The sequence below is a fragment of the Leptonychotes weddellii genome, chromosome 1 (genome assembly GCF_054177405.1).
Source record: "Leptonychotes weddellii isolate Sample4059 chromosome 1, ASM5417740v2, whole genome shotgun sequence".
In the NCBI taxonomy this organism is placed as follows: Eukaryota; Metazoa; Chordata; class Mammalia; order Carnivora; family Phocidae; genus Leptonychotes; species Leptonychotes weddellii.
The window spans coordinates 13,076,168-13,140,591 of NC_138369.1; the positions used below are offsets into that span (position 1 = coordinate 13,076,168).

The window sequence follows — 64,424 nt, forward strand, 5'->3', positions numbered from 1 at the left end:
AGCCTGGTGATGGGTATTAAAGAGGGCACGTTCTGCATGGAGCACTGGGTGTTATGCACAAACAATGAATCATGGAACACTACTTCTAAAACTAATGATGTAATGTATGGTAATTAACATAACAATAAAAAATTTCAAAAAATAAAAACACACATGTAATTTTTTAACGGGCTCTTTTCTGCTTCCTGGTCTTCACCTGCCTGGTGAGGATATGGCTGGTGAGGTATATGGCTCACCTGGTGAGGTATGGCTCCCTCTGTCTGGATTCTTCATGCAGTGGTTAAGAGCAGGATGTTGAGGGTGTTAAGGAGGGCACATATTGAATGGAGCACTGGGTGTTATACGCAAACAATGAATCATGGAACACTATATCAAAAACTAATAATGTAATGTATATGATGACTAACATAACATAATAAAATAAAAATAAGTAAATTTTAAAAAGGAGCAGGATGTTGAGGCACGCTGCCTGGGCTGGAGTCCCAGTGCTAGGTTGACTTAGGAAGATAGTCTCAATCTCATTGCTTCAATTTTTCTTCTGAAAATTGAGTATAATAAATAGCATTGAGCTCATAGGGTTGTTACAAGGATTAAATGTGACCCCTATATGGAGAGCACTAGAACAGTGCCTATAAGCACTTTAATAAAGATCTACCATCACCACCATCATCATCAATATCACCATTATCATTAAATCTCTGTCGGTAAACTCCTATTTACCCTCCATATCTTAAAGATCAGTTAAAATATTACTTTTCAAAGAAGTTTACCCTGGCTCTCCATTATAAATTAGATTTCATAGGAACCTGTTTGTTTTTGTCCACACACTTATTAAAATTTGTATTTTATTTTTATGTTTTTATTTACTTAACATCTGCTTCCCACATATGGACACAAAATTTCTCGAGATATGTTTGATTCATCTTTTTATGTACATGGTCCAGTCTAGGGTGGACAAGGAATATAAAATGATATAGATTCTGAGTACTTATTTATTGAATGAATGGGTGAACTATTTTATCATTTGAACAGTATGCAGCCATTAAAATTATGTTTGTAAAGAATTTACAATATGGAAAAAGTTTTGGCTTGCTTAGTGCAAAAATGAAAAGGTACAAAAGTATATATATGATGTGACTATAATGCCATATAAATAACACCAAAAACAAACCTATACATTGGGGGACAACAAGGGAGGTGCACATTCACAATGTTGTGCAACCACCTCGATCTACTTCCAAAACATTTCATCATCCCAAAATAAAACCCTGTACTCACTGGGTTGCTACTCTCCATTCTCCCCTCCCCAGCCCCAGAAACCACCAATTTGCTTTCTGCTTCTATGGATTTACCTATTTACCTATATCTATTCTGGATATTCCTTATAAATAGAGTCACACATATGTGGCTTTTTCTGTCTGGTTTCCTTCCCTTAGCATGATGTCCTTAAGGCTCATTCATATTGTACCATGTATTAATCCTTTGTTCCTTTTTATGGATAACTGTATGTATAGATCCATTTGTTTATCCGTTCATCTGTTGATGAACATTTGGGTTGTTTCTATCTTTTGGTTATTCAGAACAAGTATTGCTATGAACATTTGTGTAGCAGTATTTGATTATCGGTTTTCAGTTTTGGGGGGATATATATCTAGGACTGGAATTGCAGGATCATGTGATAATTCTATGTTTAATACTTTTTAGGAACTGTCACACTGTTTTCCAAATCTGATGCGCCATTATACAGTCCCACCAAGCAACTTAAGAGAGTTCCAACTTCTCCACAGCCTCACCAACACTTGTTACTTCCTTTTAAACAAAAAACAAAAAACAAAAAACTATACCCATCTTAGTATGTAGGAACCGTTCTATACCTAACGGGTGTCTCATTGTGGTTTTGATTTTCAATTCTCTGCTGACTAATGATGTTGAGCACCTTTTCATGTGCTTACCGGCCATTTGTACATCTTCTCTGGAAAAACATGTCTTTGAGTGCTTTGCCCATTTTTAAATTGGGTCGTTTGCCTTTTTGTTCTTGAGCTATAGGCATTCGTTATACTTTCCAGAAACTAGACGCTTAGCAGATACATGATTTGCAAATATTTCCTCTCATCTCACAGGTTGTCTTTTCACTCTACTGGTAATATCTTTAATGCACAAAAATTTTTAATTTTGATGAAGTTCAATTTACCTATTTTTTGTTGTTGTCACTCATGCTTTGGGTGTCTAAGGATCCATTCAAAATCAGAGGTCATAAAGATTTACCTCTGTATTGTCTTCTAAGAATTTTATTGTTTTAAGCTCTCATATTTACATCGTTGATCCACTTTGAGTTCATTTTTTTATATGATGTGAGGAAGGGATCTAACTTCATTCTTTTGCATGTGGATATCTAGTTGTTCCAACATCATTGGTTGAAGAGAATGTTCTTTCTCCACTTAGTGGTCTTGGCACACTTATTGAAAATTAATTTGCAGTAGATGTAGGAGTTTATTTCTGAACTCTCAGTTGTATTCCACTGATCTATGGGTCTATCCTTATGCTGGTGCCACACTGATTTAGTTAATGTAGCTTTGTAGTATGTTTTGAAATCGGGAAGCTGGAGTCCTCCAAAGTTGTTTTTTGTTGTTGTTACTATTTTTTAAGGATTGTTTTGCTATTCGGGGCTCCTTGCAATTCTATATGAATTTGAGGACTGGCTTTTCTATTTTTGCAAAGGCCACTGGAATTTTGCATTATATCTTTTGGATAGCTTTGGGCACTACTGCCATCTCAACAATGTTGAGTGTTACAATCCATGAACATGCACTGTCCTTCTATTTATTTAAACCTTCTTTAATTTCTTTCTGCAATGTTTTATGGTTTCAGTATACAAGTATTTCACTTCCTTGGTTAAATTTATTTCCAGGTATTTTATTCTTTTTGATGTTATTGTAAATGGAATAGTTTTCTTAATTTCCTTTCCAGATTGTTCGTTGGTGGTATATAAAAACATAACAGATTTTTGTGCATTGATTTTATTTTCTGCAGGTTTGCTGAATTTGTTTGTTGTTTCTAGGAGGTTTTTTGTGGATCCCTTGGGATTTTCTATATATAGGATCATGTCATCTGTGAATAGAGAGTTTTACTTCTTCCATTCCAATTTGAGTGCCTTTTATTTCCTTTTCTTTCCTGATTGCTTTGACTAGAACTTACAGTATAGTGCTGAATAGCAGTGGTGAAAGTGGGCACCCTTGTCTTGTTCCTGATCTTAGAGGGGAGGTTTTTAGTCTCTTACCGTTGAGTCTGATGCTAGCTGAGGGGTTTCACAAATCTTTTATCATGTTGAGGCAGTTTTCTCATATTCCTACTTTTTTGAGCATTTTTATTATGGAAGGGTGTTGAATTTTGTCAAATGCTTTTTCTGTGTCAATTGAGATGATTGTATTTTTTTCTTCATTCTGTTATTGTTGTGTATGACATTGGCTGATTTTTCCTGTATTGAACTGCCCTTGCATTCTTTGGATAAATCCTACATGGCCATGGAGTATAAAACTTTAATGTGCTGTTGGATTCAGTTTACTAGTATTTTGTTGAGAGTTTTGCCTCTATATTCATAGAGGATATTGCAAAGGTCTTAGTCTAGTCACAGAGTAGGTCAAAACGTCTGGGCTGTAGAAGAACACAAGATTATCTCCCCACTACAGCATTCAAACAACATCCTCTTAAGTCACTTGAGAGGGCTTTTTAGCAAGTGGATGTATTAAAGATTTGACTTCACCTTTATCTTCCAAAGTTGACTTGGTCTCAAGGAATGGAAACATCTCATCTACTACCTTTACACTCTCAATTAATAGAGACTTAAATTACCTGTTTTTTATGACACCTTTATTTATTTATTTTTTTCATCACATATCCTTGTCTGCTCTTGGTTCACTGGAGATGGTGGTGAACTTGGAGGAGGAGAGAGAATTTCATGCTTATCTTCTGTTAGTTGATACTTTCCCTTCCCAAAAAGTATTCACAGTTTCTGGGCTTTCTTGCTGTTGTGTTACTTTGTCACTTGGGACAATAGTGGAAATAATTTGTATTCTTTTTATTATGGAAACATGACCAGAGCATGTAAGAATGTATAACTGGGTTCTTTCTGTGGGTATCATATTAGTCCAGATCAATGTTTTTAACCAAAACTGAAGATGTAAGATCCTAGAACTCACTAATCTATTTTAGGTCACAGGAAGCATGTAAACCATAGAAACCACAATCAACCAAAGCATCTGTGTTGAAAAAAGGGCAAGAATTTATCTTCTAAAGGTGTCAACTGAACAAATCCATCACAGATAAGTAAGGGAGTTAGTTACAAGGAGAGTCATCAGTGTAACCTGAGGCTGTTGATAAACATTTCCTGTCTTCTTGCCCTGGCAGAAATTCTTTGCAGCCACACGTTTCCCCATGTTTTCATTTAGCTGAATATTGGCATCTGTGCAAGGGGAGAGAGGTTCTTAGAACAAACCTAACTTTCAGCGTCAATGATCTAACCCTCAACTCACTGCTGACCTTCAGAGTACAGATAAACAAGAATCTTAACCTTCTCATGGCCGGTGTTGGTCTCGTTCTTCCCTCTTCAGGGAGTGTGACCTGTTTTTATTTTATTTGCTTATAGAACTAAGTGTCCCCTCATCCCTGCCCCAGGTCACCTTGAGGTGACCACAGCCATGCCCACTATTGAGATAGGAGGCTGGTGACACACTTTCCCCCAAGTCTGCTCAAGAGGCCGTACCTCTCTTCCATACTGAGAATTTCAGAACCCATGAACCCAGTGCCAACAGGTAAACATGAGGCTCTCAAATTGCTGGAAAAGCATCATTCCTAACTCTCTCCATGTGCATAAAGAATCTTAAGGTGTACTTACCCTGGTTCCCAATTTTCTGACTATCTGCATGGACCAGGTGAGAACATAGTGACCAAAAAAAAGTTTGACTTGATAGCTGAGTGGTTATTAGTCATGCTCCCCGAGATCCACTCTGGTTTCCAGGATCCCAGAGGATACATTCTTCTACTGGCTACATCACCTGTACCCCCGCTGCTCCCTCTTCCTGTTGGGTTCAGGCACTGGCAGAAGGTCAGAGGACTTCTGCTCCTGCTCTCCTCCTGCCCTGCGGAAGTTCTAGCAGCAGCTGTATCCTTCTGCCTTCAGCTCTCAACAGGGCTCAGGTGATATTTATTGGTTTGATCCTTCAAGCATCCCACTAGTCTTTGGACACCTCACCCACCTGTTGGTTCTTTTTTTTTTTTTTCAAGATTTTATTTATTTATTCATGAGAGACAGAGAGAGAGAGAGAGAGAGGCAGAGGGAGAAGCAGGCTCCCAAGGAGCAGGGAGCCCAATGTGGGACTCGATCCCAGGACCCTGGGATCATGACCCGAGCCGAAGGCAGACGCTTAACCATCTGAGCCACCCAGGCGCCCCGACCTGTTGGTTCTTTTAACCCTGCCTACCCTTCTATATGTACACTCAGCCTTACACTGTGTCTTCAAAACAGATGGCCGAGTGTGCCATCTGTTCCCTGTGCCAGAGATCAGCCAAACATTCAAATCCTGGCTCTGCCACCCCTTATCTCTGCGCCTCTCTGTTTACAAAATCAGAGAGCTGGAGTCAGTGATGTCTAGTGTGAAGGCAGAAATCAACAAGGGCAAAATTCCAGGGTCTTGACCTTTGCCATCCCAGATTGACTTAAAGGAACCAGCAGCATGATGCCAGAGTCAAGACATTCCATAAGTGGGCACGGACCCAGCATCATTGGGTGGGTAAGACCAGTTTTACTATTGAAATCTCAGAAAGACCCTTTTGATCCTCACTCAGAGACCACGTTAGGAAACAACTGGGGAACTTTTCATGTTCCTGATCAAGAAAGAAGCTATCTTCTAAGGAAAAATCTGAGGCCCTTCTTGCTTCACACAAAAGCCAGGTCTTATGCAGGATACATGGCTACAACAAATAGAAATCCAGACAGGACCCCTGGATTGCACTGAGTGTGTTATTGTTGTTGTTGTTAGCTACTATTAGCTATCTGTTGAGTGCCTAGTTCTACCAGATGCTGTACTAGCTGCTTTGTATCCATTTAAACCCCACAGACCCCAGAGGCCTTATTATTCCTATGTTATAGTTGGGGAAATCAAAGCTTAGACATTTGCCAAGGCCATAGCATAAGGATCCTGACCCAAGATCTGCTGAATTCTAGAAAGTGCCTGGAGCCAACTCAGGTGACTCAATTTTCCCTGTGGAACCTGAGGAATATTCCTAAGTGTAGTTGCCTCAATTGCAGGATTTGTGCTGTTAACAATGATTTATGGGGGTTTTTTTTGTGTGTGTGTGTGGTAAAATAAACATAATGTGTATTATGTTTATATAACATAAAATCTTACCATTTTAACCATTTTTAAGTGTACCAGTTCGATGGCATTAAACACATTTGTAATGTTGCCAACCATTACCACCATCCATCTCCAGAACTCATTTCATCTTGTAAAACTGAAACTCTGTACCCATTAGCACCCGTTAATCCCTCACCCCAGCACCTGGCAACCACCGTTCTATTTTCCGTCTCTATGATCTTCTGTCTCTTCCACATGTAAGTGGAATCATCCAGTCTTTTGTGACTGGCTTATTTCACTCAGCATAATGTCCTCAAGGTTCTTCCGTGTTGTTAGCAGGTGTCAGACTCTCCTTCATAAGACTGAATAATATTCCATTGTATGCATATATCACAGTTTGCTCATCCATTCATCCATGGGTGGACAGTTGGATTTCTTCCATGTTTAAGCTATTGTGAATAATATTATGGCTGTGAACGTGGGTGTATAAATATCTCTTTAAGACTCTGCTTTCATTTCTTTTGAGTATACAACCAGAGTAGAATTGTTGGATCACATAGTAATTCTATTTTTACGTTTTTGGGGAACCACCATACTGTTTTGCACAGTAGCTGTACCATTTTACATTTCCACAAGAGCACACAAGAGTTTCAGTGTCTCCACCTCCTCACCAACACTTGTTATTCTCTGTTTTTTGGATAGTAGCCATTTTAATGGCTGTGCGGTGGTATCTCATTTTAGTGTTGATTTTCATTTCTCTAATGATCACTGGTGTTGAGCATAGCATGTGCTTATTAGCCATGCATATATCTTCTTTGAAGAAATGTCTATTCAAGGCAAGTCTTTTGCCTAGTTTTGAATTGAGTTTTGTTTAGTTGTTGAGTTTCAGAATTTATCTGTCTAGTTTCAATACAGCATCTTCTGAAAAATGTCCCAGATATATTTGAGAAGAATGTGTGTGCTATTGTTCTTGGGTAGAGTATCCCATATCTCTCTGTCAGATCCAGGTGGCTTATTGTGCTGTTCAAGCCCTCTGCTTCCCTACTTATCTTTCATCTGGTTGTCCAAAATGCACCGTTTTGCATTCCCTTATCAAGAATGGGGTGTTGAAATATCCGACTATTATTGTGCAACTGTCTTTTTCCCCCTTCACTCCTGTCAGTTTTTGCTTCATATATTTTGATGATCTGTCATTAGGTGTAAATGTTTGTAATCATTGTATCTTCTGGCTGTATTGAACCCTTTATTAATATATAACATCTGTCTTTGTCTCTTGTAATCTTTTTCAATTTAGAGTCTATTCTGTCTGATATTAGTATAGTCATCCCTGCTCTCTTTTGTTTCACATCTTTTAGTTAATATTTTCTCCATCCTTCCACTTTCAATATATTTGTGTGTTTGGATCAAAAATGAGTCTCTTGTTGATAATATATATTAGAACATGTTTGTTTTGTTTTGTTTTGTTATTCATTCTACCATTCTCTATCTTTTTTTTTATTTTTTTTAATTTTATTATGTTATGTTAGTCACCATACAATACCTCATTAGTTTTTGATGTGGTGATCCAGGATCCATTGTTTTCATATAACACCTAGTGCTCCGTATTTAATGCATTTACATTTAAAGTAATTACTGATAAGGAGGGATTTAATTCTGTCATTTTGTCATTTTTTTTTTATGTGCATGCTTATGGCTTTTTTGTCCCTCATTTCCTGCACTACTGTCTTCTTTCGTGTTTTATTTTTTTTTTGGTAATGAAATGCTTAAATTCCCTTTTATTTCCTTTTGTGTGTGTTCTAAAACTATTTTCTTTGTGATTACCATGGTGATATAGCATAGTTAGAACATTCCAATTTAAATTTATACCAGCTTAATGTCACACAGCTTAAAAACACACAAAACTCTGCTCTTTTATGGCTCTGTTCTCACCCCTTTTGGTTGCTGGTGTCACAGAAATGCCTTTATACATCACATGCCAAGAGGAGGCTGTGGGGGATGGGTAGATGCTACCGTGCCAAAAGCTAAAATCGACCAAAGTTAACTGCAATTGATCATCCAAGCCTCCTCGTGACAGTTGCAGGTCTTCAGTAGATTCCAGAGTTCCAGAATAGTTAGATAAGATGGATTCTGTCAGTGCAATTGTTGTCTGGGTGGGGAGAGAGATTTCTGGTGCTTCCTATGTGACCGTCCTCCCAGAATCTCTGTGGTGTTTTCTTTTAGGAAAAGTTCTTTCTGAGGAGTTGGACCTGAAATAACTGAGGCCCTTATTGCTAAGGACATCTCTGATACAAGAGACAATTTTACATTCCCTTTTCAATAAAAATCTCCACCTAAAAAAAAATTTCCAATCAGATCCCAAATCCATAATGTCACCAGTGTGCATGGCCACATAAAACTCATTCTGTTTTCTCCACCCTCAACAACAGCCCCACTGTTAGCATTTATCCTCTGGAAAATTAAGTTCTGTTGTGCTCATTTCATGCAAATTACCACTGGCAGAAGAGAGAGGAAGATTTCCAGATATAGAGACCCACAAGATAAAGAAGCCCAGAGTCGTTAGACAGAGGAGCTGATGAACAGGGTACGCCTGACTCACACTAACGGTTGCATAAGTAAGATTTCAAAATTAATATTACTCTGGAGACCTCAACCTAGTGTACAATGTTCCTGGCTGGAAAAGAAGAACTATATCATTCTTTTTTTTTTTTTTTTTTTTTAAAATCTGTACCATTACTTGCCGTTGTATCTCCGCCTTCTTCTGCAGGAAACATTATTTCCTACTTCTGCACACCAAGTTTCTACCTTCAGATCTCTTTGGTTCAGTTGCTGAGAAGCCGGACCCTCTAGTGCCACTTGGGAGAAGCCATCCACCGGTGAGTTGTGGGTGCTTTTTCCATTACTTTATGAATCACAGGCTCAAAGCATCCCAACACTGGAGATGCAGGGACTGGGAACACCCTGAAGGTTGCATAGCTCAGGACCTTGGGGGATGGTGTTGGGGGAGAAAAGGCTGGAGGGTGGTGTCTGCACCAGAAATGTTGGAGAGGCCCAGATAACAGCGAACAAGTGCAGAGCAGGGTGAGACCACCCCACGGGGCTCAGGTGAGAGGAGAGTGCGCTAAAGAGGACAGTCACGAAAGTAAGGATATTCAGGCTACTCAGCTGCTGCTTCTCTCACTCTGCCCCTCCCAGGCCCTGGGGCTTTAAAGAGCTGGAACTTTCTATCCCAAATATTCCCCCTCCCCGCTTCATAGTCCATCTATGTGATGGTCCAAGCCCTGAACCGAAATTGGCCTCTTTCCTCAATTCAGAAGGCCCACGGGGGCTGAAGTGAGGAATCTATTTTTCTGAGAGTCAGCTTTTAATCGATTCAGGATGTGTCCTGACACTTGAAAGTGACACCTTGCAAGTCTGCTGTGTCAGGAGCTAGGTGTGCCGGAGTGACTGGGGAGAAGTCGTGGAGGAGGAGGTGGCTGGTAGATGAGAAGCCAGCGCAGGTAAACAACAACGTGGAGAGAACACACGGTGGAAGTGGTCAGGGCGATTGGCCCCCCGTACCCTGATCTGAATCACCAGAGGGTCTGGGCTGTGCATTTCTGACTGACAGACTTCCTGTGTGATACCGAAGCCCAGCATTTGAGAACCACTGGTCCAGTCCACACTTTCCCATCCAGATGAGGAAGCCAGCCCTGTGGTTGGTTATAGAACAGCCCAAAGGGTGTGCTGCACTTAATGGGCTGAGTGCAAGGATCCCCAATATCTTAGTTTTTAAAAGGTCTCCCACTGGATTGCCTGGGAGGCTAGTCCACAGTGGGGCATTGTGTTTCTCAGCAGCTTGCAGCCTGCTGGTTCTCTGTCATTCACTTACAGAAATGATATTTATTTAACAGACTCTAAGTGCCAGATCGGGCTCTGGGGCACCAAGATACTTTATTGCAAGACAAAGTTCTTGGCCCTGGTGGAGCTTGTTTTCGTGTGTATGTGTGTGTGTGCACGTGCGCACATGAGCACACTTCTGCATGCATAGGTGGGGCATTTTCATATTGGTGAATGTGTGGCTTTTAAGTCTAAATGCCAAAGAAGTTCAAGGCATGGAAGCATACCTAGAAAATTGTTACCTATTCTATATCCATCTCTGCTCTCCCAGCCTGGAGATAGGAGCTCCTGAGGTCTTTTGTAACGGAATAGCCCCAGGTTCAAAATCCAGCTCAGCTATTACTTGTTTTGTAAATTTGGGAAAGTCATTTAACTTGTCCAGGCTTAAATTTTGAATTCTTCACTTGTATAATGTATAAACACTTGCTCACAATATTTTTGCAAGTATTAAACTAATGCATGCAAAGTATTTAGCACAGCACCTGGAACTTAAGGAGCACTCAATTAATGATCATAGACGTAATTCTTTAGGTGGATACATTTTTTCCCCCAGAGCTTGATTAGAAGTCTTACTTAGTTGCAGCAGATTTCCAAGAATCTGGCTTAGTGAAATGAAAGATGTATGAGATGTATCAATTAGAAGAGAAATTGAAGAATAAGGTGTGTACAAAGATAAAAACCAATTCACAGTCACTACCAGGAAAGGGAAAAAAAAAAGAATATTCTTGAGAATCAAGCCTAATGATATTAGATGTTATACTCAGGATAAAGACTTTCATGCATTCCCTTAATGAACATTTATTGGTGCCTCCTTTAGCCGGATGCTATATCATAAGAGCTGGAAACAGAAACATGGTTGGACTTCAAGGGGCACACAGTGTATTGGAGATCGTGTGATAAGGACTTGTTTAGAGGTATGCATAGTGTTATGAGATGACTGGAGTGATTGATTAGAGGAGGCAGGTTTGGCTTCACAGAGAAGGGGAATTTGAACAAGAGGTACTGGCGGATGACTAGGAGCTCACCAGGCATTTTAGGCAGAGGGGCAAGCTTCTGCAAAACTGCTGAAGCAGGTAAGTTTGCAGGAAAATGGACGGGAGGTGGCTGGGGTGGGAGCACAGGACCTGGGGTTTGAGGAGTGACTGGAGACGAAGCTGGGAAGACATGAGCGTAGACAAGACTGACGAGTGGTCTGGGCATTGCCTTTGAGGTCCTGCCACATGCAATGTGTGGGACCACTGTGGTTTTCAGCTGAGAAGCGCACGATCCCATTGCAGTGTTGGGGAGGACAGGTTGAGAAGGAACATGGTCAGGAATAAGCTGCGAGCAAGACCACAGCAAAGATGGAAGTGGGGAGGGTCTGAGGCCAGACAGTGGCAGCCTGACAGAGGTGCAGAGGGGCTGAGCCCGGAGGTGTTTATGAGGTAGAATTCACATGACAATGATCATGACAGCAGTAGTAGATCTGAGTATGGCTCACGGTAGGTGCTCAGTGAATGCTGGTTAAATGGGTCAACCCACGGGGTGCTACGCAGGAGGCGATGGGAAATTCAACTCTGAGATGTAGGGGTTGAAAGGTGAGACTGGAAGGCAGAGCTTTGGGATGCATTGACATTCAGGGTGCCTAGAACCCCGTGATTAGACAGCACGACTCAGCAAGGACTTGGGGGCGAGAATAAAGAGGTAGCAGGTAAAGAGGTGGCAGCCAAGGATGGTGCCTGGGGGCTCTCGCAGGGTGGGCAGGGGAAGGAGACACCAACGAAGAAAATGAATAAGGAGGCCCAAGGCAGGCACTAACCTCCCAGAAGGCACAAGAGTTTTAAATGGAAGAACTTAGCAGAAGGTTCCAGTGCTCATCGAGGATGAAGCTGAAGCAGACCCAGGGCATTTAGTAGTTGGGTTGCCATGGCAACCTTGCCCAGGAAGCTTTGGCGGGGAGGTGGAGGCAGAGAGTTGAGAGTTAGTTAGAAGGCGTTTGGCTGCAAGTAACAGAACATGGAACTCACAGTAGCTTAAAAACGAGGGCTTATGTTTTTCAAATCACAAGACGTCAGAGGATGAGCAGTTCAAGGCTGGGCTTACAACCTGGCGGTGCTGGGACTCGGCCTCGTTTTGCTCCGTTCTCTGAGTCTTTTGTTCAGGGTCCCAAACACCAAGCCCTCACAAGACAAGCTCGAGCAGCAGAAGGGGCAGGCCCGGGTTTCTGCTGCATCTCTCCCGTCGGAGAAGAGCGTTCCCAGAGGCCCCCTCACACAGTGCCCTTCCTTGTTGTCCTCCAGGCACGGGTCACCGGCCCGTGTACCCCCTGGAGAGGATGTGGAGCAGTAAGTATGCCGTGCAGGGCATTATACGATGCGAGCTGGGTCCTCCGGGAAGGCCTGGGGTGTTGAGAAACGGCTGGTGGGGAGACAGCTAGCGTCTGCTCCCAGGAATAAAGGGAAGTGATCAGCCAACACGAGAGCTTTCCAGGACACGGCCGTGAAGCAGAGACAAAGACCAGGCGGTCGCTGACACGGAGCGAGGGTATTTTTAAGCTCGGGGACGGCAGCGGTTACGTGGCGTGTTAGCAGTTTGTTCTCTGATTACAGGACGGAGAAAGATGGGTGACAACAGCACGTTTCTCCAGGCCAGCCACAACATGCCGTCCACATCGCATTCTCTGTTTACAACCAACATCCAGGGCAGCGATGAAGAACCCACCACCATTTATGACTATGATTACAGCGCGCCCTGTCAGAAGGCCAATGTGAAGCAAATCGCAGCCGGGCTCCTGCCTCCGCTCTACTCGCTGGTGTTCATCTTTGGCTTCGTGGGCAACATGCTGGTCGCCCTCATCCTCATCAACTGCAAGAGGCTGAAGAGCATGACGGACATCTACCTGCTCAATTTGGCCATCTCCGACCTGCTCTTCCTTCTCACCATCCCGTTCTGGGCCCACTATGCCGTACACGGGTGGCTCTTGGGGGAGGTGATGTGTAAGTCATTCACCGGGCTGTATCACGTTGGGTATTTTGGCGGAAACTTCTTCATTATCCTCCTGACCATCGACAGGTACCTGGCGATCGTCCACGCCGTGTTTGCATTAAAGGCCAGGACAGTCACCTTTGGGGTGTTGACAAGCGGGGTCACCTGGGTGGTGTCCATGTTCGCCTCTCTCCCCGGGATCGTCTTCGCGAGAGTGGAAAAGGAAGAAGATTTTATGTCCTGCAGTTCTCACTTTTCAAAAACATGGAAGAGTTTCCATACAATAATGAGGAGCATCTTGGGCCTGGTCCTGCCCCTGCTTGTCATGGTCATCTGCTATTCGGCCATCCTCAAGACCCTGCTCCGGTGCCGAAACGAGAAGAAGAGGCACAAGGCCGTGAGGCTCATTTTCGTGATCATGATTGTTTACTTTCTTTTCTGGGCTCCCAACAACATCGTGCTTCTCCTGAGCACCTTCCAGGAGTCCTTTAATGTGAGCAACTGTCAGAGCACCAGTCAGCTGGACCAGATCATGCAGGTGACAGAGACCCTTGGGATGACACACTGTTGCGTCAACCCCATCATCTACGCCTTCGTCGGGGAGAAGTTCAGAAGGTATCTCTCCACATTCTTCCGAAAGCACATCGCCAAACACCTCTGCAAACAGTGCCCAATCTTCTATGGGGAGACCGCGGATCGAGTGAGTTCCACATACACACCTTCCACAGGGGAGCAGGAGGTCTCAGTTGGTTTGTAAATGAGTAGCAGTTTGCTTCTTACTTTTAAGAGGGGACAGCAATCTGTATGTGATAATAAAGCCTCAAGGGTCTGTTGCAGAAGGGAGGCCTGTGAGCTTCTGAGGCAATAGCACGCTCAGGAACCTCAGGGTCGTGCGCACCAAGACAGATTTTGTTCCTCCCTACGTGACCAAGGCGCACTCAGGGGATAGTCCAGAACAACTGTGGGTAGAGACTGTGACTTCTCCAACGAGCTCCTCCCAGTTCCTGGAAAACGCCATACCTGGAAAATGCTTATGTGCTTCTCCCGGCCTTCACCTTCTCTTCACTGGCTCTGCAATGCTGTCTATCCCTTTGGTCAGGGGTCCAGCTGGAGGTGGGGAGGGGGGCAAGTGGGCATGGGTGGATGGCGTGAGGGCGCATGGGGTCAGTGTCGAGTGCCAGGAGGTGTGGGCATGGCTGAGCCTGGGTGAGGAGGATGGGAAGGGCTTCGTTGGTCCAGCCAGACAGCAGTGCCGCCCCCAGGCCCTGTTTCCCACCCATATTAACCTGGAAGGCCCCACCTGCTCAGGGAGAGCATGGGAACGCCAAGAACCCTCTGAGAGCTTCATTTGGGTCCAATCATCCTCTTCTGTGTAAGTACATGACACATTTTTGCTTTGTTGCCATTTATCTGTGACAACCACGCAGTCTACTTTTGCAATCTATTAAATATCATGCCCCATTTTTCACATGCGTCGTAAGCCACGTGCCCCTATGTAAAAATGTATGAACGTGTTTGTTTATAAAATCTATGTAGTCTATAATGAGATGAAAAATAAAAGCCCTCGTTTGGGCTGTGCAGGGAAAGGGGAGGTTTGCAGGTAGTGATGGGGAGAAGGCGTGAAGGTGGATGACTTCCTGCATCTGGAACTGTAGCAAGAGCTCTGGAGGCTGTGTGAGCACACACACCGCCCCGCAACCCCCTGCAGCAATGTTTCCAGAATCAGCTAGGAAAGGCCAGGAAGGATGCATCCGAACCCGTAGAGGCCTCAGGTCTTTGGATCTGACTGTGTTTATCTTCTTGTTACCTGTCCCTGCTGCCCTGGCCCCATCTGCGCTCCCCACCCCCTGAGACTTCATCACATCACTCTTGCCCGAAGGATTGCCCTGCTCCAGAGCCAGCTCGAGGAGGTCCAGGAGAGTGGCCTTGGGGAGTAGAAAACGGTGCAGCCAGAACCCCTCCATGGGCCCGGGAGAGGGGGAAAAACCGGTGGGGGCCCTGGGGTGTGTCACCGGGGCAGAGAAGGAGCCGGCAAAGATGACAGAGGCCCCCGCCTTGGAAGTCATACCCTAGCCTGTGAATCTCGGGGTCTAATCAGCCAGATGGGGCGGACCTACACGAGGAAGACTCTAGATGGGGTTGGGGTAAAATGTTTTCCAAACTACCTTCCAGCACCTCATTTTTGGATCTAGGCATAGAGTTCGCATATGTAATAATAATAATAATAAAGTAAAAATAAAAGTAAAGCTGAAACTGTAACTTGCAAATGGGGCAGAGTATCATTTTAAGAGTTGCTATTATGTCAAGCCTGAAAATACCGTATTAATCCCAGAGAGAATTCTGGTTTTGAGCTTAGAAAGTTGGAGCCTGTGGTATGTTTGGGAGACTACCAATTCAACATGAATAGTTGTTGATCAGGGAGTCCAGGGTCTGGTCTACGGGCTTACTAGCTCATGGCGATGCGGCGTCTAACTCGTACCATTTGGATCATAGCCCACGCTGCACAGATGGGATCTCGACAGGGTCTTTATTCTCCCAGCCTTACGGCCACAAATCCTTCGTATCATTATGAAGTCTAGGAGGTCATGGGTTTGATCGTGTTCAAATGCTTCTGTGCTCTGCCAATGTCATTCATGTTCAAACTGTCCAATTTGGAGTGGGAACTCCTAAATCACACTGACCCCTAATCGAATTTTTAAACCCGATTTGTAAAGGGGAGGAGTTGGCTCACTTAAGTCAGCAAAGACTCTTATCTTGGGTGAGCCAAGTTAAGAAGGTACACCTGGGTGACCCAGTGCATTTCTGATCTGACACAAGCAGGAAAGACAGGGCTTCTGGAACCTGGCAGCTCGAGAGCTGTAAGCGACGATGGTTTTCCTTTCCTGCTTCACGGCTGGAGAAGGTTTCAGAAAGAAGTGTGTGTGTTTGGGGTGGGGAGAGCAGGCTTTGCCTTCCGGTATTTGTAGTATCCTCATGAATGCATGAAATTTTGTTTGGATGATGAAGTGTAAATACTGGGGGTTTTTTTAAGCTATGATTCGGAAAATGAGTTAATGCTCTAACTACACTGTTGTTTACAAAACTACCTGATTAGCGACTCCCCATTTTCTCCTACCCACCCCCCAACCCAGCCTCTGGCAACCACCATTCTACTCTTTACATCCATGATTCGGACTATTTTAGGTACCTCGTGTAAGGGGAATCATGTAGCATTTGTCCTTCTATGACTGGTTTATTTCACCCAGCCTAATGTCGCAAGGCTCACCCATGTTGCTGCATATGGCAGGACGTCCTTCCGTGTAAGGGCGAATAAAATACTCCATTGCATGTATATGCCGCATTTTCTTTATACCTTTATCAATGTGCATAAAATTTCAGTTATACAAGATGAGAAGTTCCAAACATCTGCTTACAACATTGTACCTGTTGATACAATACCGTATGGTACATTTAAAAATCTGGGGCGCCTGGGTGGCTCAGACGGTTAAGCGTCTGCCTTCGGCTCAGGTCATGATCCCAGCGTCCTGGGATCGAGTCCCGCATCGGGCTCCCTGCTCGGCAGGGAGACTGCTTCTCCCTCTGCTTCTCTCTCTCTCTCTCTCTGTCTCTCATGAATAAATAAATAAAATCTTTAAAAAATAATAAAATAAAATAAAATAAAAATCTGCTGAGAGGGTAGATGGCCTGTTAAGTGTTCTAACCATAATAATAATAATAATAAAAAGCCTGCCTATTTTGTTCTTCTGTGGTGTGGTAGGTTGTCTTACTGTTCTCCACTTTTCACTCCTTCCCCTGTGTGAGGACACATGCCTGTCCCTGCGGTGTGACTTGACTTAGGGTGTGCCCTGCAGGTATCCTCCTCCATCCACGGGAGGCTCGGCCACTAAAGAGTGAGTGGAAGTGCCATCTGCCTCATCCACACAGAGTGATAGAGGTGGTTGGGCTGAGACTCTGGCTCTCCCTGCTCAGCCATGGGAAGGTGCGTCCCAGGCCACAGTGGGTGCCGTGGCAAGCGAGCAAAGAGACCCAGAGAACAGAGCCAGAGCCCCGGCCACACACGGCAGCCACACGTCACGGGAGCAAGAAGTCCACGCTTGCTGCTTTAAGCCACTGAACTGTGGGGGCTGTTCGCCAAAAAGCACAAAGGCTGATTAGTACATATGGTACATAGTGGCTTCATAAATAAAATTTGGAAAAGTATCCATTTGTTACTCCATCAGGGAGTTCAATGCAGCCAACACCCCTGACGACCTACCATGTGCCAGTCTGGGCCAGGCACATAAGGATGGGTGTGTTAATTCCCACGTTCTTAGGCCCCTCTAAGTGCAGGGACTGGGGGGGGGAGGAGGGGTAGAGAATGGGGTATTTGTAAATCACCAGGCACCGTGCAAAGCACAGAAGTAGAGGCATATGTGAAATGTTCTGAGAGCCCAGAGGAGAGAGTCACTAACTCACTGACAGTCCCACGTCACGGTAGTAATAGCTGTGGTAGGAATTTATTGCCACCAAAGAAACCGCTACTTAAAAGCTGCTGACTAGGGGCACCTGGGTGGCTCAGTCGTTAAGCGTCTGCCTTCGGCTCAGGTCATGATCTCCAGGTCCTGGGATCGAGTCCCACATGGGCTCTCTGCTCAGTAGGGAGCCTGCTTCTCCCTCTCCCCACTGCTCCTGCTCTCTCTCTCTCTCTCTCTCTCTCTCTCTGTCTCAAATAAATAAATTAAAAAAAAAAATTCTTAAAAAAAAAGAAAAAACCTGCTGACTATTTCCATTTCTAGAAGGGGAAACCCCGCCTTCTTCATCCCGAGGAAAATGTTTGAGTGGGCTGTTGGAGTCAAGCAGATGTCAGGGAAGATCCTCATTTCCAGGGACGGGTGTCTTCAAGATTTCTGGTGGAGTTGGGGCCTTGGCAGAGCCCGCCCAGTGCCATCCTCCACGATGCGTGACGCTCAAAGGCCCTGCTGTCTCCTGGGAGTGAGCCACCCAGACCCCATCCTTCTCTACTTTGCCTTCTTCTAATTATTAGTATTTCCCTAACAAACTGAAATAGCTTCAGGGTTGGTTAGCCAGCGGCAGCAAGGGCCACCAAGGAGCACCGAGAGGAGGCTCGTCAGAGAGAAGAGGCCTCTGGGCTGGTGAGCTGACCTCTGTGAATTTAGGGGAGGGTTGGCCCCGGGTTTGGTGAGTGACTGAGGTTGGAAATGTCTTGAGACATTGTCACTTTGACACTACGTCTGTGTTCTCACATCCTCGGGACCTCCTTGCTGCCTCCACCGCTGTGCCCTGTCTCCACCATCTCCTCTCTCCAATCCCCTCTTCTTCTGCTCAGCTGGCCTGCTGCCCAGAGGATGCCCCACCCAGCAAGGAGGTGCCGGCCTCCCCTTCTGGCAAGCTCCCATTCCTCACGTAATTCTCTCAGACCCACTTGGCTTTGAGGAGAGGACCCCCTTTCACCTCCTCATCAAGCCCGCCGATTTCTAGGACCCTTTCCTGCCCAAATCTGTCTCCTTACAGGACAGGGGTGCAAGGAGTCGACATGACAACCAGGGGCACAGAGCTGATTCTGTCACTCTAGTAAGCCCCCAAGGAAGATGTGTGACCCCAGGTGTCAGTGGTTTTCCTTAGAACTGTAGGGTACTTAACACCTCTCTGCCCTCAGCCTTGGGCCATAACTGCCAATTTTGGGGCAACAGAAAAAGTCCTGTATGGTATCCTGTTTTGCATAGAGCTGAAGACAGAGGTGCAGGTGTGATCCGATCTGAAGTCACAGTGGGCCTATTTACATGCCTTCCTCGGTGCACTGCATTGCATTAGCTCTATGTCTGGGCACTGATTTGAAAGAAATGCTCCAAATGCATAGAGCAGACTTCCCAGCTGAGTTAAAGGGTTTCCACCACATCCGGACATATATAATAAGCGAGGAGGTAGACAGCCTGCAAGTGTCCACTTGGTTTCATGATTTGCACAGGGCATGGGGGATGTGGTGCAGGGGCTGGGAAGGGGGTCATTCCGGGAAGGACCTGGAGGACAGAGACATCAGGGGTTGAGAGGACAGTGCAATGACCCCCAGCCCCATTCACCATGAAGTGGATCTGAGGCCAAAGGTGAAGCAGTGTGGGAGTCATGGGACCCTAGCATCATTGCTAAGACACACAGGAGGCAGGGAGGGATTCTTCCTCTTTCTTTGAGGACCATGGGGATTCTCTGACTTTCTTGGTGAAGGTAGCTTTGGGGACACTGGGAGCGCCCTCCTTGGTGGGGATATCAGAACACTGGCAGCCACGCTGAGAACCGGCAGCAGTCCATAATAGTGGATCAATGGAAAGAGCCTGATGTCTAATAACAGAACTCTGGCAAATATGGTTATGGCAATATACTGAACAAAAGAAGCCAGACACAGAAGAGGATAGCATCTATGATTCCATCTATATGAATTCAAAGGAGAGGCACCTGATGATCCATGGTGACAGAAGTCAGGTGGCCCTTACCCCTGGGTGTGGCATGAGGGCCCCTTCTGGGGTGATAGAATGATGCTCTATCATCTCGATCGGGGGGGGATGGTTATGTGGGTATATGCATATCAAAACTTGACCAAATTGTGCACCTAGGATTAGTGCACTTTGCTGCATCTAAATTATACTGCCATAAAAGAAAGAAAGAAAGAAGAAAGAAAGAAAGAAAGAAAGAAAGAAAGAAAGAAAGAAAGAAAGAAAGAAAGAAATCACCATAAAAATGACAATGTAAGAATTATATAGAGACAGAACTTTTTAATAACATGGAGGAATGACTATACTGTAATCTTTTTTTTAAGATTTTGTTTATTTGAGAGAGAGGGAGATTGAGAGGAGGGGGAAGGGCAGAGAGAGGGGGACAAGCAGACTCCCGCTGAATGCAGAGCCCGATTCGGAGCTCGATCCCAGGACCCCAAGATCACAACCCGAGCCAAAGGTAGGCACCCAACTGACTGAGCCACCCAAGCACCCCTATACTATAATCTTTAGCAAAAAAACAAACAAAGAGAGAAGCATATAGGACTGGTATACGTGCAGAAACAATTAATCAAAAAGTATACATGGGAAAAAGTCCGGACTGAAGCACATCCCATGTTCAAAAGTATTGTTTTGAGATCATGAGAGTATGACTGATTTTTTTTCCTACTTTCCATTTTTCTATTTTTCCTGATGCCATACAATGAGTGTGTGTTGGTTTTATTAGACATTGGTTTTAAAAACTAAAAGATGTTCACAGCCCATCCCACTGTTGCCTGGCATTGACCTAGAGTCAGGCTGGAACTGTGTGTGTGTGTGTGTGAGCTGCCGTGTGGCAGGTGGCAGGAGCTGTGCTCATGCGGCTGACCCTCCGAACCCAAGGAGAGGAACCAACGTCTTCCCCAGCCCGTGGCAGATGCTCTGCATCCACAGTGCAGAGATGAGCGGGCAACAGGAGTCGAGCCACCCATCCAGCATGGATTCAATGTCTGGATGCCAAGCAGCTACTTCAAAGTCTGGCCAGCTCCCCGAAAGGAGGGCGGGCGCAAGATGCCTCCAATATGGGCATCGAGTCTAGAGTGACAAGCAGGTCAAAAGATCATTTCTCATGGGTAGTCTGAACGTCATCCCCAGGAGAACAAGAGCTCTGCAAACGGGGGCCAAAGAGAATCATGAAAGAGACCATGAAACTCAGTCATGGCATGACAGACTGAAATGTTTCCTTGATTCCAGGCTGAAGAAGTTCCCGTGGGTCCTCACTTCCTTGTAACTCCTTCGGCTGAGGCTCCATCCCAAGAGGTGACCTGAATCCCCCTCTGGACCCAGAAACCCCAAAAGAGGTGACACACCCGCTAAGTTGGGCTTCCATGTTCTAGGAATCCTCACCCTGTTTCCCCTCCAAATGTGTATTGTCTACACCAGCTTGGCCATAGAGTCATCCAGTACTGAATGGGGGAGCTGCCTTCCGGACGCCCGGGTCTAGCATGTCACCCAACAGATGATGATAGGGAAGTTCAGAGAGGGGAAGTATCTTGCCAAGGACACACATTAGGGGGTGGGGGGTCAGCAGCACCATCTGGGACTGCAAACCTGCACCACTACTCCATACTGCCCTCTGGGGGCGAGGACCCATCACATCCTCAGCCACCCGGACGATGGACAGCAGAACCTCACAGGGCGAAGCCCCAACTCCGGTGGTGAAAGTAAAAAGCCAGCCGTGGTCACATACAGAAATGTAACATTTATCCAGCAGCGTCTGAGAGTTCTACACACACACACACACACACACACATGCACACACACACACATTACCACCAGTGAACACAAGGCTGCTCTTCGGACGACCAAAACTATTGACGCCACCTATTTTCTGCAAAATTCTATATTGATTTATTTGCTACCCATTTTGTGAACCCATATTTTTGTGAAATATAAGGCCTTCTTTACATAGCCCACAGAGGGCCGATATCTGTGAAGCACCGTATTCTTGTTATATCATTTGATCTTGACCACAGACCTATCAAATAGGTTTGTGATTTGGGTGGTTTTTTTTGGTTCTTTTTTTTTTTTTGCCCCCATTTCACAAATAAGAAAAACTAAGGCTTGGTGAGTTTCAAAAGCTCGTTTCAGAGCCAAGTGGCAAACGATGAAGCTTGGAACTTACCCCTGGAGCACGTCTGCAGAGGCGTGTTCTTAACTGTCGCCTCCTGACTTGCACACACAAGATGAACTTGAAGATTTTTTTTTTTTCATGATTCACTGTCCTGGTTGTGGTTACCAGTTGTTGGGTTCTGTTGTGACCCAAGAGCATGGCCCTGGCTGGGTGGTTATTGATTGCTGGGCTCTTTCTATGTGCTTTTCTGGCTGTCCCAGCCATCATCTCCTTCTAGTCTATCCTCCAAGCACTGGTCCCTAGCTTCAGCCCTGCAGCTTCTAGGCCGCTGAGACTACTCTGCTCTAGACGAGGACCCCGGGAACCAATTTCGTTAAAATGTTATCAAATAAACTGTCCCTAGGAAAGGATCTCGGAATGAGCGACTAGAAGTTTGATGTTTCCCAAGTGGATATAATGTGCTAAATTCTGGGTGTGGCTGCCTCTTGTGCCCCTCCCCACAAACCCATTATTCAGCCCATTGCACGGATGGGAAAGCTGAGGGTAGGGTGGGGCTTCAAGCTCCGGCTGTCTGGCTGCGGAGGCCACGCGCTTAGCCCTGTGTGATGCTGCCTCCACAGGTTTGGGGTCTCCGCCCTTTCTTAGACCACAAGCCGGTGCTTCTGATTCTATAGTGGAGGAAGTGGAAGACCCCAGAGGGCGCTCTTGAGGCTCAGGGTGCTGTCCCCTGTGTTCTCCGCTCAGTAGTCAACAGTTGAGGTTTTTAGATAAGTAACCAACCACCAAGAAAGCTCTCTGTGGCTGCATATGGTGCTGTCATATACTCCCGAACCTGACCCTATGTCATCAATTGTTGTTCATTTTATGTGGACAACTTCTCAGAGCTGCAGGATCACTGCTGCTTATATGTCGGCACAGTGCAGACGCTCATGAATGCCTCCTGGTTTGGAGGGCTGCAACATAGTAACCAGGTGGAGGAAATCCATAATGACAAGCCCCACAACATAGCCGACCCCACAACATACCCGACCCCAAGGCAACGTGTTTAGCTCACAGGTGAACCTGCAAGTAAAGCCCTTTAGACAATCAGTTGTTTTCGTTTGCAGAGAAAAAGAGTACTGGGGGGTGAGCTATGGGTGTGAGCTGGGGTGGGCGCAGGGATGGGGGGAACGTGGGAAAAGGGGACCATGGGGTTCATGGGAAGTATTCCTCTCCCAATTTCAAGTTGGCTTCAGTGGCTTTGATTGAGGACAAAGAGTAAGAGAATCAGAATCTCTCCTGTTTAGCCTCACCATTGATAAGCCCTGTGGTCTTGTACAAATAAATCCTTGGCCTCTGAAGCAGCCATTTCTTTCGGCAAAATGAGGGATTTCGACTTGATCAACGTGAATGGTCTTCTAGTTCTAATATCCTTCAGTCCTATTTTCTAACAGATTCTAACAGATTTTGTTTTCTGCTCAGAAAACAAAAGACCTAAGTGTAATCAGGGAAATCCATGAATAAGCTCTCAGGCCAGACATCTAGTCTCCGGCGTATTTTAAGTTCAATTGAAAAAGAAGAAGAAGAAGAACTGTTCTCTGATTTTTTTTTTTTTTTTTTTGGGGCCAGGCAATATACTTATTCACTAAAACTCCGCCTCCCCCTTTCAGTAGAAACTGTGCATTTCCTACTTTTATGCTGCCTATATGTTTGATTTGCACAGCTCAGCTGGTCAGAGGAGCTGAGACATCCGTTCCCCCTACGAGAACCCTCCCGGTAAGTCACCTTTCAGACACTTTGCCTGTTAGTTAGCTCTGCTTCTGTGATGAGTAAAAGGCTTACAGGAAACCCATTAGACAAACACCAGCTGCTCCTAGAACTATCTTGAAATATAATCTTTGAGAGAAGAAAAGAGTTAGAATTTAGAATGAGTTTCAGATTGTGGTAACATCAAGGATACAAAACACGATTGTGAATGAAAGATTGTAAAGGGATCAATATTGAAAGGAAGGAAGGAAGGAAGGAAGAAAGAAAAAAGAAGGAAAGAAGCTTCACCTTTCAAAAGAAAGTTTTTCAAGAGAGATGATTCTTGGCCAAAATCTTGGCAGAGATTATCTTCTGGTAAGAAGAACTGAAACCCACCCCCACCCCGCCGGGACGGGATGCCCTCTGAATGTGTCTCCAAGCAGAAGTTGTATCTAAGTGTGGCTCTTGTGTTTCTTTGTTTTTTCCCCCCATCAAAGAGGGAAGCTAAATGTTGTCCAAATTAATATTATATTACAAATATCAAATTAAATTTCCCTTTAATATATCAGTTCCACAGCACATTTAGTGTAATGATTCTTGTTCTGGCTCAGAATTTAAGATGAAAGTTTCTGTATGCTCCTCCCAGCTGCCTAATCTGAGGTCCAGGGGGCTTGAGACCCACAGGGATTAATTAAAGAAACTTCTCAATCAAGCAATGAACCTGAAATAGACCAGGCAAGCCAATGTGAGAGCAAATGTGATAATGGGAGTCTGGATTTTACAGCTGGCTGCTGGCTCCTGTGACCTTCTCGGGGGACTCAGGTTTCAGCCCATTTCATTCTCACTATATCGAGGCGCCTGGCTGGCGATGCCACGTTCCAATTCTCGCCCCAAGAAGCGAGAGACCGGGGTAGCTGGTGGATAAGAGCACAGACTGCCTGCCTTCGAAATCAGTTGCTTCCTAGCTATGTGTCTTTGGGCAAGTTACTCATCTTCTCTGTGCTTTGAGGTTCTCATCTGCAACATGGGGACAATAACATGACCTGACTCCTACGGTGACCTTGAGGATTAATTGAATGAATGAACGGATTTGAAGCTCAGAATAGTAGTTGGCCCACAGAGTGCCCTGGGGGATGGTTAATGGGTTACTAGCCCTCGGTGGGGGGGGGGGGGGGTGCGGCTCTGTGTAAGCTCAGCCCAGGGAAGGGCAGCTACAGCCTAGCTTGTAAAACAGCATTAGACGGCACCCAAGTCAGTTTCTTGAAATTGTGACCAAAGCTGCCTTCGCTCCACGTGGCTACAGAGCACCAGATTTTATTGGGTCAGACGACGCTTTTGTGAATTTCCCCGAGAGTCACGCTCTCGGTCTAGCGAGCAGAGACACTGGCGGTGATCCTGCCCTTTCCTGCCCAAGTCCTTCGTTTGGCCACACAGGGGAACTCAGTTAAATGTAGAAATCAAGGCACCAATGTTGAAAGCCTATGGAGGTATGAGACTGTTTGTGCTCGTGGTGGACTGCTCAGTACATTCTAGGGCTTTATAAAAGATCACTTTTTCTTATATCACTTTTTCTTTATTCACAAGGTCGAGCAAAATGAATTATCAAACGTCGACTCCATACTATGACATTGATTATGGGACATCAGAGCCCTGTCAGAAGACCAACGTGAGACAGATCGCAGCTGGGCTCCTGCCTCCGCTCTACTCGCTGGTGTTCATCTTCGGCTTCGTGGGCAACATGCTGGTCGTCCTCATCCTCATCAACTGCAAGAGGCTGAAGAGCATGACGGACATCTACCTGCTCAATTTGGCCATCTCCGACCTGCTCTTCCTTCTCACCATCCCGTTCTGGGCCCACTACGCTGCAGACCAGTGGGTCTTTGGAAATAGGATGTGTCAGCTTTTGACAGGGCTCTATTATATAGGCTTCTTCACTGGCATCTTCTTCATCATCCTCCTGACCATCGACAGGTACCTGGCAATTGTCCACGCGGTGTTTGCCGTAAAGGTCCGGACGGTCACCTTTGGGGTGGTGACAAGCGGGGTCACCTGGGTGGTGGCCATGTTCGCCTCTCTCCCTAGGATCATCTTCACCAGATCCCAAAAAGAGGGGTCTCGCTTTACTTGCAGCCCCTACTTCCCACCCAGTCAGTACCGTTTCTGGAAGAACTTCCTGACGTTGAAGATGAGCATCTTGGGCCTGGTCCTGCCCCTGCTTGTCATGGTCATCTGCTATTCGGCCATCCTCAAGACCCTGCTCCGGTGCCGAAACGAAAAGAAGAGGCACAAGGCCGTGAGGCTCATTTTCGTGATCATGATTGTTTACTTTCTTTTCTGGGCTCCCTACAACATCGTGCTTCTCCTGAGCACCTTCCAGGAGTCCTTCGGCCTGAACAATTGCAACAGCTCCAACAGGCTAGACCAAGCCATGCAGGTGACGGAGACGCTTGGGATGACACACTGTTGCATCAACCCCATCATCTACGCCTTCGTCGGGGAGAAGTTCAGAAACTACCTCTTGGAGTTTTTCCGAAAGCACATTGCCAGACGCTTCTGCAAACGCTGCCCCGTCTTCCTGGGAGATGTCTCCGACAGAGCAAGCTCGGTTTACACTCGATCCACTGGGGAGCAGGAGATCTCTGTCGGCTTATGAGCTGGACTGGATCTTTGTACGCAGCCTAGGGGTGGGAGTGGTTCTTTTGAAAAGGAAGTCACTGTCATAGAGGGTCTACGATTCACCCATCCATCTGGCACCTCTTTTAAGTATATTAGATCATTTGAGGCCGTCACTTCCGGAGAGCCAAATCAATATATGCGGATGATATAACAACCTTCTCATCTCTGCTCCACGCACATCAACTTATTGACACACTCTCCCTTCAATGCAGAAGTTCATTATTAAAAAAAAAAAGAATCCTCGGAGAACTGCTGACTCTTGAGTTTGGTTAACCTGAACGGGAATACCAAAATTAATCAATAAACATATTGTATAGTTTCTTACCTGCTGGAGGCAACAAGGGTAGGTTGCAAATGTGCTTGAAGCAGGTCCTTGTTGTGATTGGTTCAGAAACTACATCTTCCAAGTGTGATCTGCCCTCCAAGGTGTGGTTGGTAAGTTCCACAGATGTTCAGGACCAGGTGAGAACTGGGAGAGCTTCTTCAGTGAGAAGGGGATCCTCTGCTGGGAGAGGGGAGGGAGGCTGAGCTCCAAGCTGCAGACCCCACACTCGTGGAGTGGCTCGGCAGCTGTGGGAGGACGGGTGCTGGCTGGGGAAGGCAAGGTGAGCCTGGACCATGGAGAGCGTGCACAGCACCACCTGTCAAAGTCAGAGCAGGGACTGTCCAGGAACACATCCAGGTGAGGACTGGTTACATAGTTAATGAACACGCAGAGCTTTCTAAGCATTGAGCTAAGAGACCCCGGGGCAGGGAGGGAAGCCCGAAAGAGTAAATTTCTGCCCTCCTGGGGCACACCACGGCTTAAACATTGTCTTCTGGATTCAACTCTCTGGAGGCAGAAGGCAGAAGGGACGGATTCATTTGGAAACAGGCCGCCCGCAGCTTGATCAGCCACAAAAAGCATGATTTGAGGACCTTTGTGTTTCAGGCTGAGTGTGGTGGCTTTAGCCACTCCTTCCAGCCGCCTTCTACAAACACATTGTCCCCAAACACTAAGGGATCTTTTCAGGAAAGAGTCATGACTTCGTGTTCTGCAGTTGCTACTTTTATTATTCTGTACCTGCCTGAGATGGTTTTGAATCTGGGGAGTAGCTAAGACCATTCGGGAAAGATCAGGTGATGGAACGTAAAGAAGGGAGAGTCGCTCAAGAGGGTAAGGTGTCAGAATAGTAAGAGGTGCTACGGATTTTTCTCAAGCTCTGAAAGACGAGACTTGAGAGCATGGGCGGCAATGGGAAGCACCCAGAAATGCTCTGAAGGTTGTTATCAATATCCTCTGACCCTAGCCTCTGAGTCAACTCAAAGACATTCTGGTATCTTTGTGTATGTGTATATATATATATATATCTCCTATATATGTGAGAATCTTACGTCAGTGGAAAGTTACAAATTGCTTGGAAGAAAATCCTTACCCAATAAAAACCGCCCTCTAAAATAATTGATTGTATTCTTGTTCTTTCAGTCAAGTGCCCATTTAGAGACTAGCATACGAGACTGCAAAAGCCCTTTGAAAGTAGCTGGTTTTGGAAAATTCCATACGTACACACCCTCACACAGACACAGAGAATCACACTGCTTTTTAAATATTTGTAAAAGTTGCCCCCCTCCCTGGGTCAAATTGCCAGAATAATGTGTTTGAAGATGCGGTTTCTCGGGGTAGCATTTCTGAGCAATGGACACTGAAAAACTTTAAATTTCTAATTTAATTCTACTACCAGAGCCAAAGACCTGACACATTTCTAAAACACAGAAAATCGATGTGTGTTTAAGCCCACGCCAGCTATCCGTGTTTGACAGTGAAGAAGGCCTAAGGTCACAGGTTGGTCATTTCTGTCATCCTAAGTTGCAGACACATGATGCATGAAGAAGGCTCCTCATGAGGTTGGTTTTCTTTCATTTCAAATCCCTTCCAAACACTTGTCTGTAACCACAGTGGTGATGATGATTGTGTCACTGACATTTGGATTTCTGGGCATGTGTCTCTTATCCGCAGAGAGGACAGGTGCTCCAAGAAGAGGTGACGGGTTCGGGTCACATCCACGGTTTGGGGCTGGCTGGTTTTCAGGTTCTCACCTTCCGGAGCAGGTCATCATCCTACCTGGAGGTCCGTGGAAGGAGCAGAAGACAAGGACAGCCGGAGCTGGCTCGTACAATGGCTTTTCCCTAACAGCCTGAAGGACCGCCTTCCACCCGCGAGTCAAGAGGAGGCATGACCCAAGGAAGGGCAGAAGGGGGCTGAGTCTGAGCAGAGGAAGGGTCTAGGGCACCCTCCCATCATCCCCGCACTCCTCACTTTGCAGGGCCCTCCACTGCCCAGCCCTCTTCCGCCCCAGCCCCGAGACCGACAAACAAGTTTGGACTCATAGTGACCTTCGGGTTCTGACTCCACTCACCATGTCCTGGTTGAAGGTACCCTACCCCCAGCGTGGAGGCCTCTGTCATGGAAGGGGTTACGTATGTGCCATGGATAAAGTCCGAGTAAAGTGAATGTCCTCAGCAGGGAGGGAAAATGGAAAATTCATAAATTAGGATTCTGCTCACACGTGTATTTCAAGGTTCTAGTTTAAATACCTGCAACGTTAGGGATGCCCGGGTGGCTCAGTCGGTTAAGGATCTGCCTCCGACTCAGGTCATGATCCCAGGGTCCTGGGATCAAGTTCCACGTTGGGTTCCCTGCTCAGCAGGAAGCCTGCTTCTCCCTCTGCCTGCCACTCCCCCCCGCCTTGTGCTCTCTCTCTCTCTGACAAATAAATAAAATCTTTAAAAAAATTAAAAAATAGGGCGCCTGGGTGGCTCAGTTGGTTAAAGCGACTGCCTTCGGCTCAGGTCATGATCCTGGAGTCCCGGGATCGAGTCCCGCATCGGGCTCCCTGCTCAGCAGGGAGTCTGCTTCTCCCTCTGACCCTCCCCCCTCTCATGTGCTCTCTCTCTCCTCTCATCCTCTCTCTCAAATAAATAAATAAAATCTTTGAAAAAAAAAATTAAAAAATAAACACATGCAACACAAGTAAAGTGTATTGGCCTTCCCACTGTTATCATGAAATCAAGTTATTTTTCTGCATATGGTGCCGTATTTCCTATTTGCCTTCAGTCTTTTCTAGAAGCATTTTTACAAGTCTTAACTTCTATTTGGCTCCGTATTGTTACTACTTTAGTTTGTTCATAAGTTCTGCATCACTGTGGTTCCGTCCTGTGTCAGGAGCTTGGTTTTGTTTCTTTTTCTTATGGTTGGTACCCAGTTTTTTAAACACTTGATTAAATAAAGTCTTTTCAAACTGGAATCCAATGGGCAGGCCTTCAGAGCCAGTAAGAACCCTGGGCTACACTGCCTCCCTGTGGCCACTTTGGTAACCAACAAGGGCGTCCCCAGCTGAGCCTGGACCCCAGAGACGGGAGAGCCGGGGACGGTTTAGTGTTTTTGCCTCTGCTGGTACCGAGCGTGCTAGAGGGAGGCTGCTGTCTGTGGAGGATCCTTCCGTGAGTGACATGTGGGCCAGGGAGGGTCTGGATTCAACTCCTCGATTTTCACAACAGAACATTAACTCTGTCTTCCCACAAGCTGGTCTTTAAAGCATGTGAATCTAGACCTAATTCGCAATATAAAATCTTTGTATTGGAGGCTCCAAGCATCTTGCTTTCATTTCTGGTTTTGGATTATGTTTCAGCCCGTCCATTCCAAGTGAAAAGTAAATAAAGATGGGTTGTGTGGCGCCTGCATGGGGCTTGGTGGCTTCAAATTCAAGACAGAGTAAGTAGAAATAAGTAGAAAAGGTCTGTTTGAGATGTTTTACAAGTGAATATTGATTTTGCTTATGTTGGCAAAAGAGTTCTCCTCTTTCCGCATTTCCTCATCCCCCCAGGGAGCCATCCCTTTAACTGTGTCCAGTAAAGCCTTAATCCCAAAGACCTGGAAAATGCTGGAAATCTGCATCAGCCCTGGGTGACGCAATGATAAATCTGCAGAGAAAGCAACAAGGTAGTTTTAAAACAGCAATAGCCCATATTTACTCTAAAATGTCTGTATGTGGGTGCCTGGGTGGCTCAGTTGGTTAAGCGTTTGCCTTTAACTCAGGTCATGATCCCAGGGTCCTGGGATTGAGCCCCGCATTAGGCTCCCTGCTCACAAGGAGCCTGCTTCTCTCTCTCCCTCTGCCTCTCCCCCCTGCTTGTGTTTGCTCTCTCTCTCTCAAATAAATAAATAAAATCTTAAAAAATAAATAAATAAAATGCCTGTATTTTGGTTTGTTTCCACTAGGTAATATTCTTCAAAAATCCCTTTTAAGAAAATTACGATTTTTTTTCCTAACTGATCATCAAATCAGGACTCTCTGTTGATTGGTTATGTCACTCCTTTCTACAGGGTGGAAAGTAGAGCCTGCTTGAGGTCCAGCCTTGAGGCCGAGGGAGCTTGGGGAAATGACTCAGCGTCTGTGTCGGAACCTCAGAGTCCCTTCCAGTGACTTGGGATAATATCTGCCTGATAACTAGGTTGGGATGGAGTATCTAAACCAGCCCTGTTCAGAAGAACTTTCTGTACTGATGGAGATGCACTGTCCAGTACAATGGCCACCAGACCAGTGCAAAATGTGGCTAATGTGACTCTGTAGCTGGGTTTTTAATTTTATTTCATTTTAATTAATTTTAAAACATCCGATGCATGTCTCAATGGACAGTGCAGGGCTTGCATACAATAAGTAGTCAAGAAATGTCAGTATAACTTGGACTGTGGCATCAGGGATTCCTAGGCAAGTTGCTCAATGCTTCTAGACTCAGTTTCCTCATCTGTGAGATGGGGCAGAGAGTAATACCTACTAGCTCATACGTTTGTGTGAAGGATGAAATGAGAGATCGCGTGTTGGCTGAATGCAGTGCCTGGCACATTGGAGTTCTGGTCGCTGTTAGCCACTTTCCTAATAATGGCTATTTCCTCTTTAGATTAGAATTGCGCTCGCCCAAAGAATGCTCTTCAGTGTGATGGGCAACGCAGCTCCCCTTCTGCAGTGGAATGGAAGCTACTGGGGACCTGGGAGGGCTCTTGGGTGTGAAATCAAACACCGTGGATTGACAGCAATAGATGGAAAGGGCCTCCCAACCTTATGGCGTTGTGTTCAATCCGTCTGACCCTGTGTAGGGTCTTGGGAAAGGCTTTCAGGGGCGGGGGGCGGGGATTAACCTGAGAATGTAATTCTGGCTGATGCAGACCCTGCAGCTCTAAGCAAACCGGGAGGTGGGGGGCGGCAGGCCAACTCCCCGCCCCCTCCCCCTGTCTGGAATTCCGACAGAAGCTGACACACCCGGAGAAGCAAGGCGGGAACACAGTTCACTTGTGCGTTGACCATGTGCAGCCCAATTTTAGCAGACATTCACTCATTCATTCATTCATTCAACCAACATTTACGGAGGGCCTATGCATGACCGACAGGGGGCGTCGGGTAAGGGAGCTCGCAGGGGGCGCTGTGCCCTGGAGTGAGGGTTGTTTGGAAGCTCCGTGGGTGGAGCCTAGGAGGAGCAACTAGGCAGGCGCCCGCAGGTGACCCAGGACTAGGTACCATCCAGGTTCCTAAAGTGGCCCAGCACAGATGAGTGGGACAGACAGACAGTCAGTGCTTTAACTGACCATTTTTGTAAGGAAAGCGTAGCTACAACCGCTTCTTGGTTCCATGCCTCCTTAAACAGCTTATGCAGAACAGAACGTACTCATTCCTTGTCCCCGCCCCAGCACCGCTGCCCCGAGGCGGGGTCCTCCAGGGCCGGGGAGAGGGCCGTGTCTGCACAAGACACCAGCTGCCTCTTTGAATTCTTGGGGCTGGTTTTGTAGTTTCCCCGTCTCCACTTTGGCTTTCAGCTTGTTTGTACCAAAGGGAGTACCGCCCCTGCTTCCCGCTACTCGGTCATCCATCCCGGAGGCGATAAAGTTACCACTGTCTTATCATTTGGGAGAGATTTCCTGCGTATATAAGCAAGATCACGTCTCTACCCTTATCCCCCATGTTTACACCAATGCCAGTATTATATACCACACCTTGGGTTTTTTACACTCTTGGGCAAGCTTCTTAAGCTCTCTGTGCCTCACTCTCCGCATCTGTGGAATGGGGGTAATAACACCAACCTCATTGATTGTTCCAGGGAGTAAATGAACTAATATGTGACCTGGCATGTGGCAACCGTCGCATGACAACCATTCGGTGAATTTTAGCTGTCGTCCACCATGCAGATTTTATTTTTATGCAAGTGAACTTAGTAACTTTTTCTTTGGTTTCTGGGTTTTATGACATGCTTGGAAAAGCCTTTCCCATCCTGAGATTGCAAAAATCTCCCATTTTTATTTCTAATGCTGTTATGGCTTTGTTTTTTTTTGTTTTGTTTTGTTTTTATCATTTGTATTGCTCTTTCTGGAATTCATCTTGGAATGCAGAGTGAAGTGGGAATCCCAAGGTTTTCTCCAGATGGCACACGACCATCCCAAGACCATTTATGAAATAATTTTCCTACTAACTTAAAATGCCATTTTTATACTATTTTAGGCTCCCCGCCCCCATGTTTGGCCCTACTTCTATATTTCCAGTTAAAGGACTAGATCCCCGGGTGTCATTTAATGTGTTTCCTTCCTTGGGGCGGCCCCTCCATGCGTGGGGCGAGTCCTTCCATTGCTCCACATGGGGCGCTCTGCCCCTGCTTCCGTGATGAGAACATCGATCAGTGGGTCAGGGACTGTCAATCAGAGCTGCTCGAGTCCCCCACTGGTCACAAATTAGAGACTGACTGCCAACCACAAAGTGCAGGGGTGTGCTGCTCAGGGTGAGTCAATCAGATTCTTGCTCCCAAAAGTGATGACCACGAATGCACCCCACAGTGGCCAGCAGTGCCCTGGAGGGAGGCCTTAGGATCGCCTGGGGAGATGTATGTCCCAAGGCAGAGCTGCCTGGGGTCCCATCTTTCCCTGGGGAAAACATCCAGTGATTCCTTCTGTCCTATGATCAACCCCAACAATGTTCCGGCTCTCCCCATCACGGCTAGACGAGCTGAGCCCTCACTAGTACAGACTTAAAGCCCCCACTTCTCCCACACTCAGCAAGAAAGTTCTCCACTTCATCCTTTTCAGCTGCCCCTTTCTTTTTCTAGATGAGTTGATGGGTTTTCGTGCACAGATTGTTTGCCAGCTTTTGTAGCTTGAATGTGTGTTGGCCTTCCCCCCAAATCTGTGTGTTGAAATCCTAATGCCCCATATGATGGGGTTGGGGGAGGGGGGCTTTGGGGGTGACGAGATCATGAGGGTGGAACCTCACAAATGGGACTGATGTCCTTGTAAGGAGAGACACGAGTGCGCGCTCCTTCTCTCTGCCCTGCCCCCTGTGAAGACAAAATGAGAACATGGCCATCTGCAAACCAGGAAGTGGGCTCCCACCAGATGCCACATCTGCCTGCCGCTTGATCTTGGACTTCCAGCCTCCAGAAGTCTGAGAAGCACATGTCTGTTCTTTAAGCCCCCCCGCCCCCCACCCAGGTCTGTGGTAATTCGATACAGCAGCCCGAGCCAAGACACCAGCCCTTTCTTCTACTAGGTGTTTGTCTACCCCCTTGGAAATTGCTTTCTCAAGGGGCCTTAAGACAATTACAAAAGACTCCTGCTTTTGGAAGATGAACCCCTTTGCCCGTCTCATGGTATTCCTCCTCGATCAAAAACTCCACTCCCTCCTTCACCCCGCACAGAGTTAACTAACAGATGGTGGTGAAAAGTGTCACTAATTTGGGACTGGCATGTTAAGTTATTCAGTGATTTACCTAATGTTCATTGAGAAGCTGGTGTGCTGGGGCTGGAGCCCAGCATGGCCCAAGTCCTGTCTTCAAGGAGCGACGGGAGCCAGGGAAACGGAGGGTCCCCATGAGAGTGAGGGGCGCCCCCTGCGCCAAGGCTGGCCCCCCAGCCCAGAGCTTCAGCCAGAGCCTGGGAAGCAGGAGGAGCCCTCTGATGCCTCCCATCTCCACCAGGCCCATACTCGGAAGCACAGAGGAAGCTAGTCTCTAGCCAAACAAACACTCCCTCACTCTGAGCTGGACTTGTCTTAGAGCCCGGACTTCTATTCGCCCCCCCTTCCTAGCATCTTGGGTCCCATCCTGGGACTCAGGAGCCAAATTCAGGAGGTACAGGGCTCATTTCTCCCGGTCCCCCAACTCTCATGGTTGATTCTTCAGGTGCAGCGGTTATCCACCAGAGCATGCTTCTCCTCCAGGGGCCATCCGGCAAGGTCTGGCTGTATTTTGGTTGTCACCATCTGGGAAGAGGCCAACGATGCTGTTCCACATCCTACGACGCACGGGACAATCCCCCACAGCAAAAGCTTATCCGATCCAAATGTGGACAGTTGCCACGGTTAGAAACCCTATCTGGTGTTTCTGCCTTGCTTGAAGCCTCAGCAAGAGGAATCTGGGGGGGAGCCTGGGAGGCTCAGTCGGTTAAGCATCGACTCTTGATTTTGGCTCAGGTCCTGATCTCAGGGTCGTGAGATCGAGCCCCGCATCAGGCTCTGCGTTCAGTGTGGAATCTGCTTGGGATTCTCTCTCTCCTTCTCCCTCTGCCCCTCTCTGCTCATTCTCACTCTCTCTCGAAAAAAAAAAAGGAGTCCGAGGCCTGTAGGGGGCTGGTCCTGGGCCCTCCCAGATTGCTGCAGCTTACTTGTGGAACATTCCAGATCCCTCACATGGCTGCAGGAGACTGGCTGTCCAGACACAATTTCTTCATCCTCATTCATGCCACTCCTCTGCTTCCATGGCCCTCCCACACCTGTCGATGCAGGACATGCCCGCCACGAGTCCCACCGGGGGCCAGAATGCCATACCCTCCAACCCCCATCTCCACTGGCAAGGTGCCCTTAAAACACAGCCATGCCAGGCATCTTTCTGAGTGATCCAGTTTGGAGTGGGAGGTGGTGGTCCTACAAGGAGAAAATACAAGGACAAGTGCATACACGTGGGAGGAATTTTGGTGGAAACGGTGTGTGAGAAAACATGGTGGCAGGGGCGCCTGGGTGGCTCAGTCGTTAAGCATCTGCCTTCGGCTCAGGTCATGATCCCAGGGTCCTGGGATCGAGCCCCACATCGGGCTCCCCGCTGTGCCGGAAGAATGCTTCTCCCTCCCCCACTTCCCCTGCTTGTGTTCCCTCCCTCTCTGTGTCTCTCTCTGTCAAATAAATAAATAAAATTTAAAGAAAAAAAACAAAAAACACGGAGGCAACTTCATGGAACCATAAGTGGTTTTGTGAGAGCAGAAGGCGAGAAGAAAGTGGGAACAGAAAGGACTGCAAGCTGGTGGGTGGAGGGCAGATGAGGCCGGGCCTTGCACAGAGCGCTGAGGGGTGCGGCCAGTGGGGTAGGATGTTTGAAGCCAGGATGGCTAATTGGCCCCTAGAGGAAGGCAGGAATGGAGTCAGAGCCCCAAGGCGAAGGCTGGGCTGTGTTCCTTCTGGGACACAGCAGAGGCCTCTGCCAAGGTAAAAATCTCTGGGTGGAGACAAGTGAATGGATCTGAAAGCTACAGGGGACAGGGACTCATCAGAACTTGGACTGAGGGATTGAGGGAAGGAGGGAGGGCAAGGCTAGGGCCCCAGCCCAGGGGGATGCAAAGCACTGGCTTCAGGTGCAGGTTTCAGGACAGGTTGAGTCAGAAATCCCAGGGGCCATCCAGGTGGCAGTGTCAGGAGGAGCCGCCTTGAACCCAGCGGAGCACATGTGTGGAGATCCACAGTCACAGGCCATGGACACCATGGGGGTGGACAGATGGCTCCAGACAGAACCCAGAGGAGCACACAGGCAGCCTGCAAAGGAGCCCCAAGGGGAAGGAGAAGGTGTGCCGGGAAAGGCAGACCCGGTGCAAAGAAGAGCCCTCTGGGAGGAAGAAGAAGTGTTGGCAATGTCAAACGCTGCGGAGGCATGAAGCAAGGTAAGAGCGGAAAAAACATCCATGCACTCCGTGATGCAATCAGAAAGGCAAGATAACCTCATGGCCCCTGCCTGTCTCTTCCTGCGCCGACTCACGGCCAAGGACACAGAATCGTGCTTCCTCCTTCGCTCTGGAAAAGCACTACTTCTGTACCCAAGTTCTGGACTCTCCGGGGGGGACAGGACCAGCCTCTGTGGTTTGAAGGTCCTGGTTAGCTGGTTAGGGGCCCTTTCCAATCACCCTTTCCAGAGGTTGCAGCTGAATCCTTTGGGACAGGAAAGGGGTGTGGGGGCCCTGAACTCTGGGGCAGAGATGGGAGCCCCAGGGCCTGCTAGGGAATGGCTGCAGAGCCTCTGAGGAGCCTCAGGGGCCATCCCTGGCCGGGCACTAGGCAGGGAGGGAGGAGAGCCTTTGGTATCCAACATCTGGGGCTCACAGCGGCCTAGGCCCTAGGAGGGGCCCACCGCGACCACGGGAGCAAACCCTGCCCTGCTGTGATGGAATTTTGTTATAATGAGAATGCTACTTGGTTTATTATGTTTTGCCCCTGCTCGTGAAAAGAGATTTTTTTCCAATCTATTTTAAATATGGTTACTATCAGACCAGTGACTGTCCAACCCACCCGGCCCCGCGGAAACAGAAGTGTGGCCACTTAGATGGGGAAGAAGAAAGAGGAAAGAAAAAAGAAAAAGCTGGAGGATGGGGCCTGGGAGGGTCCAGTTCCTCTTCAACTCTGCTCTTCACACTCAGACGTCGATGGGTGAGTAACCAACAGAGCGGTCACGTGGAGTGAGTGAGCAGGTTGCCCTTGCTGTGCGCGTGACTCCTCCCTCGTGCAGGAGTGCACCCAAGGGGCTCACAGTCTTATGACGTGGTGCTTTTAGAAATTTCGGTTGCCATTTCTTGTCATGCAGGAAATTTGTAGGAAACCCAGCCCGTGTCGTGGATGCTGTGGGGTCTGCCCAGACGTCCTCTTCAGGGTCAGTGCGCCCACCCTCCCAGCTGTTGGGGACGGGAACCACCACCCTCAGCCACTGGGACCTGCCTTCCCTGGGCTCTGCCCCCTCCCAGGGGACGACTGAAGCCCATGACTGGCTGATGGGGGGTAGCAAGGGCCCGGCCCCCTTCCCTCCATGTAGGACAGTGAGGAAGGGCCATCCCAGGCCTAGAGCTCCTCGTGGGGTCAGTGGGGGCTTCGGTGGTCTTCACACCGGGGTCTGCTTCTCCCTCTGTTCAGTCTTGCCTTGCCCACTCGCTGATGGGGGTGCCTCCCGGAAGCCCTCCCCAGCCCAGCGTTGGCCTGCAGCTGTCCCGCTGAGCTCTGGACTCCCAGGAATTAGATGGAAAATAGCCTGGTTCCTGCTTTCAGCTTTCTCTTCTGCAGAAACCCAGATGCTGATAAGTAATAAAATGTCTCCCCCCTGAGTTCTGTTTCCCTTGCCTTGCCCCATTTTTAAGATCCAGGTGGATGGCTTCTCAAGAACCTAAAGGAGACGTTAGGAGGAGAAGGGAGGAGAGAAGAGGCTGTGCCCCCCTCACCTGGCTGACTCCCACTCAGGCTTTCTGCTTAGACGACCCCTCCCATGGGACACCATCCCTGGTCCCTCTGGACGGGGCCGGGTGCCCTCACCCATGGCTCCCCTAGCTCCCGTGGGCTTCCCCCAGCACAGCACCAGACTCCCCGGATTACAATCAGTTACGTACCTGCCCAGCTCCCTTTAGAACATCAAAGCCATGAGGGCAGAGGACAGGTCTATTTGCTCACCATTTTCTCCTGGGGCCTGGCAAAGTTCCTGGAACCCAGGAGATGTGTCCTGTAGAGTCTTGCCTAAAACAAATGGCACATTGAAGTAAGGCAACTGAGGAAGGTTGGTAAGAGGATTCCTCCCGAGATTTAGACAGGGTGTAGGGAAACCCCAGTGCATGACTGGTGCAGGAGAGAACACGTCGCCATTCCCACTGCTAGGAACAAGGGGCAGAGCAGGGGGAGGGGCCGCCTAGGTCAAGGTCAAGAGACACACCAGCCCCACCAGGAAGGAGCCAGGGCTCTAAACCCCTTGACCTCAGTCTCTAACCTCCTGCCCAAAGCCCCCATTAGCCAAACCCGACTGAGGCTCAGAGGGTCAGAGGGCGGAGGCTCTGCTGTTAACAAGTTGAGCCTCCAGGAATGGGGACACAAAAGTGGCTGGAAGGGGATGGAGAGTGGATATGGAAGGGCAAACGGGGGGGATTTACCAGAGAGCAGACACTAAATGCCTGTGAAATGAATAACGTTTTTCGACAAATATTCCTTGAACATTCATTCAATTTATTATTTTGATCACTGTCTGATGTAAACAAATCAGAAGGCACTCACCCTACAAGGCCATTGAGGACGCGGGCCAACACAGAGCAGACAGCAAGGCCTCGGGCCATGTGTGACGGGAAGCTGGTGCCGAGGTCCCCCCAGAAAGCTAGCCCCTGGGGAAGAAACACACCCACAGGCGGGACAATAAGGAAGCTTAGCTGGTTTTGCCTTGACTCCAAGTGGTAGGTGGAAAATCTCTGAGACTCCAAAACCCATACCTCAATGCAAATAGCAAGTTCGATTTTATAATACCCTCAAAATGGGAGACCCCGAAACTAAAATTCAGCTCAGGCCATGGATGCCCCTCGTGGTCCTGGTGGAAACAAATGCAAAACTCCTCCAGGAGGGAGTGGTCCCACCTCAGGCCACGAAAAGCTGCTGCAGGACCAGTAATTCCCAATAAATGTGAACCCACGCGGACACTACAGAATACATGAGGAAATGCAGCACCAAGAGTGACGGCGGGCAGGGCTCCCAGACCATAGGACTAGAACCCTGAAAGACTTGGTTAAATCATTAGTTGATTCAAAATATTTTTACAAAGAATCAGCACGCCTAGGTGGCTCAGTCGGTGAAACATCTGCTTTCAGCTCAGGTCCTGGTCTCGGGGTCCTAGGATCGAGCTCTGTGTCAGGCTCCCTGCTCAGTGGGGAGTCTGCTTCTCCCTCTCACTCTCCCTCTGCCCCTTGCCCTGATCATGGTCTCTCTCCCTCTCTAATAAATAAATAAAATCTTTTTAAAAAAGTATTTCTACAAGGAATCAAAATCCTTAAAAAAGAACCAAAATAAATAAATAAATAAACTATTATTACCAGAAGTTACTCAGTGTGTATAAAGGTATATTTGACTTTTGTGGAGTTTGTCCTATTGGCCTGCTCAGCACATTGTCTTAGAATGTGAGAAGTCCAAGAAACCCTTCTGGAATAGGAGGGCTTTTACTCAGTAAGTGTTTCTCCTTTCTTTTCCTAGGGATATATACTCCGCTTCTACCCACTTGTCTCTTAACAGGAGAGTATTGGGATAATTCTCAGGATTTACTGATTTGTCCCTCTTTCTTCAATACTGTGTCTGTAATAGGACTAGGTTTAGACATTGCTGTAATGCACCACATTTCAAGGTTTTGGAACAAGATTGTACCCTATTTGTACGGGCAAAATTTTAGAATTTTTGTTGAAGCCCTTTTATAAGGTACCACCAGAAGAGGGCGAGGCTGTTGATCCTGCTTCCCTCTGCCATCTTTCCTGGAAAACCCATACTAATGTTTTTTAGATTTCATAAGGGTTTCAAAAACATTAAGCACGACTTCAGCTTGGAAAGCCCCAGAGGTAGTGGTGTTGACGTGTCGTTGGCTTTATTGTGAGTAGGGACATATTAGACACTTTGTTACTCATGGGCGCTTCACAAAGCAATTGATGACATTTCAGCACAGAAGGGTGTTGCGGACCCTGGGGAGGCCAATCTCAGCAGGAGGGTGGGGACTGAGTAGAAAATGAACAAGGACAAAGGAGGAAGAATGGGTTTGGACGATGAATGAAGGCTGCCTGAGAAGAGGGAGAGTATGTAGTTAGAGCAATGTATGGGATTCAGGATGGGTTTGTGGTCTTTATTTAAGGGAGAGACCAGAGCATTTCAATATTGCAAAGAATGCAGTCAAGGTTGGAACTGACCCTCAGAAACAGTTGCCAGAGGTCAGACAGAATGCAGTCCAGAGAGCAGGAGGAGAAATGAGCCTTTGCTCTCCGAGGAGCAGCTCTGTCCATGGAGGAGGAAGGAATGGAGATGCCATGATGACATATGAAGCCGGGGAGTGGAGAGAGTTCTGAGAAAAGCAGGAGATGAGGTTACCTCCTGAGCAGAAGTGTGGGTGGTGGCGGTGGGAGTTTGAAGGCACTGGAAGAGTTTTAGGGAGCTTGGAACAGCTGACGGAAAACAGGAGGAGGTGACGATTTAGGACACTCAGAAGAGTGACTAAGAAAACGAGAAAAATCTCTGGAAGCTAGCTGAGCCTGGAGACCACAAATTAGTGATGGGTCTTCTCTTTGTGGCTAAGTGGTTTTAACCAGCTATCCTCAGAAAAAAATTGGGAAGGAGAAGCAGATGGACGGGTTGAGCTAAGGCTGGGGCTTCAAGGGAGGGCAGAGTATTGACTGGCGAGTGGCTAAGTGACAGACTTGGGGCTCAGCAAGATGGGAAGGATGTGACCACCCAAGGCGCTCACAGGCAGAGCTGGAGGACTCGAGGAAAGAGAACAACCAATGGTGGGAAGTGAATGGGGGTGAGCGATTTCATTGTAAGGGTTCAGTGGTGGATCAGTGTTAACAGACCCGAGTGAAGTTAATTAACGAGTCCATGAAAGTTATGATCTGGGTGCTGGATGGGGATCAACTTGGGCAGGTAGGTCCCCAGGGGCGTGGAGGAAACTGGGGTGAACAGAAGCCTGTTATCCATGGTACACAAGGCTAAAATAAAAGAAGGGGGCCATTAGGCTGACAGTGGAGCAGAGGGTGATAGGGTCAGAGGGCTGGGGACCCAAGGGGTCTCCTACGTAGCCAGGAGCAACGGTCAGCAAGTGGCACTGGGGCCAGGGATGTCACCTCCTGACCCCCAAGTCTGAGGTGGGTGTGAGAGGGAAGGAGTATCCTCAAGGGACAAGAGATGCCAGGAATGTTCTGGAATGCGTGAAGGATGTCAGGAGGAGTGTCTGTCCTGGAGTTCAGATTCCAGAGGGCACAGAGGAAGAGCATGGGGAGAAAGGGGACACTGAGAAGTGAGCCAAGGGCAGAGGAAGCACAAATGAGAATGGCGATAAGAACCAAGACAAGGTACATGACCCGAGGAGTTGAGCAGGATGGGGGCATGAGGGCAGTACCTGGTCTCCTGTGTTCTGAAAAGTTCCACCCCAGCAGGCCACAGGTAGATGGTGGGCAAGACGGTCAGGGAAGGATGGGGTGCTGCAAAGTGTATCATTCCCCAGCAAGCAAAGGGCTCAAGACTCTAGAGATGGATGCCTCCCTTCCAAGGCTGTGTTAGCTTAGCTCCTTCAAGATGGGATGTGGCGTAGAGGAAGTGTATTAGAGGAAACATCTCTGAGAGATTGCAAGGGAGCCGGGAGAAGCTGGGAAAGCCACCAGATCACAAAGCAGAATTGGCCCCAAGTGAAGGAGAGACGGAGGGAGGGAGGCTGGGAAAAAGCGCCAGCCAAAGTCCCCTCAGAGGAGCTCACCTCCCAGGACTGGTGTCCCTAAGAGGGTCACTGGCTGGAGCAGCCCCTGGTAGGCATGGCCTTGACACGAATTCGAGGATGTGTTTCAGGGTGTGGCAGTTGGGACCCTCGGTCACTATGCTCCCTTCAGAGATGTGGAGTTTTGTCCCCATGGCCACACCAAGACACAGTAACATGCGTATGTCAAAGGCAACACTTCTCAAATTATGTTCTGCAGAGCCCTTGGCCCATAAACATCTGTTTGAGGATAAAAAAAGAGGATTCCATGATCAAACAACTTTGGGAAACACTGCAGACCCTCTCTTCCTCTTGGAGGATCACAATGCTTATTAGCATATTAAGAGTTCTGAGACGTCCTAGGCGCCTGGGTGGCTCAGTTGGTTAAGCGACTGCCTTCGGCTCAGGTCATGATCCTGGAGTCCCGGGATTGAGTCCCGCATAGGGCTCCCTGCTCAGCGAGGAGTCTGCTTCTCCCTCTGACCCTCCCCCCTCTCATGTGCTCTCTCTCTCATTCTCTCTCTCAAATAAATAAATAAATCTTTAAAAAAAAAAAAAAAGAGTTCTGAGAAGTCCTGTAGTAAAGAAACTTGCTTAAATTTTTTAGTTTTGCTCTTTTTCAAACTTACTTGGGCAAAGTCTTCCCCCCCCCAACTTTTCTTTTTTACACTGTTTTAGCACACTGCAGAATAAATGGAGCATGCACTGAGAGAGGCTTTTTTAGATACAGTTAAGAATTTTTCTTTCAGTAAGTACATAGAAAATCTGTGTTTCAGGGTTGATTATCATTATGATGACATTTTGAAAGGATCATTCCCCCCTTTGCTGCCTTCCCAGGAAGACCAGCTACTGGGAGGACCAAGCCCTGAGGTTGGGTGTTAGTCATTAGGCAGTCAGTGGGAGAAAATTTGGGGGCAGGACAGACACCCTCAGAATCCTGAGAATTTCAACACATGGGTATTTGTCCTTTTAATCTACTACTCAATGCCAAGCAACTAAGCCAGCAGAAAGCAGTCATCTAAAAGCAGTTTTTGCACATTTTCCATTAAGAAGCAGTGTTATTTAAAAATTATAATAGCTGTTCTTTGTGAATATCACTATTATAGATTATTTTTTCTATACTTTCCAATTTTTCTGTAATGTAATATTTTCAAATAAAAATTAGATAGGTAGATTGATTGATAGATAATCTGAGAGCACTGATATTTGAAGAAGCCATTTTAAGGGCTAGATTAAATTACTGTAATTTAAAAATTTTGAATACCCATTTCTCAATATCAATAAATCCCTGAGAAATTCTCCATGTTAGTAATTCATCATCCAGGGATGCTCGCAACCCTTCACTGAACTAAATTCAATGTTGATATCTATCAATCGGCATCCAGTCAAGAGACAGAAATCACACCAGTAATCTGAACAAAGAACATTTACTATGAAGAATTAAACAAGGGACTAACTACAGGAACAGCAGAGGTAGGGAGCTGTCTCTAGCCTAAGGTAGAACACCCAGAATGAACACACTTGGAAGGTGCCTTCCCTCCCAAGGCTGAGCTTCGGACCTTGTTGGAGATGGTATGACTACAACCCACTGGATTGTATGTTTTCCAAGCTCCCTGGTATAAGAACTTAGTAACAAGAAGAAAAAAGAGATCGTGAGCATTAATTATGGGGCCTAATCACATGCTGTTCCTATGCACACTTGTCACCAAGCTTCCTCTGACCATCCTACGTAAAGTGTGAGCCCCTGAACCATCCCGGCCCTTCCTACCCTCCTTCCTGCTTTACTTTTCTCCACAGAACATGTCTCCTACTACCCTACAACTTACGTACTTACTCTGTTTTTCTCTGTAGAACGGAAGCTCTGTGAAGTTCAGGATGTTTGCCTACGTTGTTCACCCAGAACGGTGCCGGGCACCTGCTAGGAACTCTGTAAATATATGTGAATATCTGAATAGATGAACTGAATTAATGAATGACCTGTGTGTACAGGATAATGAGAGTTAGAGCTTCTTAGTTTCTTGGACTGAAATTGGGGTTGAATTACAGCGATAAAGAAGAATTCAGACCCTTGAAGGTAAGGTTGGTGAGCCACGTGCCAAAGCCGCAGAATGAGGTAAGGTTTCACAAACAATGAAGACCCTATTATGGTTCCAGATAGTGGAAGGGTAATAAAACTTTCCTCTCGCTTCCACTTCAGACCTCCAGACCATTCCTTCCTATCCATTTAGGAGTTTCTAGAATCCCAAGGCCTCGGAGAGCTAATACACACTATAGTGATTATAGGCAACAAAAGTGTATTATAAACAGCAAACTTGCTGGCAGGATACATCTTAATGGTTCCTACCACTAGAAGAAACGATAGTTACGCGACGGGACAGGGGTGTCAGTCAATCTCCCAGTGGTTGAACAAAGAACATAGTAAATGTTCTTTGCTCAGTGGTTGATAAACATATCAAATCAGTACGCTGTATCCCTTAAACTTACACAATGGTATATGTCAATTATCTCTCCATTAAAAAAAATAAAAAGGGAAGAACCCCATGGCCTGAGGCTGGATAAGCAGAATGTTGGGAATCAAGCCAAAATAAAATAATACTGAAAGTGAAGGCCATTAATATCAGGAAGTTAGGGGTGGTCTCGAATTTCCCGTGTTTTTCCTGGGGAACTTCAAATCTCATGTAATTCGGGGGCGCCTGGGTGGCTCAGTTGGTTGAGCGACTGCCTTCGGCTCAGGTCATGATCCTGAAAGTCCTGGGATCGAGTCCCGCATCGGGCTCCCTGCTCGGCGGGGGGTCTGCTTCTCCCTCTGACCCTCCCCCCCTCACGTGCTCTCTCTCTCATTCTCTCTCTGTCAAATAAATAAATAAAATCTTTAAAAAAAAAATCTCATGTAATTCTGTGACCTGCATGAGGTCCTGCCTACTGCCATGTTCCTCTACTTAGCCATGTAGTGTACGTGTGTATATCCATGGGGCTTTCCGTGTTTCCGAGTTCACTTGACTCTCACTGCTTTGCCCAGCGCGGACCAGTGAGCATCCTGCATGAGCTTTACTGAGGCACCGTCCCTTACTCACTCAAGGTCCTGGGGGGAGTGGGGTGCGGGGCTGGTGTGGCTGCAAATAGCCCAGCGAGGGAGGTAGAGCCCCTCCACGGGCGGGTCCCAGGGCTGCGCTGCCACCAATGGGCAGTGACCCCCACTCACTCCAGGAGCCCGTGCGGGGGGAGGGGGGCAAGACCATGCTGGGAAGCGTGCACCCCCCAGGTTCCCACCAACACCAACCCCTCCGTGTGGGGGACGAACGTCATCTTTGAGTTAAATTGAACACTCAACCGCATATTCGTCTGGGCCCTTTTATGTTTGTTTTTGCCTTTCTTTTAATAGTTTGTTTCTATTTCCATCTTCACAGGTCCACGCTCTGAGTTGAAAGCTAGCTCAGACACTTCTCTGGCATGCATTAACAGGATGTCCTTTAGCCAACTGTGTGAGTGCTAAACCACAGTGTAGGGGGGTGGCCCCAAATTAGGTCAGTCACAGGTCCAGAGAGAGGATCCGGGAGAAGTTCATATGGACTTCCCAGCTGTTTGGCATTCCTCTTCTCCCTTCATCCTTCTTCCAAGCCACCCCCTGCCCCGTATGTCCTGCCCCTGACCACCCACTGCTTCCTCCCCCCAACTCTGAAATCTGGACTCCTCCAGCTTCCTTTCTCTCCAGCCTCAGACCTCCCCCCTCCCCCATCGCAGTCCCAGCCTGGGAGGTTTCCCCACAGGCTCTGTAGCCCAGACTTGACGCCCTTCCCCCACCCTCCGTGGAATTTCCTGGGATCTTCTGGGAGCACGGTCAGCACCTCACGCCTTGCTTAACTCCTGGCTTTCCTCACTATGTTTTCCTCAAATCCCACTCACTGGTCCTGAGCATCTCTGCACCAGCCCCCTTCCCAAGTGACACCATTCTGTGGTTTCCTTTGTCCCCAGATCCTCTCTTGGGACGCCACCCCCCTAGTCACAGCACAGTGTCTCTCAACAGTGACAGCGAGAACCAGACCTCATGCTGCTCACTGTGGATCTCCCCGAGCCGTCTAGATGCCCTACAGATGCAGGGAGTGGGCTTCTGCCCTGGGGTCTGCACATAGAGCTCCCACAGGACACTTTCCCCTCCACAGCTGGCTGTCACCTGCTCAGAAGTGCCCTGCTGTCAGCCCACCTCGTATCACTGGGGAGCAGTGGCAACTCAGTTCCCTTATCTGGGGCAGCCAGGAGGACGCCTGTCTGAAGGCCAGGGGGAAATCAAAGGCGGGGTCCAGGGGGAACCGGGAGGAGAAAACAACTTCCTGGTTTCTCTCAGAGGCTTGAGAAACACTGTAGGGGTCCGGAGGAGCTTTCAAGTTGCTTTCTTTGGGTCAGTCCCCGAGACCAAGACCAAGACCGAGGCCAGCGACTTGTGGTGTAGAGCTCCCCAGGGGTAAACAGTGGCTTATCTTGCCCCTAAAGGTCAGGCCCTGCTGCTCAGAAGAAAACCAGCCTCTCGGCTGCTCCAGGCCATTCCCACAGCAGCTCGGATGGTGGGTCAGGAGGCTGAGCCCCGTGCCCCTGGAACTCCGTCAAGGGGTAAGTCATCTATGTATTTAACCAGTGACGCCCATGTTGATGCTTGGGATGGTTTCGCTTTTGCAAACCTTTGTTTCTATCCTTCGAGAGAAGAGCTCGGCCAGCCTGTTGCAGGAAGCTACTTCACAGGGTGAGCAGACTTTTGGAACACGTAGACATTAGGACCGATGCCCATTTCATGACCCTAAACCGCAGCGCCGGGCTCTCTTTGACGGTATGTTTCCTTAAATATCACCTTCAGACAGGCAAATCATGTTTCCACCAGGAGAATTTAAGTTCTGTGAAGAAGTGTAATGCTTACTTTTATTTCCCCGGTGGTATTAGTGCATTGCCAAGTATATGAGGGCTTCGTGAGGAGGCCATTTATACTAGCCGCTCTCGGGGCACCTGGGTGGCTCAGTCGTTAAGCGTCTGCCTTCAGCTCAGGTCATGGTCCCAGGGTCCTGGGATCGAGCCCCGCATCAGGCTCTCTGCTCCACGGGAGGCCTGCTTCTCCCTCTCCCACTCCCCCCTGCTTGTGTTCCCTCTCTCGCTGTGTCTCTCTCTGTCAAATAAATAAAATCTTTAAAAAAAAAAAAAATAGCCGCTCTCAGCAGGTGGGGATGCGTTGGAGAAATGTTTGTTTTCAATCTTCTCAGCTATAGACCTACTCTGGGTAAAATGAAGCACCAGAAAAGGGACGGGATAGCTTCGCGGACACTAATCCAATTTTTTTTTTTCCCCTCCAGGACCACCCAGCTGTATGAAGGGAAAATAATCTTTCATGTCTCCACAGGGCAGCCTGAAGATGGCCAATTACACGTCAGCCCCGGAGGATGACTATGACGTCCTCATAGAGGATGACCTGAATAGCAATGAAATAGGACCATGCGACCCCTATGACCCCAAGATCCTGGTGGCCCAGGTGGTACCCCAGCTCTCCACCACCGTGTTCCTGACTGGTCTCCTGGGCAGTCTCTTGGTTGTGCTTATCCTGGTGAAACATAAAGGACTCAAGCACATGGAAGATATCTATCTCCTGAACTTGGCGGTTTCAAATTTGTGTTTCTTGCTGGCCCTGCCATTCTGGGCCTACACTGCGACACACGGGGGGGTTCTCGACAACCCCTTCTGTAAAATTCTAGTGGTCCTGTACTCCATAGGCCTATATAGCGAGGCATTTTTCAACGTCCTCCTGACTGTGCATAGGTACCTGGTGTTTTTCCCCGTGAGCCTTCCCTCAACCACCAGGACGACACGCTGGGGCATGATCTCAAGTATTCTGGCGTGGGTCCTAGCTGCTCTGGTCATTTTGCCCGAATCCGTGTTTTATAAAGCTCAGATGGGAAGCCAGACATACAAGTGCTTCTTGAGACTACCTCACTTCCTGCTGGCGGAGGAGACATCCTGGAAGCGTTTTCTGACCTTAAAGATGAACATTTTGGGACTTCTTTTTCCACTGTGCGTTTTTGTCTTTTGCTACGCGCGAATGAGAAAAATACGAAGGTCTGGGGAGAGGAGGTCTGGCCTTTCTAAGCTGGTTTTTGCCATTATGGCTGTTTTCCTTCTGATGTGGGGACCTTACAACATTGCACTTTTCCTGTCCACTTTCAAAGAATCTTTCTCCCTGCACGACTGCAAGAGCAGCTATAACCTGGACAGGAGCATTCAAATCCTGAGAATTGTCGCAGCCACCCACTGCTGCGTCAATCCCCTCCTCCATGCGTTCCTTGACCCCACATTCAGAAGACACCTTGGCCGTCTTTGCTGTGTGCACGATGGCCGTGTGCTTCAGTCCAGAGAGGAATCTACACGAGATGCCTCCAGGGAAGAACGTGACCATTCCACCAAAGTGTAAACTAGCTTCCGTCAAAGGCGGGACAAATAAACATTGATTTTTATATCACTGCATTGTTTTGCATATTTTTTTTTTACACATTTGTATATAAAACAGGATATGGGAAGAAAAGCAGGGAGGTGAACAAGCATTTTCCAAGCACCGAATTTGTCTCAGGCGTTGTGCTAGGCTCTTTGCAAACCTGAGCCCCTTTGTGCCTCAATACTTGACCATGGGTGTGGATGGAATGTGTCTCATTTCGCTAAGGAGGAAACTGAGGCACGGAAATTTGTCTAGGCTCACACAGCTAGAAAGTGGCAGGGCTGGGGCCCAAACGTGAGTGCCATTCACTCCAGAGCCTACGCTTTATCCAGCATGCCAAACTTCCAAAAATTGGGCAGGGAAACACACGAAATAAATACGTACCCTTAAAACCAATCAGACCACATTCCAAATAAAAAGCAACCCATTCATATAGAAGTAATTGTTCAGGCATATTTTCTTGCAGGTAATTGAAAGGACTGGCTAGCTGGAAACTAGGGATAAAGAGGTAAAAGTGACTTACTCTGTGGAATTTGCTAGATCTCCTTGGCTACTTGCTACATGAATAGTCTGCGTGAAATAACTCCAGGCAAGAATATTTTCAAAGGAATTGAGAAAACACTCATTCAGTACAATCTGAAGTGGAATCTGCTAAGATGCGTTGGAACTGACGGGGGTTAAAATATGCATTGAGCAGGAAAAGCCTGGGTGGGACAAATTTACAAAATGTGTGGAAGTGGGTCAGTCAATGGTTATTTGTTAGTGGTATTTTGTGGGAAATACTGGAATTTACCACATGCATTAAACCATTAGTGTTGGGGCGCCTAGGGGGCGCAGTTGGTTAAGCATCCAACTCTTGGTTTCAGCTCAGGTCGTGATCTCAGGGTCGTGAGATAGAGTCTGCTTGGGATTCCCCTCTCTCTTCTCCTTCTGCCCCTGCTGCTCATGCTCGCCCACTCTCTCTCTCTCTCTCTCTCAAATAAATAAATAAATCTTTTTTTAAAAAACGTGTTTTCTGAACTTTGCGGTGATTTTCAGACCTCAGTGCAAGGACAGAAGACATTTCCATATTTTAAAATCAGTTTGTGCAACTGGAGAGCTTTCATCTTACCTTCAGTTGGAGGTGCTCTGCGATCTAATGGCATGCCATGCTAGAAGGTATACATCAAGTGAGGAATCTAATAGAATTCTATAAATTCTTCCAAGTGATAAATATGCACATGTAATATCTTACGCTTGCAGCTTGGTGTCAGTGTTTGGCAGCACCTTGTGTGAAAAGACATTTTCAAAGATGAAAGATATAAAATTTCTCCACAGATCAGCTTTAAGGGGTGACCTTTTGCAATCAACTTTAATAAGAGATTGAACAGAAATTACCCCCCTAACTTCCACTCTTCTCATTAGTAGACCTGTATCACACAAAAGAAATTATACTCCAGTTATGAGTTGGTACGGATACTGCCCATTCTAGCCCAACCCAGAGTTTCTACCTTGCCTTCTCCATTCTGTATTTCTTTTTTTTTTTAACTTTATTTTATTATGTTAGTCACCATACATTACATCATTAGTTTTTTGATGTTAGCGTTCCATGATTCATTGTTTGCGTGTAACACCCAGTGCTCCATGCAGAACGTGCCCTCTTTAATACCCATCACCAGGCTAGCCCATCCCTCCACCCCCCTCCCCTCTAAAATCCTGTTTCTCAGAGTCCATAGTCTCTCATGGTTTGTCTCCCCCTCTGATTCCACCCCCCCTTCATTTTTCCATCCCATATTTCTGTCCTCCTCTTTTCTTTCATGGTAACTCTAGGTCCCCAAAAGCATCAACACATTTACTCATTTTCCCAATCATACATACACACAACAGTGTCCAGCGTTGCTACCCCCATAGTGCTTAGAATCGCGGGTAGATGGATACAAGGATGATAAGGAGAGGTACCCAGACCAGTCCTAAAGATGTGGCCTGGAGGAGGGGAGCGAAGCTATCACTGGGCCAGGGAGTGTGACCAGGTTACGAGATTCAGCAGCAGTCTCCCTGGAGAGTATCTGGGCTCAGACATGAGTGATTCCCCCACAGGAATCTTGCACCTGCTCCGTCTTCTGTTTCTGTGGGGCCGGGGCAGCTGTGCAGGTGGGGCCCTGCCTCTGCACCCTAATGAGGGACACACTGGGCCTGAGATCCAGCCTACGTTGCTGAGCAGGCCATGGTCCCAGGCAGGGGGTTGTACGCACCCTGGGAAAGGGGTACGTTCCCTGGCCTTCGCAGCGGTCCCGTATGGGCTGGCAGGGCTGTCCTCTGACTGCTCTCTGGCCAGGCACCATGAAATGCTCTAGTGTATTTTCCCTGTGCCATTGCCCTCTCCCTTGTCCTGTGTGTGGGCACGGGAATCCTTCTGCCACCAGGGCAAACTGGAAAGGGGGTTGTCTCCCTCCGGGACCAAGCTCGGGGGCAGAGGGAATTCGAGGAGCAAGGCAGAGACAGCTGCAAGCCCATGCAGGGCTGGTAAGGCCTGGCCAGAGGGGAGAAAGGCCAGAGAAGCAGACACAGGGTGGAAACCATGCGGAATGCAAGGCCATGGGCTTTCACTTGAAGCTTGTGAGGAGCTTGGGGTTGGAGGAAGTGAAAGCAGAACACCAAACTGAGGCCACCCTCCATTCAGTGTGAAAAGAATGGGGGGACCAAGGGTCCTGTGGCAGCCCAGGGCTTGTGCTACATGGGATGTACCCCGAGTGGGAAGAGAAAGGAGCATCTGGGCAGTTATGGGATGGTAACATGCAGATTTCCCACTTCTGGGGCGCCTGGGTGGCTCAGTCGGTTAAGCGCGTCTGCCTTTGGCTCAGGTCATGATCCCAGGGTCCTGGGATCGAGCCCCGCATCGGGCTCCCTGCTCGGCGGGGAGCCTGCTTCTCCCTCTCCTGCTCCCCCTGCATGTGCTCTCTCACTCAGTCAAATAAATAAATAAAATCCTAAAAAAAAAAAAATCCCCACTTCCGCGAGAATTCATGAGTCCGAAGCTTTGAGACTGTTTACCCTGGGTGCAGCGTCAGGGTTTGTATGTCCCCAAAGATACGAGACACACAGAGGAAGGGTGTGGCCCTTGGCTGAGACCAAGTCCACACGTTGGTTCCTTCTCATGACTGGAAGCTTTGACCACCATCCCATCCAAGCTGAAGCGAAGGAGATGTTGGGCTGTTTCTTCTCTTCCTCCATCTGTCCCTGCCTTACCCCAGATTTTCCATAGTCTCTGACTTTCTGGGGTGACTCTCTTCTTTAAAACTCAAACAGCAGGCTGAGGTACCCATCTCCTGCTCTGCAGAGAGCTCACAGCCCTGCTCAGAATTCCCATGGTTTCCCTGGGCCTCACCTTCTTCTGACCACCTGTCACCCACATCCTTCTGCCCCCTCATTACTGATCTTTACCACCTTTCATTTCCAGAAGCTGCGATCCCCACAGGCAGGCCCTGTCCTGGTGGGTGATGGCCAAGATGGGTCCAATCATCGATAGGTATCAGGTGTCGGTGATAAAGCACCCTGACCAGCAGAGGCAGGAATTGTCTCCGTGATGACATTTTTCTTTAGAACCTGAGTGGCTGTGTTCCAGGGGCCCGTGCGTCCTCTCTGGGCGTTTCTTCCACCATCTCCACACCTTTCCTCACCTGCGGCCCACTCCAAGTTCCCTGGGGGAACTCACTTGGAGGAGCGAGTCAGCTCGATTGATCTAGCTCCAAACTCTCACCCTCAGGGTAAAGGGCTCACTTTTCTCAACCCCAAGGGCCACCTAATATGACTCCCTAACATAACCTCTGCTTCCAACCTAAAATTCAGACTCAACCTCACCCATTTATTTCACTCTGGCTCAAACACTAGAAATGACCTGCTTTGGGCCATGGTGTTCACAGCCCAGCAGGACCGACACTTCGGTTGGAAGGAGCAGGTGGGTGCTCACACCCACAACCACAGCATAGATGGTGATTTGCTTACCTTCTCTACATTTCATGACTGTGAGCCTGATGTATGGATATTCCTGTGCGTTCTGTTGACAATACTAAATTTCAGAAAAGAGAGATGTACCAGAGCCTTAGGGTTGAAGTAAATGAAGGTACTGCCCCAGATCCAGAAGGGAAATAGGGTCCTATTGCCAGGATACTCACTGCTCCTTTCCACTGGGCCTCTCCCTGCAGGACATCATATGCCTGCCTCGTTGATGTCGTGGCCACCCAACTGACTTTGAACAATGAAATGATGGGAATGACAAGGTCGCTGTCCTACAGAAGCTCTAGAAATCAGTGAGGCGCCTCCCCCTCTCTTTTAGCCCAGGTCTCAGAACAAAGACAGACACAAGCATTTGTGTGTAAGCCGCTAGGATTTCCATAGAACTTATTAGCATAAGCTGATGGATTCAGTGATGTTCGATTTTCAAATTTAATTTTGGCCAGAAAGGGGATTTCACGGGTGGGGCTTTAATTTCTCCTTTGTGTCTTATTTATACAAGAAGGTTCATACTGTTCAAATGTTATGCTTTGCGGGGCTGGTACCGTAACTAATACGGCAACAGCATCAAATGTTGCTCGCTGAATAACCTTCTCGGGCTAGTGAGGATAGACTGCATATCTGGGCCAATAATTCATAGTAGCAAAAGGTGAGTTTTCATCCTAAGCTTAAAGGACCCTAATCCACGTCCTTTCGTGGCAGATTTCAGAGCCTGATGCAGGCAGCAGCAAAGCTGCCTACACATCGGTGGTGGCCACCCTTGTCTGGCGTCTGCCTTTGAAGGGGCTGTCTTCACCCGGTTGCCACGGGTTTACCTGTTGCGTCCAATGAGCCGACGGAAAAACTGAAACCCGGAAAATGATCCCTTCCCAAGGAAGAGTTAGCAATCTGAGAGAGCTGGTACCTAACCACCAGTGAGCCCCACTTTCTGGAAGAAAGTCTGCATTAGTAGCTGAGACCCCATCATCTGGTTCTCTCATGGGTCAGAAGCAAAACCCTGGAGAAAAAAACCATGGGGGACACACTTAAAGGACAAAGCATGGGCCGTCCACAAGGCAGAGGAAGGAAGACCAGAGAGGAGGACCCTGCCACAGGGTCAGGGAACGAGACCGGGAAACCCTGAGAAGCTTGGCGGTTTGGGAGGGCATGGGCATCGTTTTCCAGAACCACCCAGGAGAGAGAACAGGTTAGAACCCAATCACAGTGAGGTGCAGGGAGAATGAGAGAGTGGCCCAACCAGCCCACTCCCTTGCTGAAGGAAGAGAGGACAGCCCGCTTGGACCGTGCTCTCCAGAGCTGGGCCGAGGAAAGTGGGGGGAAAACGAGTGAATGGAGGTTAGCCAGAGGTGGGGGTGCAATAAGGCCAGTCAGACGGCCAAGGGACAGAAGGTCGTCACCTCTCCCTATGATGCCTGTATTATTTGTACATTCGCTGTACCTGACACAATTTATTTAAAATACCAAATACTCAAAACCCTTTGTGATATCCAGTGTTTTTCACTAATGCCTTGATTCCTACTCCCTATTCCCTGCCCCTGCCCTAGAAACACACGCACACACATGCAAACATCCATGTGAACAACTAGCCGATGCCCTTGGGGAAACTAGCTGCTGGGCCTGTCCTCTGCTTCCAGAAACTGCGGGACAGAGGAGGCCCTGGACCTGGAAAACGCAGAACGAAAGGCCAGCTGCGCCGGCACTTGATCAGACATGATTTCAGCATAAAATCTAGAAAAGATGAATGACGCTTTACAAGGAATGAAAATCAATGGTCTTTCTCATTTTATTTATTGCGAGGATGACAGCAGGGAGCTGGGAAAGCAGATGACTGGCCAGGAAGGGAGAAGGCTCAGCACCTCCGGGAAGGGCCGAGAGCAGCGAGGGGCTGAGGCGCCTCAGGAAGGGAGGCCAGGCCGTCTTCTGGCAGATTTTATCTACTCAGGAAGGCGCAGGCTTCCAGAAGCGCTGTGGGACATAACCAAAGCAGGAGATTCAGAAACTGATCTTTTTTTAAATCAAGAGATCAATCAAGGACTGAAGTACTGAAACACAGACCTTCCCCTGTCTTCTCCCACCAACCCTCGGCCCGTGCTTGCTCACCTTGCCACCCCCCCCGCCCCCGACCCCCGGAGCCTCCTCCTAATGGCAGCCACCACGGCTCTTCCTGCCTTGGCCTGAGTGACACAGGACCCACCCCCATTTGCCTCTAACTGAATCAACTGTCACACTCAAGTCACAAGACACGGATGGTCCTCAGATGGGAGCAATCAACTCGCCCGTCTTCAGGCAAATCTGTCTGAGGTGGTGTTCACCTACTCGTGCACTCAGGCATTCACAAATACTCGCTGAGGCCCGCTTTGTGTGAGGCACTGTGCTAAGTGCGGGGTCCAGCAGGGACACACGGGCCCTGACGTCACAAGAATAGCCCTGCAGCCTCTTTGTCAGAGCAGAGTCCTCGGACCACCTGATCACAATTCCCCGAGATGCTGGTTGGTAAAGAGCGGTGACAGTATTGACATTTGGGGCCGGGGAACTCTTTGTTGGCCAGGCTGTTCTCTGCTTTGTTTAGCAGCATCCGTGGCTTCTGCCCACAGACACCAGCTGCACCCCCTAAATTTTAAGAATCAAAAATACCTCCAAGCATCGTCCAATGTCCCCTGGTTCGGTGGGGCGGGGGGAACTGCACCTAGCTGAGAGGGACTGATACAGAGCTTCTTGGCCCCACCCCATCCCTGGGCCCCCACCACCCCGAAGGCTCCAGTGTCTGATGAGGTACCAGAAACAGGGCTCTGGGTGACCCCACGTGCAGGGGAGGCGGTGCACATTGCAATTTTAGAATCACCGCCTGGAGCCTTACGACACTCTGCAATATCTTATAAATGTTTTTAAAGGAGCAAATTATTTGTCAATACATTTTCCTGGCTAAGATACTTTCTGAGAATTTGTATTCTCCACGGCTGGTATTTATGGTAACTGTCAAGAGACCAGAATTTGTGTGTGTATATATATATATATATACACACATGTATGTGTATGTACATGTGTATAAGCTTATGTACATATACCTACATACATATACACACACACTTCATTCTACTGGATAAAATGAATCACGGTTTCTAAAACCCACGACAGGCACTATCAGCATTATAAAAATTTCGCATATGACCACTGCCTTATTTTTCTCTGTCTTTCATCTCATCCGGGACGCCGTAACTTCCTGAGGCAGCGGGATAGTACATCGCCCTTTTTTATTCCCATCTTCATTCCTAGAACGCCTCCTGGCCCGGCAACCTCGCCACCCTTCACGCATGCTGGCTTCTCTGGGGCGTTGCACTTACGGGAGCTTGAGCACTGTCGCAGATTAGCAACGGCCGTGACGTATGCTGATCCCAAATATTCTTCGTACGTGTTTTTGCCCTGGAGTCTGGCCAGGCACTCCGTGTTGTCATTGAACAGAAGGTTTTTGGTTTCAGACGTGAACAAGCAAAACTCTCTCGGGCATTTAGCTCCGTTTCTTCCAAACTGATCCTGTAGTAATGGGGCAGACGGTAAGGGAGCGGCCGAGGGAGACAGGAGAACGTATGGATTGGGAGAGGCCAAGGACATCTCTTCCATCCAGGCTCAGCCCCGGGAAGCCCAGGGAATGAAAGGAGCTGAGTTCTAGAGGTTTTCCACCGCGTGGCTGAGCCTTCCCCTGCCCCATGTCCTCCTGCGGCCCGTGTCCCGGGTGCGGCAAATCCACTGGGTGGTGCCTGGGCCCCTCACTACTCTTGATCTCACCTCCCGCCATCTTTCCCTCCTTGTCCATCTGTGGCCTCTTCCCGTAGAACCTCTGGGTGGCTAGATGACAGCTGAGGATTTCTGAGCTCTCCCCCAAAAGCTGATCACCTACAGCACTCTGAGAGGCCAGCTCCAGCATACAGACAGTCTGCACTGGAAATCGTCTCTGCCATTGATCAGGTCATTGCCTTGGGCGGGTGGGTCACTTAGCCTCCTCTGCAGGGCGAGAGCAACACAGCTCCGTGATGGACCCCCTCTTGCCAGCACTAGTAGTGTGCCACAGTGAGGTTACTGTGCCCATTATTGCCATTCTAGGGCCTTTAAAGCAACCGGGACACAAGGTGTTCTAATACAAAACTAGAAGCTCTAAAAGAGAATCACAGACTTTAAGGAAATTGCATGGTTCCCTTCAAACCACTTCCCACAGATAGCCTTCAATCTATAGAAGGTCCTGGTGTGTTGTGTCTAGAGACACATGTGGACGCCTCTGTGGTTCTCATCACTGAGACTCTGGGTGGTTCCTCCGCATGAAGCGAACACGATCAGCACCAGCGTCCAGCAGCGGGACAGGAGAGGGGGGCTCTGGACGGGCTGCTACCCCTTTGGCACTGTGACCGCCCCGCCTCGCAGCAGCCCGAGCACATAGGAGAAGGCAGGAGGCCCTGGTCATCCACACCTGTTGGTCGAGCAGCACCTGCTTCAAGTGTGTTGCCTTATCTTCCCGAGATACCACAGCGTGGTTCGGAGCCATGGCCAGGTGGCATCTCACAGCCTCTGTCACGGGCTTCCGGGTGCCATCAAGGCATAGCAGTTCAAAGTCCTCCAGCTTCAAATCCTTAGCCCAGGCCTCAGGGTTCCCGCCTGGGGAGAGAAAGAAAGGCGGCATCAGCCACGGGGCTGCCCCGCTCAGTCAGGTGGGTCGGACGAGACCACTGGCCTCTCCTGAAATGCACACATGCGGGTCGCGGGGACGCGAGGGAGAGGGAAGGAAGTTTTGTCCACACAGGCTATACAAACTTCAAACACAGCAAACATCGGTGCCGCTTCCATACAAGCAGACAGGATCCAGGAACATAAGGGAGCGAAGCCCTGACACATTCTACAACGTGGATGAGCCCTGAAAATGGGATGCTCAGTGAAAGACGCCAGTCACAAAAGGCCACATGATCCCATTTCTGTGAGACGTCCAGAATAGGCAAATCTACAGAGACAAGAGAGGAGACTGGGGGTTGGCAGCTCTGGAGGCGTGGGGAAAGGTGCCAGGGTACTTTATGGGGCATTCTAGAGTGTTCTAGAATTGGACTGGGCTGGTGGGTGTGGTGCTCCGTGAATGTGCTAGAGACCACTGAATCCCACACTTGGAATGGGCAGATTTTTATAGCACAAATTATATCTCAAGAGAGCTATTAATTTTTAAAAAAGAATGCCCTCCACCTGTGCCCTATTTTCCAGTGCGTTCCAGAAAAAGAATATCTGGTTTATGTTCAAGAAGAAAGTGTTTTGTCCTTCCCTTCATATTCAAATGCTCTTAGTGTATAACCAGACAAAGGACAGGAACTTCTACAAGTTTATCGAATATGTTCCATTAATTAAAAAAGATAGTTGTGAAATCGTGAAGAAACTTACACTGAAACCTGACATTGCTCTAGGGGATCGAGAGTACACTTATCGTGATGAGCACTGAGTCATGTACAGAAGTGTTGAATCACTATACTGTACACCTAAAACAACTATCACACTGTATGTTAATTACACTTCAATAAAAAAAAAACTGACATCAATCAATCCCCAGAGATCACTTAGATTAATGGTTCATAAATTCAAAATGGAATTGTATGCATGTCTGTGTGTGTGCAAACACAGGTTCAATGTTCAGGCCCCTGCTTCGCTCCTTCTGCCCCCTCTTCCCTCAAAAACAAAACAAAACAGAAACAAAAACACTTTATCCATTCTCTTGGCTTTGTCTATTTGATATTGAGATCACTCCAAATTTTTATGTCTGTCCTCAGTCCCTTTCCCAAGAGACATGGGGAGGATCAGAAGAAGGGAGGAGGGGCTGTGACTGCCGATATTTGAAGGACAGAGGCAGAAGGTCGAGGAGGTTCTTTCTCAGAGGCTGAAGTGGCTAGTCATCTGCTGGGGACCGTGGGGGCCGAGTGGGGGTTCAGGAGAAGGCTGCAGTTTGGAAGGTGGCCAGATGGCTTGGGGGGCTGAAGTTGGCAATTATTATTCATCTTCCATTATCTGTACCTGCCTGTGACTTTGTCCCCAAAGACTCCCAAGGAGTTTCCAAACGTAGGGCTCACACAGGTCCGAATGAAGACCCTTACTTCCTTTTTTAAAACTATGGGACAGGGAGATGGTGTGCTTCTGAGGTTGACTAGACAAAGCCAGGGAGACATTTGCTATTGAGGATGGCTGGTGTGTGTGTGTGTGTGTGTGAGAGAGAGACAGAGAGAGGGAATTTGGTTTCAAAATCAATGTGACACTCACAGACATACCATGTGGCATAACGAGGTAAAGACTTTTGGAAGTTACTTGATCCAAACCCTAGAACAGGTTATAACAGCTTCCCAATTGCAAACCTGAATACTGAGACGCGAAAGGGAAACACTTCGCTCACCATTCGTGTTCTGCAAGACAGTGACGTCTTTCACAAACGCAACGTCTCCAGCCCTCTCCGCCAGACACCTAAAATGTTCCAGAAAATAAACACATTGCCACAAAAGAGAAACTATTAGGGTTTTCATAAATATTTGTAATATAGATTCCAAAAACTGAAACACAGGAAGAAACATGGAACAGATAAAGATAAATATTTCCAGGAACTTATGGTTTAAAATGGTAGCTTGAGGGCGCCTGGGTGGCTCAGTTGGTTGAGCGACTGCCTTCGGTTCAGGTCATGATCCTGGAGTCCCTGGATCGAGTCCCACATCGGGCTCCCTGCTCGGCGAGGAGCCTGCTTCTCCCTCTAACCCTCCCCCATCTCATGTACTCTCTCTCTCTCTCATTCTCGCTCTCTCAAATAAATAAATAAATAAAATCTTTAAAAAAAAATAAATAAAATGGTAGCTTGAACACATGCGTTTGTGAACCTTCCCTGCTTCTAGAATCCCAATAAAATGACGTTAGTGAGATTGCTGGGGTTTTTTACATTAGCAAGTTTTTTTAAGCCAGAAACCGTGAGCAAGAGGAGGGCAGGAGTGGAAGAGAGAAGGTAATACTGACAACGTTTGGAAGGCGGAGAGCAAATCAATGAGCTGTAATTGACCCAACAGAGCAGAAACAGCTTGTAATGTAAGCTGAAAGTGAGGGAAGCCCAGAAGAACTGAGGTGTGCTACAGAACTCCAGAAAAGCTCATCAGCTAGAAGCACCAAGCACCATGAAAGTGACTGAGACAGGAGGACCGGATAGAGTGTGTATAGACACGGCTTACGTGCCCTCCTATTCCATACGGATGGGAGGTGGCTCCCCACCTCCCCCAAGCAGAGCACTGAAGGTTTGTTCGTGAGAGATTGAACCTGAACAACATTAAAGACAGAGGGCCAAGCACAGTGGAGAGCAGAGGCCCAAGACTGACACCGGAGAGTGGTTTGAGTATCTATATTCTGGTAGGTTCAATCATAACCTCTTTCCCCCACTCAGCCTCCCACAAAGCGTATGAGATGATTCTTTCTCTGGAAAAGCTGATCAATCCAAGAAAAATTCCTATAGATTCTGACATGGGGAAACTCCACGGTGAAATGACACAAACCAGTTGCCCCAAAGGCGAGACCCATAACCAAGCCAAGACGTGGCACCTGATGCAAAACTCACAGCACTGGTGTTTCATTCTTAAATATGGACAAATGGTCAGAAACCACTGAGGAAATACTGGAAAAAATGTAGACTGAAAAAATGTAGCTAAGGGGCGCCTGGGTGGCTCAGTTGTTATGCGTCTGCCTTTGGCTCAGGTCATGATCCCAGGGTCCTGGGATCGAGCCCCACATCGGGCTCCCTGCTCAGCGGGAAGCCTGCTTCTCCCTCTCCCACTCCCCCTGCTTGTGTTCCCTCTCCCACTATCTCTCTCTGTCAAATAAATAAATAAAATCTTAAAAAAAAATGTTTAAACAAATGTAGCTAATTATACTCAGAAAATACAGAGACAATACAGGAGAGAGAATAAAACTTTTTTTTTTACTATAATGAATATCATTAAAGAGATGAAAGAAAGTGTAGCATCCATAAAACAAGAACAAGGAGCTCTAAAAAAGGAGCAGTCAGAACACAAACTGTTCTTAGAAAATAAAAAATCATCTTAAAAATTCTCAAAAATGATATATTGATTAAAAGGTTAAGCTGAAGAAGTATCCCAGAAACCGGAAGATAAAGAAAAGCAAATTATAAAAAATAAATAAGAAGAAAATGAAATGATAACCCAGGAGTCAATAATTTAAGAATTAAGGTTTAAAGAGAAATCAGAGAAAACAGAGTAGAAATTATCAAAGAAATAATGAATTAAAATTTCCCAGAATGGAACAACTTGAGCTTCCAGATGAAACAGGCCCACCAAGTGCCCAATCCAAAGGATTAAAAGGGACTCACATAAAGAAATATCAGTGTGAAGTTCAGAACATTGGAGATTTTTTTTTAAATCATTTTTTTAAAAACTCAGAAACTTCTTAAGAAACTTGTTTTTTAAGCATTTTACTTTTGATAAAACTCCAAATGAATTTTTCCTAAAAAGTATTTTTCATTCATTGTTAAATCTCTGTAAATTTAGAGAGAAATACACATTTAAGAGAGAAGTTTAGGTGTCTGATTTCTTTACTCTTCACAAAATATTCTTTGTGTCAACCTGTGCATCTAAGATACTTCCTAACCCTCCTAAAGCTCATTCTCTCAGAACAAGGAAATTACAAATAAATTGAAAACTCAAAAATCAATTTTTTTTCAAAAAGGAAGAGTCATATACAAAGAATCAGGAATCCAAAATGGTATCAGATTTCTCAACAAAAATTCTAGATTTAGAAGACAATGGATTGATGCTTTAAAATTTTTGAATTTGCTGTAGTTTCTGTCTTTTTGTTACATTCTAGATAACTTTTTCACATATCTTCCTTAATTCTCTTTTCAGCTATGCCTAAGCTGTTAAACTGGTCAACTGTGTAGCTAATTTCAATTGCTATATTTTTTCCTTTCCAGAAGTTCAATTTATTCTTTTATAAAAAAAAAAAATACTACCTTGTTTTTTCTGATGGATGTTGCTTCTAGTAACTTTCCCCCTGTGTTTTTAGTTAATATAATTATAGTTACTTTTGACTGTGTACTGCTCATTGTTATCGAGACAGGATTTTTGAGCAATCGTTGAAGCCTAACCTGAAGGTGCTGTCTTTCAGGCAGGTTTCTAGAGGGGACCACTTTTAAAAATATTTATGAGTTGAGAATTTCTGGACCATTCTAGGGGATATAAGTTTGAGCTGCAAATCCATGCAGGAGATGGCTCATGCTTTCTGTTTCTCAGGGATGGTGTGCATTCTCCTCCCTGTTTTCTTCAGCACCCAGCAACTTGATGCCCTCAGGAGTAGGTGTGGAAATTACTTCTGATTCACTCCTACCTTAAAGGTGTATGCAACCTCTGTGTTCAAGTTTGTCACGACAGGTAAATGTCCTCAGGACAAAGTGAACACTTAGCTCTCTGAATTCTTATTCTCCCTTAATAATCTTACTACTTTGTCATTTATTCGATATTCTTAAGAATGTGTGTGTACACTCGCGCACACGCGCATGTGGACTAATCCAACGTTTTGGCTTGTTTTTAGTGAGACAATTGTTCAAAATAGCTAATGCTGTCATTTCCCAGATAGGGAAAATCCTGTCAAAATCCCTAGGGAGAATGTTTTTCAACCGACAGTTACCCACCCAAACTATAAATCATTTCAAAGGTAGTACAAAGATGTTTTCAGACATGTAATACTCAAAGAACAGCAATGCCAACTCAGTGTTTCTCAAAAAGATGTGTTGTGTGCCAACAAAACCAAGAAAGCAGACGATATGGAATCCAGGAAACAGGCAACTGAACAAGAAGTACATCGAAGGGAAATCCCAGAATGACCGTCAAAGGGAATCCTGGGACCACAGGGGGGCCTGGGGTCTAGAGGGGGTCTAGAGAACACCAGTTCGGACTGGGCTGGGGCAAGATTCCCAAGCATCTGAAGAACCTGAGCCAGTATTCACTCTGGGCATGTATTGTTAGTAGGTTTACACCACTGGCTATGGGTTTTGAGATGAAGTAGTGATTTTTTTTTTTTTAAGCACAGAGAAGTAAGCAAAATAAATAAATAAATAAGACACCTATTAACTCTAGAGTAAACAAAAACTTTGTACCATAAGGGAAGTACAACCTTATTACACCACGTATTTAATATGAGAATATTTACATATTCATAATAACGTAAGCACTGAACGTGACATAAATCTGTCGGGTGCTGAAAGCAGGTGAAATCTGTGTTTGTGTGACACAGAGCAGCAGGAGAGGCTAGAACTTCTTCTTCCATAATGGAAAGTCAACGGAAAATAGCTGAAAATTGAAAATTAAGAACCAGCAATATAAGGATGTTAGTTAGAAATATAGAGGTGAAAGGACTTCTGGGTCCAGCTTTCAGTTTACATAAAAGGCAAAGCATTTCCTTCTTCTATAAAGAGGAATACTAAAGTGTAGGTGTTTTCAATGAAATAATACCTTCCCACGAGTTTAAAAGAAAAAAAAACACATAGTTCCTCTGGGTTTTTCTCAGATATGTGTCTACTCAATATTTCTGAGCAGAATCACATCACAACTTTTCCATTTGCAAATCCTTAGTCTTTTAAAGGTATTCTTGTACATTCACAAAATATTTTCGTGAGTCACTCACACTATAGTAAAAGTTACATCTACATCATCCCATCATCGGAGTGAAGGCTACTGAATTTATATATTAAAAAGTTCAAAGACTCCAGTTGGCCACTGTCATTGTCAGATCTATGACACCATCTGGTGGTGCACTATCCTTTTTTTTTTTTTTTTTTTTTTTTTTTTAGTAGGCTCCACACCCAGTGCAGAGCTCGATGCAGGGCTTGAACTCACAACCCTGAGATCAAGACCTGAGCTGAAATCAAGAGTCAGACGCTTAATCGACTGAGCCATCCAGGTGCCCCAAGTGCAATATATTCTTGATGAATAGAGAAAAAGAGGCTGGGGAGGACCCCTGAGAAGTGACAACCGACATCTGCATGAACGGGGTTGTAATTTTGAATTATGGATAGTTACTGTGGATCACTAAGTGGTTATAACTGGTGAATTCTGAAAACTTATTTTTTGGTTTACCTTTCACTTTACCAGTGGAGGATAACATTGCCCTACTGCTTTGTCTTTGCCATTTCTAAGGCTGAAATCAAAGAGAAAAGTAAAGAGTGAGACGTAATGACAACCCCGATCGGGGGCGGGGGGGGCGGTTGGTGGCTACAGGAAAGAGAAGTCTTGCCCATAAAATTGAATTGTAGAAAGGACGTAAGTGACCACCAAACACGACCCATTTGATTTTGAGGAGGAGGACACTGAGGCCCACTGAGGCTAACTTTGGCTCCAAGCCCTGGGGAGTAGCCCAGCAGAGCTGAGGTCATGCAGCCCCGTGGGAGAAGCCCTGTGGCAGCCTCCGGGGAGGAATGGAGGAACCCTCAGGGGTTCAGCCTCTTAGTGGACCCCCAGGCTGCCCCCTGGCTCTGCTGTGACAGGTCGTATCTGTCTCCTTAGAAATGCACTGCCAAGATTCTGGAGGATGAGGGACGAAGGACGGGGCCCTACCCTGGGCAGGCTCGGCCACAGAACTCACCTGAAAGCCCCAGTGTAGCCAAAGTATCTCTCACTGTTGTTGGGCACGCACTTGTTCTCACCCTTCTCGTCGCCTATGCACAGTGCACAGAGACTGGACTTCGGGTCAGACCCAGGGGCACAGCTCTGGCTAAAGAATTCATCTGCAGAGAAGGAACATGGGAGTCAGCGCTTCCTACCTGAGTCGAGACAAGAGACCTCTCTACCCAGCAGACCATGCAACCTGGGTTGGGTTCATTCTGTGGCCCGGGATGGACAGCATACACTCGCTGTCACACACAGCCACGCACTACCACCCACCGCGGGCCCAGCAGAAATCAGAAGAGCTCACACCAGAGGCACTGACAGGAAGTCTGCCCAGGGACTGACCAGAGGGTCCCACTGTGACAGCCTCGGGCTGGAAACTCAACCGATGAACTTGGCGGCAACTCGCAGCAGAACCTGCAGGCCGCCCTCCAGGATCTGATGTCCACTTTCTCCAGAAATAGAAACCCTGCTTTTTACCTGGGTGCCTGGTCCCTTAGAATAAAGACCGGCCTGACCAGATGCCCTGTGGCTACTACAGAACTCACCAGTGAGCTCCTTAGAAACACCCTTCGAGGGCGCCTGGGTGGCTCAGTCGGTTAAGCGACTGCCTTC

The 64,424-nt window shown here is 47.4% G+C and overlaps 4 protein-coding genes across 13 annotated transcripts in view; 3 read left to right on the top strand and 1 right to left on the bottom strand.

The window, feature by feature from the left end:
* The first annotated feature begins 8,778 nt into the window (after positions 1–8,778).
* On the top strand, positions 8,779–16,524 carry CCR2 (C-C motif chemokine receptor 2). Of its 2 annotated transcripts, XM_031022233.2 has the most exons (3): positions 8,779–8,965; positions 9,118–9,226; positions 12,818–16,524. In XM_031022233.2, the coding sequence occupies exon 3, from the start codon at positions 12,829–12,831 to the stop codon at positions 13,948–13,950; it is 1,122 nt and encodes a 373-aa protein (XP_030878093.2). In that variant the 5' UTR covers positions 8,779–8,965; positions 9,118–9,226; positions 12,818–12,828; the 3' UTR covers positions 13,951–16,524. The 2 variants fall into 2 exon arrangements, with proteins under 2 accessions (XP_030878093.2, XP_081672758.1); XM_081816632.1 differs by lacking the exons at positions 8,779–8,965; positions 9,118–9,226 and adding an exon at positions 9,252–12,553.
* A 6,892-nt stretch (positions 16,525–23,416) lies between these two features.
* Positions 23,417–27,633, top strand: LOC102744296 (C-C chemokine receptor type 5). Of its 3 annotated transcripts, none has more exons than XM_006750912.3 (2): positions 23,417–23,546; positions 25,101–27,633. In XM_006750912.3, the coding sequence occupies exon 2, from the start codon at positions 25,111–25,113 to the stop codon at positions 26,167–26,169; it is 1,059 nt and encodes a 352-aa protein (XP_006750975.2). In that variant the 5' UTR covers positions 23,417–23,546; positions 25,101–25,110; the 3' UTR covers positions 26,170–27,633. The 3 variants fall into 3 exon arrangements, with proteins under 3 accessions (XP_006750975.2, XP_081672775.1, XP_081672774.1); XM_081816649.1 differs by lacking the exon at positions 23,417–23,546 and adding an exon at positions 23,580–23,891; XM_081816648.1 differs by lacking the exon at positions 23,417–23,546 and adding an exon at positions 24,755–25,003.
* Positions 27,634–35,579: 7,946 nt separating this feature from the next.
* CCRL2 (C-C motif chemokine receptor like 2) lies at positions 35,580–48,189 on the top strand. 7 transcript variants are annotated; one of them, XM_081816667.1, is made up of 6 exons: positions 35,580–36,132; positions 36,734–36,892; positions 45,107–45,181; positions 46,188–46,304; positions 46,398–46,518; positions 47,080–48,189. In XM_081816667.1, exons 5-6 carry the CDS (start codon positions 46,483–46,485, stop codon positions 48,139–48,141), a joined length of 1,098 nt encoding a protein of 365 aa, XP_081672793.1. In that variant the 5' UTR covers positions 35,580–36,132; positions 36,734–36,892; positions 45,107–45,181; positions 46,188–46,304; positions 46,398–46,482; the 3' UTR covers positions 48,142–48,189. The 7 variants fall into 7 exon arrangements, with proteins under 7 accessions (XP_081672793.1, XP_081672787.1, XP_081672800.1 ...); XM_081816674.1 differs by lacking the exon at positions 35,580–36,132 and adding an exon at positions 36,233–36,336; XM_081816661.1 differs by lacking the exon at positions 35,580–36,132 and having other exon boundaries at positions 36,225–36,892.
* Positions 48,190–53,911: 5,722 nt separating this feature from the next.
* The window catches only part of LTF (lactotransferrin), a 29,756-nt gene continuing 19,243 nt past the window's right edge, over positions 53,912–64,424 (bottom strand). The window contains exons 13-17 of the mRNA XM_081816699.1: positions 63,787–63,928; positions 58,559–58,626; positions 56,612–56,796; positions 55,494–55,683; positions 53,912–54,117 (exon numbers count right to left, since the gene is read on the bottom strand). Coding sequence (XP_081672825.1) covers positions 54,083–54,117; positions 55,494–55,683; positions 56,612–56,796; positions 58,559–58,626; positions 63,787–63,928 — 620 coding nt within the window. The 3' untranslated portion in view covers positions 53,912–54,082. The remainder of the gene's footprint in view (positions 54,118–55,493; positions 55,684–56,611; positions 56,797–58,558; positions 58,627–63,786; positions 63,929–64,424) is intronic.

Bases quoted from the DNA above. Each gene is read 5' to 3' on its own strand.
- LOC102744296 (XM_006750912.3), top strand. From the start codon at position 25,111: ATGAATTATCAAACGTCGACTCCATACTATGACATTGATTATGGGACA.
- CCRL2 (XM_081816667.1), top strand. From the start codon at position 46,483: ATGACCCTAAACCGCAGCGCCGGGCTCTCTTTGACG. The intron at 46,519-47,079 runs GTATGTTTCCTT...ATGTCTCCACAG, and splicing joins GCGCCGGGCTCTCTTTGACG to GGCAGCCTGAAGATGGCCAA.